The sequence below is a fragment of the Physcomitrium patens genome, chromosome 17 (assembly GCF_059467195.1).
Source record: "Physcomitrium patens ecotype Gransden chromosome 17, ASM5946719v1, whole genome shotgun sequence".
Taxonomy (NCBI): Eukaryota; Viridiplantae; Streptophyta; class Bryopsida; order Funariales; family Funariaceae; genus Physcomitrium; species Physcomitrium patens.
Window position 1 is genome coordinate 5,334,713 of NC_143426.1, and position 72,089 is coordinate 5,406,801.

Here is a 72,089-nt window from a genome sequence, read left to right on the forward strand (position 1 = left end):
TCTTGGTATAAGTTAGAATGATTAAATAGATTAATTTAAAGAGAGTGGATTTAAGAAACTTTATTTTGAGTTTATCTTTTTACTTATAGCATTTCAAAAAAAATAATTATAGAACCCAAATGTTTAGTATGGAGCCCTAAGAGGAGATTAGAGCCTAAAGAAGAAATTTCTAACTAGTGGGAGGTTTATTGGGAGGGATGAAAGCAAGGCATGGTTGGATGAAGGCAAGGAATGGAAAACTTTATTCCTATTGGTTGAAGGCCATGCCCAATGGGCTTCAAGGATGCTGCCCGAGGCCTTATTAGGGATTAGGGTTTCTTCTTCGAAGTTATTTGAGCTTTGGAGGCTAAGGTCAGCAAGTTCAGGGTTTTGGGTATAATTTGGGTGAAGAGTTTGTATGATTTCAAGTTTTTTTGAAGGAGATATAGGTGTTCAAAGTTAAGGTGTTAAATGTGTATCTATTGTCACTCTTTGAAGCATAACATATGCGTACAAAGTGCAATAAAAGATCAGAAACTATAATTAGAGAGAACACTTTCTTGGATATATTTTACATATACTATTTGATGAATTCTAAGTCTAGATGAAGGAGTTATAGGGCATTGAAGACAATACATGTAATTCAAAGGCAGTAAGTGAGTCATATTGTTGATAGTAATAGTTGGAGCCATATCTTGAATTTTTTTATGAATTTTTGGCTAAAATTTTTCAAAAGTGTGAGTTATTAAGTTAAAAAGCTATATATCAAATTTTCATGGTATTTGAGTACTTATTTTGTGAGATATAAAGATATTAGCATGCAGGTATATGTAAGCTAGGGTTTAAAACTACTGTTAGGATTTTGGTGATATCTCAAGATCCGTAATGAATTTGAAGTTGAATGTTTTTTTAGTAGTTTATGAAAGTATATCAGTACTTCATGTAAAATTAAGGATTTTTGGATAGTCTGATCGTGAGATATGAGATGTTGAAGTTTGAAAAACATTTCTCATAAGGATATACAAGGTTTTAAGATACTATATCATACATTTGGATATTTTCTTAGTACTTGGGCTTATATATTGATGTAATTGCCCTAAAAGAAAATATATTATATATATAAACTTGATACTTTTATATCTTAGACTTCATTGAGCATTTAATAGTAGCAAGAAGCCCAGCGCTTTCTTGAGGCAAACTCTCTCTATCCCGACAATGGATGCCTTTTGAAAGAAATAACCATAATTCAATGTAGGTGACAAAGTATGGTTACTTCTTCATAATATCAAGACTACTCATCCTTGTGATTAGTTGGACCACTGCAAGCTTAGACCTTTTTTTATTTGTAGACAAATCAATCTACTTGTTTATCAATTATATCTACTGAAGTCAATAAAGATCCATTCTATCTTCCACGTGTCTCTTTTTGAACCATACAAGATTGTGAACATACGAAGAAGAAGATAAGCCCTACTTCTTTCTATAGAAGATGATAATAATAAAGAATTTGAAATAAAAGAAGTTCTAGACTCAAGGTGGCGCTAAAATAAATTAGAATATCTTGTCCATTGGTATGGATTTGATATTAGTGAATGTACATGAAAGCCAATAAAGAATCTTATAAATACAACAAAAGTAGTCGAAGCTTTTTATTGATGATATCCATCAAAGCCATGATGAAGAATAGTAAGACTTTGTTATAAAAGAAACAAGGTCTAAAATAGATTATATTCTACCTTCTATTCTTATTTTTGGTTTTTGTATATTTGTAATAGTAAAGAAATTGAGAACCAATAACCAATGAATTTGATTCAAGAGCTTTGTTTGCTGATTTGTTGAATGAAATATTGCAATTGTCATAACCTTCAAGATGACACAATCAAGATGAAGATCCTTAAAAACGACATGTACTTCTTTGAATAAATGAAAAAATAAAATCCATTTGGTATCATGACCTTGAAAGAAACTCCCAATGTTTGGTGATTTTACTAGAAGTAGGAATAATTCTTGACAATGTTCTAAATATTTTATTTAAAGGTGGTATGAAGACTTCAACAAGAATTAAATAATTGGATGGTCTTCACACCTTGATATGAGATACTATCAATGGTTGAGAAGCCCTATCAACCATCTTTGAAGAAAATAAAGATCAAAGTATGTGGCAAATATAATTTGCCACATCTTAGATTTTCTCAACATATGATGACCGCTCTTTATGGAACTTGTTCCCAGAATGGAGGATAATGTCATGGACATAGACATATAAATCAATAATTATCTATATGATTAGATAAAAATAAATAAAAATAGATTAATTTCATAATATCTTCTATAGAAACTTTTTAGAAGCTTCATACATGCTACTTTGACTTTATAGTGTCTATAATTTATTTTTTAGGTTAAAAATATGGTCAACAAGTTACCATGTACCGCATATGTTAGTAGTTTAAAGAAGAAGTTAACTATGTAGTCCACACATAGAAAACTTGCCTTATAAGCTGAGACATGTATTTTGTAAAGTCAACATATATTATAGGTTCTATAGAACATTGCCACATAGCTCCTAATTAGAAAGTATATATAGAGGCAAGAGTGAAACCCTCTTTACTCTTGTTAACTTTTTTCTTGCTTCTAGTCTAAATTTGAGAGTCTTTACTTTTTTTATCTTTTAACAATAGCCATTCTAATTTCTTTTTAATATACATACTATTTTATTCATATTTTTTTACTTTTCTTTTGATAATTTTTTTTCAAGTTTATGCATCTTCTTCTAATTTATGTCCTTGATATAATAAAATATGGTTTATATAATAAATAAAATATTCTTTCTCAGCTACTAAATGAGTCCAAGTTGAATCCATCAAGTGATTGTGGAGCTTTGTCTAATCTAATTTAATATAGTATTAAATTTTTTTTTTGAGTATAGTATCCACTTATATATCAATACTTTTTAGGATCTCTTTTGACCTTCATAATTGCTTCCAACCTCTTAAGCATACTTTTTATTAACTTTTGGCACAAAATTGCTTCAATATTATGCCATTTTGTAGCTATTCTTTCTTATAATTTTCAAAATCCCTTTGATTTTATCTTCTACATATTAAATTGGCATTTGAAGTACTTCCAAAGATGTTTAAAAAAAATAAGATCAAGAAACTGAGCAAGTGAATCCATTACTTTAATTCCATGATAATCAAACCACTTCTATGCTAGTTTTGAGTTAAGCTTATGGTTATTATCTTGCTAAAAAATCACCTCTTCTTAAAAAATGCTAAATTCTTCAATGCTAGGAAGCATGTTTTTTTTAAGAATTTCCACGAATTTCTTGGCATTCATCCTTCTTTTAACCTTTGCCATCTTTTTAATCTCATTCCATCTCATACAATCTTATACCATTATATTTCTACCTCCATGTTTAATTATTTCTTGGATCTTCTTATCTAACACAGATTGATCGTTTTGTTTCCACATCCATTTTCTGCCATCTAATTGAAATCTATTGACTTTTATCTCATCTAACCAAATAATCTTCTTTCAATCTTTCATAATCTATTCTTTGTAATTTAGAGCAAAATCCAAGTATTTTTTTCGATAGCAAGTACATAGTAGTGGTTTTTTTTTTCTTCACCAAGGCTTTCATATTCTATTTCTTGAAAATATTTCAAATAATTTAAATTGAGACAAGATTATTGATAATATTGTTAAGATTTTTAGCAACCTCAATAGTATTTTTAGCCTTTCTTGTATTGATTTGGTAAATGATTTTCATTTTATCTACTATAATAAGTTTCTTTGATTTTCCTAATTTAGGATTTTTTTCATTGAAAGTGAATTTTTTTTGCTAGCCTAGAGATAGTAACTTTATTGTAGTCAAGTTCAAAAGTAATTCGGCTATAAGATTTTTGAAAATGAAGAAGAGCAAAGGTGATATTGTCTTAGAGAGAGGGAAGAATGGATTTCATAGTTTTTCAAGGAAATATCAAAGACACAAGAATCTAAGAAAGAAATATATCAAGATTAAAGACAACAATTAAGATTGATAGCAAAAGTGGTTCTAAAGACTCTTATTTAAACTATAATGAAGGTTATAGAAGTCTATGGTATTTTCTATAGAAGTTTTTTGAAGTCTAAAGAAGCTTCTAGAAGTCTAAAAAGACTTTTAAAAGTCTATAGAGTTTTCTAAAAGATTGTAAAAGATTCTATAAGTATCTAAAAAATTCTAAAAATTTATAGAAGATTCTAGAGGGTTCTAGAATGAGAAAACTTGGAATATATATGTATCAAGAATTGTGATTAAGAATGGTACTTTTATAGCTACTAATAAGTATTAATGATGTCATTAGATTAGTAATAATATTTTCATAATAAATTTTATGATGATAGAATACTATAATATTGAGTAATTGCTAAAATCCAAAAATTAGACACCACACTTAAAAATTTGTTTCAATAATATTCCAAATTAGATTGATTATAGCTTTGCAATTACCTAATGGATTCTTTTCAACCTAAGCTCATTTGGTAGTTGTAAAAGAATACTTTATTTATTATGCAAACCATATATCATTATTCTCTATAATTCATCTATAATACATCATTCTTTTCAAAATATGTCAATATTGAAATAGTTTTTTGAATCACCGTATAGCAAAAGTTGCCCTTCTTTTGTTGCATGCATGAAAACTCTTTCATCTATTAGTAAGAATTTGGATGTAGTAGGCTTATTTATATCTACTTTACTATCAAGATTTTGGATTAAACTATAAGAAAAGTAAAGGTTACAAGAAATCCAATCTATTTGAAGATTTGTTTTTTTAACCATAATAATCCTAAAATAATTAGATTGGATGGAGATCTTATGACATTAAATATTACTGTACTATTATAAACTTTAATTGCTACATTTAAACAAATAGTCTCATAAGTAATGTCTCTAGAAGACAACAAATGACTATCTATGATTTCTACATATATGGATTTAGTTTTTTTGACTATAGATATTTCTTATTTTTTGATAAAATCTTTGTTAATAAACAGGCTCTAGCTCATGAATCTTGTAACGAAAAGATTTTGTGATTTTTAGGTCTTAAATACACATCTATTATAAAAAAAGATGAAAAATTTTGAGGAAAGAATAGAACCTTTACTAGGTGTTGCACATGATTCCAACTACACGGTTCCTATTGTAGCTAGAAAAACTTATTTTTTAACATGTGGTCTTTTTTAGCATTTGTACTCCTCATTTTGTCATTGTATTACTTCTTTGAATAATATTAAGTAGTGTGCTTAGGTTCTCTTTAATATAAGCACAAATTCTCTTCATGACATCAAATCTTTGCCTATTTTGTGAGGAATTTAAAACATACTCTATCAATTTACATTAGTTCCAATTTTGATGAATAAGTTTTTGAAAACTTAAAAACTGGCATCATTACTTGACTTGTTCCTCTCCAACTAAGTCTTTATTTTTGATGTCTTTCAAGTAATCAATTATTTCATGCAATGGCTTAATCAATAAATTATTCTAAAGATTTTGTGTCTTATAGTGTCAATAACAAATCTTTGAAATTATCCTTCAATCCATATTGAAATTGATTGATAAGGGATTTTTCATTCTATTCCATGTTAGAAGCAATATTTTAGAATTTAGCAACATATATAGTGGTTGATTGTGATCTTTGTCATAAAGTTAAGAGCTTGGTCTGTGCTACTCTTTCTTAAATACTTTTTCTAAATGTAGCTATAAATACTTTAAAAGACTTACAAATCCTTTTCTATTAAAGCTAAAAACTAAGAAAAAATACTTTTAGATAGAAATGTATCTATGAACCAAACTTGAGTAAATCCATCAAGGTATTGGAAGAGATGTAAGCTTAAATAGAACTTGATTTATTGCAAAAATCTTCAAAATTTTGATTTCATTCTATCAAACTTATTTGACATACTAATCCATATCTCCATCATATATATAAAAATAAAACTTCTTAGATTTAGTTGTGAAGTTGATTTACTTGTTTCTTTCAACTACACAACTTCTTGTTATAGGTTATAAACTTCTTTTTATATACATAGGATTAATGTTTCTATAGTTGGTACTTGTGATGAGTAAAATTCCTATTCTAAGAGTATTAATAAGTTTGTAAAGATTTGAAATAGTTGCAAATCTATTCTCACTTCCACTAAGTATAGCATTTATAATTTTTCCTTCCATTTTAAACAACTTAACAAAGTTATAAATTAGATTAAAAGAAGATAGTCCACAACCTTCAATATCAAATAAAAACTTCTACAAAGAGAGATAATCCACTCTTTCTAAAGAAAAAAAATCTATGTTAGAAAATTAAATAGTTTATTTAAAGATAAATAATCCACAACCTTCAAAATACAACAATAGAAGTGAGATAATCTATTCTCTTTTAAAACAAGATAAGAACAAAAAGTTAGTATTCTTATCAAATTATTAATGACATAAATTTCAAAGTACTAAAATATCAATACACTCTTGTGTTACTTAAAAGGATTAAAAAATCACTGAAAGATGATATAATATTAAACTAGAATAGTTATTGCAAAAGACAAGAAAAATAGAAAGCCTTGAAATAAGACTAAGGACTAGAAAGGCATTAATAAAAGTGAAGAAGGCTTCACTCTTACCTCCATATATACTCTTAACTAGGAACTACATAGCAATATCTTACAGAACCTTCAAAACATGTCATATTTACAAGACACGTATCTTAAATGCTTATGTGAATGTTTGTAGATATAGGTCTAAGTTAATAAAGTCTTGAAGGATAATTCTTGAAAACTAAAAGGAGATGTTATTTTTCCAACTAAACTTCAAATCAACTTAGTTGCTTTCAAGGCTTGTAGTAAATACTTTATTGTATCTACAAAGCTTCATGAACTACATAAATCTAATTGTATTTTGATTGTCAAATTTTTTAGAAAAATGCTCATAATCTAGAAAGATACAAAGAGTTGGTTGCTTCAACAATGACAGCAACCATATCTAAGTTGTAGAGTGCTTGAATTATTGAAAAAGGTGTCACGTAAAAATTTAAGTAACATATTGTTGTATTGTGGTTCGGCTATTATGTGAAAATAATGCACATAAATATTTAATGTACAATTTACTATACAATGTGATAAGAACCACATTATTAGATTTAAATATGTCACAAAATATGGTTAGATTACTACTTTAAAGTGGTTAGTTTAAAAAGACTATTATTGAAGTTGATTTTATGTTGATAATAGTTTATATATTTAGATCCACCTTTATTAGACATTGGTGACTCTTGAAATCTTGTTTTGTTTCTTTTATTTGATGTTTAGGACATATATTATATAGATCTTATAAGAAAAAAATTGGAGATGAATTTTGGTAGCAAAAAGAGTAATTAGGGCATCTATATAGATGAGTAAAGATGGATGATAAAAATCTCCATTCTTATTGGCCAAAATTCATATCCAATGGACTTCAAGGAGGTTACGTGAGGCCTTATTAGGAATTAGAATTATTATTTTGATGTCATTTGAACCTAGGATGCTAAGATCAAAGATTTTAGATTTTTGGCTATGGTTTTGGTGCAAATTTTGAATGAATTAGAGTTTTTTTTGAAAGAGATATAGGCACTTCAAGGTAAGGTGTTGATTTTGTATCTACTGTCACTCTTTTGAACATAACACGTACATACAGAATGCAATGAAGAATTAGCGAGTAAAGTTGGAGAGAGAAATTTTTTGGCTACACTTTTTATATATTGCTTGATGAATTCTAAGCAAGGATGAAGGAGTAATATAAAGTTGAAGTCAGTACTTGCAATCTAAAGGGAGTAAGTGATTAGATTTACTAGTGGTTGTGTTTTGAGCTATATCTTAAGCAATTTGACAAGATTTTAGCTAAAAAATTCTTAGAATATTTATTATCATGTTAATAAACTTTATACACAAATTTTGTGGCATTCGGAGTTTAGGTTTATGAAATATGGAGAAAATAGTGTTTGGATGCTTGTAAATTAGGATTTAAAGCACCTGCTAGTATTTCTAAGATGCTAAACAATCTATAGTAGATTTATAATTCAATTTTTTTTTACAGTAAAGTTTAAGGGTAAATTCTATATTATCTAGAAATTCGAAAAAAAATAAACAATTGAATCAAGAAATATGAATTTCTAAAGTTTAGGAAGAAAAAATCCTTCGTGGGAGAAAAATATTTTGAAAGGATTTTTACTACAATTTGGGAATTTTTGGCAAAATAAAGGGTTTTTTGGGAGCCAAGTCTTTAAATATATATTAAAGATGGAGATACACAACAATGGCAAAATTATGATGTAAAGATGGATATTTATATGAAGATTATGGATTTTCTTTGAACTTATAGAAAATCAAACTTACTAGCAAATAATTAGTTATGATTTGGTATAGCAAAGGATGTTAGGGTATTTCTAAATGCTTTAGAAAGCCTTATGTATAAAGCTTATTAAATATAAAAGGGTTTTATCAATAGAATATCTTTTGATACTATTGTATTTTTTTGGCCTCTATAATAAGAATACATCACTTATTGGAACTAATCCAATAAGGAAAATGTAAACTCTCTACAGTTAGATACTCAGTGTATTTTCAAATAGAAAATCATGCCATACGACAATGTCGTTTGGGCCTCAATTTGACTTAGAATAGGATTGTGCTTATACCTCATCAAATTCAAGGGTAGATTTACAATTATCACAAAAGTGGGGTAGATTTGTAATTATCAAGGATACAAGGATATTCTTGATATTTCAACATACTTTAGGGGTGTATATAATAATTTTCCTATTTTTTATGGAGGTATAAATGTGAAGGGATTTCTATGCATTAAAAGGGAGGTTTCTACCTATTAGTTCTCTAAAAATAAAGCAAAAAAAATACCATAGGAAGTATATGATGAATAATAAATTGAAGGGGTAATAATAATATCAGCAATAAAGTTGCCAAATCAAACATTAAAATTAGAGAAAAAAAACTATTGAGGTTAGAAAAAGAAACATTGCAATTGAAGGTAGCATTAAAGTTGAAGAAGCATATTCAAATACACCAGACAAAAGACACATTTAATATTTAAGGTAAAATAAGAGGTACAATATGCAAACAATGTAATAAAATTGTTGGTGCATAGAATATTGGACAATTAGAATTAGAAAAATATGGACATCTATTAAAACATAAGATTTGTTAAGATTCAAAAGAAAATGAAAAAGAAAAATTTAAAAGAGAAATTTTTTCATAAGCCAAATAAATTTTCATTTAAAAGAAAATATTTTCTTAATAAATTTGATTGGACAAAGAAAAATCTAACATATGTGTTGACATTTTAATTTTTAAAGAATTTTTTTATTCATCACAATACATAAATATGTATGATTTTTTCATTTTATTATACTTATAAAAGTTTTTTTTTGACTCAATAAACTTCATATCTAAATAAATAATAAAAAATTAAAATAGTAAATTATTATATCTAAATTTGTATAATACATTAATAAAAATTAATAATTATATTAAATAAATAAATAAAATAGTATCTCTCTCAAGATAGAAATATATATATATATATATATATGAATAAGATGTATGTACCATGAAAATGAATAAAATAAAATTTAAATTCAGTTTTGAACTTTTTATTTCAAAAAAATATAACAAATTAAGCAAAGAATTCAAAAGATTTAAAAAAAAAAAAAAATCTGATAAATGTTTTTGGAATAAAATGAATGATGGAAACAATCAGAAAATCAAGGATACATTTTTTAGAAAAAGATATAGAGGGAAACTATCATATTTAAATCAGTTTATAAGAAATCAATACAAGAATCAAAATCAAATTAGTAATAACAAATCTTGAAATAAATTTATCAAAAAACCAACCAGCTTTAACAAAAATATTAGTAATAATACTTGACATTTATATCTTAGTATTTTATCAAAAATAATAGTAATAAGAATAATATAAAAAATACCAAAATTGCATTGATTTTAAATGGGAAATGGGTTTGTAAACTGGTCTAGTGTGTCGTTTCTGCAAATTGCATTGATTTTAAATGCTGTGACCGCCAGTACTTAAAACTATGTCGTCACAATACGACGACAGTGATTCAGAACATGAAAAACAGGGCAAATAGAGACGAATCAGCAGGAAAGCATTGTTTTTCTATTTTTCATTTACGGCGATATATACACACTGGTTCGTTGAGAAATGAGAACCAAAGATAGAGCTCACAAGCTCTATTCCTACCTATTCTCTAAGCCTCAACTGTTATATTCTCAAATCTCCAGGATTATCTAGTATAGTACACAATGAGAGACAAGAAATTTTTGTTTTAATGCTTTTTCTGTTATTTTTTCTGTTTTTTTTTTTTTTGTTTGTTTTTTTGTTTTTAATAAATCCCTTTCCTTCGTCGCAAGGAGATAAAAAATTTGCACTTCGTGCATAATGTCTGCAGCTGATAGCCATCAGTCTGCTGGAGACGATCCCTACGAGGAAGGCGCCCAATGCAGCCATGTCCCTAATCTCTACGGATCTATTCCAGCATAGACCTGTACAGAAACCTCAAAATACCTCACAAAACCACATACCACCAGTGTTTTGTTCGTCAGTTTGGCAAGCATGTATATGATACATCTTTCCGCAGGCCTGTGGTTATTTCCATCATTTATAACCTCTCGTCACGCCAACTCACCCCAGCTCCTAGAAGAAAGCAACCAGGCTCCACAGTGGTCGCTCAAATCGATAATAAAACTACTGCTAACGCACCCACTAGTACAGATCACCACCGACATCATCATCACCAAGTCTAAACTCGCCTACAGAAAAAAGTAGGTGCAGCTGAAAAATACAAATGCCGAGCGATGCACTTGCATCGAGTCGCTGCATGAGCCTACAAATAAATGAGTTTTTGGGAAGTGTCAGGCGCAATCTATACCCTCTTCACAATGAACTAAGCCTACATTTCTACAAGCTCCACTGCGGCTGAACCATTGGATCGTAATCGCAGGCTTGACCCACCTTCACAAACCTCCCCTTCACTCTTGTGCGAATGTCTGCTCGAGCCTTGCGAGATTCATACCGTATCTTTTTGCCGAACCTGTAGAGCCAGGGCACTAGTGTTAGATGTTGAACAAGTATGGCTTGTGAGGAAGCATATTAAAGAAAGGGACTAAAAGTGATGCTTGTGAGTGACAAGAGGAAGTCGAAGCACCTGCGTATCTTTTTCTTCTCCTTGTAGCGGAGCATAGCTGAATCTCGTGCTTGTGCAAATGTAACACTGTCTGGACTCCCAGACCCCAAGGAAGACTCTCCACTGGGGGTGAGAAGCACGGGTGATAAATCGCACTCAACGTAGTCGCTGCTGTCCCCACTCACGGCCGAAGCTGTCCAAGACAATCCTGAATTCTCTTGACTGGTGGTGAACTGGACGTTCATGGTGCTCATATCCATGTCATCCAGAGCCTTTCCACTTAATCGAAGGGCAGCTTCATTTTCGGCTGAGTGTCGACCAAGCCCTAACTTGTCTAATTGAGCCTGAAAGTTGAACTGATCATTACTCTGCAAAGCACGACAAAACCCAGATAAATACAACCATCATAGCTTCCAGGCAAGTTGTTGCAAGTCAACAACACATGAGAAACTTGAGAGCATTTGTCAATGATGGAATCTTACAGCGAGAGACCTAAAGAGCTCTGATTCAGGAATGCTTTGCATGTGAGATTCACGTCCTGCGTCTGCTTCCATTGAAGTACAGGCGGAAAAAGTTGCTGCATTAGGGGCCTGGCTGCTAGCAAATATATCCTCGTAGTTTTCGAAAGACAAATTCACATCGGGCACATTAAACCCAGAGCATAAATCGCGCTCCTCTTCCTCACACATTCCTAGGTCTTGCATGTTCTGACCCCACAACTGGTCACAACACCTCAATGTCAGTTAAAAAAGCAAGGAAGTATGCAACATAAATGAAGTGTGAAGCTCTCGCAATGAAAAGAGTCATAAGCTTTGCACTCATCGAAAAAAGGCCGGATACATGAAACAAATACCGAAGCTCATGCACTTCAGGGTGAAATTTAAGGGGTAAAAACCTGATTAGCTTGACTGATGGAGTTGTTGCGCCAGAATCCATCCGTGCCTCGCTGGTAGCCATCGGCTTCAACCTCCACTTTGGCTACTCGACCTTGTACTAAACCTGCTTCCGGATTGTATGCCACGGAGCGAGAATTTTGAACAAGTTCCTGGTCCACGTGTCGTTGAGCAGGAACTGCGTAGTTGTTGAGCGGCTCTTGTTTCTCGAGAACGTTTGTCGAAGAATGCGGTTTACGAGGTGCGATGAGGTTTTCTGATTTGATAATTCGAACTGGATCCTGAGCTTGCAGTTTCTCTAACTGTTGAAACACTTCTCTCTCATGTCCCAGCTCTTTCGCAGTGCTTACGGAAACCATTTTCTGCAATAAATAAATCCAGACCAGAATCAGTTATACAAACAACACGCGTGTTGAAATGAATTGGAACCTACGCAGCACCAAAGGTGACGACGTGAATAAGGGTCGAATAAGATTATGCAAAGAGGAGACACCTTCAGGATTCGGGGAGGGCCCGGGCCAGACATATAGGCACCAACATTGAAGTTATCACCCGTTCTCTGAGCGGTGCAACTCTCTCTCACATCCACAGGGGCAATTGGGTTAAGTGCCACAGCTCCGATCCGCGGCTCCCATGAGTTCCACTGCATGCTTTTCTTAAAAGGTGACGATGCTAACACAGCTCCACCACGCTTCCGGACATCGTTGGCTTGAGATGCCCAAAGCATAGCAAGTTCGGTTGCAGTAGGGCAGCCAGTGAAGCATTCAAAACTGCGCCGCTGATGTTGATCAGTACCCAAGATGGGATTATGTATCTCGTCATCACAGGTTTCACACAGAGACGAGTGGCAAGATGGGCAGCGCACTGCCGCGGGACGAACATTGCAGGAATGACAGAGCAAAGTGCGGGAGTGCCGCTGCGCAAGCGCATTTGCACCGTGAACTTGCCGATCGCATGTAAGACATAGTCGAGCCGAGTCAGCTCGGCAGTATACAGTCGCACGTCCCTCGCCGCAAAATTCACAAGCTGCTTGCATCTTGAAAAAAGTGCAGCTTCAACTTCCACTTTAACTTCAACGTCAGCCTGAAACTTTATCAGAAACTTCTTCGGGTATTCACTTCCCTAGCAATCCCATGCCAAGTTCCGAAGATAACTTCCACGCCTCTCCGTCCAAGTCCTCTCTATTCTATTGCACTTCAAAAGCACCGCTTTGATTATTAAGTCCTGAAGTTCTTCAAATCTTGACCCCAGCCTCTTGCAAGAAGCAGCTCTGTATGCTGATACTCCTACACTTCCGTTTCACCTCAATTCAAGGATTGACACAAAAATAAAATTCCAATAACATCCTCCGCGACAAAACTTGATCCACGAAGATTCTTTAAGAAGCAGCTCCACTTGCCACCAAACCCCTCAAAGAAACAGAAATAAAAGAAAATGTCAGTTTCTAAACAAACGAGGAACCGATTTCGGCTTGAGATTCCCACACACACACCCGAGACTCACGATAAATGTATATCTTCGATTGCACGCAAAGTCATCCTTAACACTCAATATCGATGAGACAAGTATACGGTATATCTACACAAGTGACTCCGAATTCCCGATGCCCGGGGGAACTCATGGGAGATGAAATTGACTAGTACACAGTAAACTCACGTCTATCACATTACAAAACACGAAAGAATTACGCAAGACACTTTCAAAACACCAAGTCACCAATACATATCCATTCAAACCGCAGAAAAACTGACCTTTCAGGTTGCTTACTGCGAAAAACAGCTTGCAGCAGTCTTGTGCGCCTCCTCTATAACAGCGCAACAATGCCAGTAGCTGTGCGAGCTAGCTGCAAATATCCTGCTCTTCAGTTGCACAGCAAAGCCTAAATCTCCAAACCAACCTCCGGCTCCACAATATCACAAACTCTTACTCCAACCCAATTCTCCAACCGACCTCCACTGCACTCAATAAAATCCTTCAACAGTTCACTCTCATCTCCGCTAAAACACGCTATCCCGCTCCACAATTAAACTACCAACTCAATCGACTCAACCTGGGCCGCCCTTCAAACTGCAGTCGAACAAGAGATCACAACTCAAATCAATGAAATCGCAAACGAAACCAGTTGCGACTGGATACGAAAAAAATCAGACGGCGAAGGCGATTGCTCACCGGAATATCGACAATATCGAGCGAAGCTGCGCACTGCAAAGAAGGAAAAAAAACAAAAAAACACCAAAAGGAGGAGGTGGAGAGGAGGGGAGATGATGAGATAACAAAAAGTGTCGAGTCATAAAACGGCAGCTCAACAGAGGAAAGCGGGAGGGAGGAGTTGTACACAGAATCAAACGGGGTGGAAACTAAGCACCAATCCAGGATTTTGCCATTTGCGAACTCTCTACTCCTCTTTGTGCGTCGTCGTCCGTCGCCAACAGTAAATTCCTGCAAGTGCCAGATGGCGTAAAGCGCAATTGCCGAAAGTGAGGATTTCACACATGCGCTGAGCGCCGGTTGGTTACGTGCAGGACTGCGGCGTCAAAATATCTCACACCCTCTCTCGCTTTGTGGGTGGCCCCCACCTTCATCGCCGACCTTCCTCCCTCCCTTCCTCGCCATCGCCACAGCCGCATCCCTCCACGACGACGACGAAGATGACGAGGGAGCGGGTATCAGCTAAACCATTCCAAATACCCGCCCTTCACGACCACGACCTCGACGATAGAGAGGATATCAACGTAAGCCCCACATGCCTTCCGTTCACGACGTAACCGGGTATCAATGCAGTCTTATTGCTCGAAGGTAATTGGAAGCAGCTGTTGTGGCGATTTGGCTTTGGTGAAGTGGCTCTACGTTCTTTGAATGTTCTATGTACACAGTAAACTCACGTTCTTGTATGCTCTATATATTTCTTATATAAAATAGCTTAGGGTCCCACGTTCTTGAATGTTCATTGACATGCAAGTCTGCATGTCAATGATATATAGAGTGATGATGGATAGAGTGATGATGGATAGAGTGATGATGGATGAATAAATGGATGTGTTTGATCTGTTGGTAATGTATACATCTATTATCATGAATGTGGGTGGGGGTACAGTTGCAAGGGGGGTTCGTTCACACCGCCCGTTTAGAGAGGGGTTTTTTTATTTTGACGGGGATGTGTGTTGCTGAGGTGGCAGATGGCCAAAAGGGGAAATAAAGAAATATATATATATATATATATATATACCTCTCTATATATCTAAATATATAAGTAGCAGTTCCATGTATAGGTGGGTTGCTGTTGTCTGCATCATTTGGATGCTTTTCTTTCCTTCTTATGAGATAAGGTCTTTGAAGTGTTGTCATTTCCCCTTTTCCTTTCATCTGAGATTTTTTCATGTTTTTTCATGTTTTTTAATTTTTTTTAATTTTTTTTAATTTTTTTCATTTAATTTTATGATGTTTCTTTTGGACTTGTGTTTTTTGTACCATTTTATTGAATAGGATTTCAAAATTAAAGATCATTATATATATTTCTTATATAAAATAGCTTAGGGGGACAAATACATGGGATAAACAAGAGGAGATAAATGACTTTATGATTTGCTAAATGCATCATTGTTTTTATCAAAAGGTTTCACCAAAAGTGAACCAAAAATTAAATTCACTCTTAACTTTATTTAAGTTAAACAACAATCAGGGGGCAATTCTCTTCATTAATTTGTAACTTTCTTTGAATTAGCATCGATGTATCAATTCTCTCAATGAAACTTGGCACGTTTAAACTATCCTTTCAAGTACATAATCAAATGTTACATTCACAATGCTACATATCATCTTTTAGTTGAACAAGAAGCATGATTCTTTAGAGAGGGCCTTTGAGTATGTGGTAGAAAGAAACAAGAAGTTGACTTGACCTTCTTCAACATTGAAAAGTAGAATAAAATGTTTTGTGATCACTGAGATTTCCAATGGCACTTGCATCTTGTACTATTAAAGAAAGAGACTCTAGTTCAAAGCTAAAAATCCACATTTTAAGAGATACATTCATATGATTTTTTAATCAAATAATATATATTAAAAAAGTTATTATTGTTGTTTCTTCAAAGTGTGTCACATAAATATTGGTTATATATATAACAATATTTTTTATGTCAACATAGATTGTTTGTAGTACAAAGTACCATAATATTTTGGTTTATAAACTATATCCACTTCAGGTGTATATATGGCTTCGGCTTTTAGAATGATGTTTTGATGAACTAAATCATTATTATTCTCTTTTGCCATTTTTTTTTTTTTTCACATGCTTATATAACTTAAGAGTATTAAATACTTTTCATATTATTGTATTTGATTTAAAAGCTAAAGAGTCCTTTCGTGGATTGAACAACTTTAGTTTGAAATAAGGCGTGATGAGGTTTGAAGATCATTAGTTATGTCTTCAAAGAATCCATTAAATATTTTGAATTGAGGCTTTTGTAATAGTTCTATTTTGCAGTGTAGGCAAAATCAATTATAAAGTGTATTTATTCAAGAATCCTTTTGAGTGTGTAGTTAGATGTTTTATCATATTTTATCAAGAACATGAATCTCAAAAGAAGAAAATCCTCAATACACTCTTGTGTCACAGAAAGGAACTAAGAAGTCACTCAAAGTTGATAAAATATTGAATTATAATGGCCATTGCCAAAAACAAGAAGACTAGAAAGTCTTGAAACAAGACTAAGGACTAGAAAGGCATTGATAAGAATAAAGAAGGCTTCACTCTTGCTTCCATATATACTCTCTAACTAAGAATTACGTGACAATATTCTATAGGATCTCGCACATGTGTTGACTTTGCTAACCACATGTCTTAACTTGCATGATAAGTTATCTATATATGTACCACATAGATAACTTATTTCACAAGCTATTATATCAAATAAACTTGTTCCACAAGATATTATGTGGAATAAACTTGTGTCTAAGACTTCTTCCATCTCAAATTCTTGATTATTATCTACTTCTATAAGAGGAGGTGGCATTTGTCTTCTTCCCAAGATATTCACTCTCTTAAATGACTCACGAAGAGATATAAGAAATACACGGTGGAACTTCATAGACTCCAATAGATGTAATCAATAAGTAATAGGATTAATTTGTTTACAAATAGAAAAAGGTCTCAACCTACAATGTTGTACTATAGTTGCTTATAGTATATAAAAAAATAATTAAAACATATATTATATTTGTAAGTCTTGATGTAAATTAGAATGGTTAATAAATAAATTTAAAGAGATTTGATATAAGAAAATTTATTTGTAAGTTTATCTATTTTGATTATAATGTTTAAGTTATGTAGGATTTAGATATTTAGTATAGAGCTTAATAGAAGGTTGGAGTCTAAAGATGAGAGTCTAAACTATTAATGGGCTTATATCATGGACATATATTAACTATAATTATTACCTAGGTAGTATGAATAGGTAGAAGTAGGTAAAAATAAATTAATTTCATAATATCTTCTAGAGTAGCTTTTTAGAAGCTTCATAGATGCTGCTTTGACTTTACATGTATTTATACTTAATTGATAGGTTAGAAACTTGGTCAATAAGTTAACCACGTGCCATACATATTGGTAGCTTGCGAAACAAGCTAACTATGTGGCGTCTACATAGAAAACTTGCCTTGCAAGTTAAGATACATGTTGTGCAAAGTCAACACGTTTTTGGAGGTCCTATAGAATGTCACCACATAGCTTCTAGGTAGATAGTATATATAGAGGCAAGAGTGAAGCCTTCTTCACTCTTGTCAACTCCTTTCTTGCTTTTAATCTAGTTTCAAGGGTCTCTAGTTTTCTTATCTTTTGGTAATAGCCGTTTCAGTTTCTTTCTTAATATATATATTTAGTTATTTCTATTTTGTCATCATTCTTTGAAAAAAGTCTCACTTATTTATTTATTTTTATCAAGTTCTTGTCCATGATAGCTTATTGGAGAGGATGAAAGTAAGGTATGTTTGGATGAAGGCAAGGGGTGAAGATCTTCATCCTTATTAGTCGAATGTCATACCCAATGGGCTTCAAGGATGCTATTTGAGGCCTTATTAGAAGGCTTTTTTGGTGGAGTTTTGATCCATGTATGGAGAACGTTTTGATGCAATTCGTGTTGCAACCAAGAAGATCTATATTTTACGACAAGGTAATCAATTAATAAAGTTGTATGCTTTACAATTTCAACAACTTATAATTGATATCAAGTGGAATGATACAGCACTTGTTAGCCAATTTTTCTACAGATTACAAGGTAAATATAAGGTAAAAAATTTAATGGTCAATTTACTTGATCCTCAAACATTGAGTGAAGCAATTGACTTTGCTATAAAGTACATCAATCATCTTTTTGAATTTTGATCTAAGAAATGTACAAGTGGACCTAAACGTTACTATAATTTCTTCATCTAAGAAACATTACTAAAAGACATCCTTCATATAGAAGTAGCAACTAATAGTCATAGTAGCTTTGTAATATTTAATATCATTAAATATCCCTTTAATCTAGTCATTTTAAATTCATCATGGCTAATAAAATATAATCCTAAAATAGATTGGACTTCTTGTAGTCTTGACTTTTCTGAAAGTATAACTAAGAACGTAGTTAATCAAGTAGAAAGTCAAAAGTCTAATACAATTAAATTTTTATTTGTAGGTGTAAGAGCTTCTTTGCATGCTGCAAAAAAAGGATCACTTCATGCCATTTATGTTACATATATTTCTACTAGTGGAAAGACTTCAAGTCGCATTTCAATCGAATATCAAGATTTTCAAGATATATTTAAGAAGAAGAATGCAAATACTCTTCCAAAACATCGTTCCTATGACTGCTGAATTGACCTTCAAGAAGGAGCACAACTGCCATTTGAGCCAATCTACAGTTTATCACAAAATGAGCTGGCTGAACTCAAAGAATATAATAAAGTGAATATAGCCAAGAACTTCATACGCCTTCCAAATCTCCAGCAAGAACTTCAGCTTTATTTGTAAAAGAAACAGATTGATCATTACAAATAAATGTTGATTATCGAGGACTCAATGAAATCACCATCAAGAATAGGTACCTGCTACCTTTGATATCAGAACTCCTTGTTTGGTTGAATCAAGCTAAGATCTCCATAAAAATAGATCTACAAGGAGCATACAATTTGGTACACATTAAAGAAGGAGATGAATAGAAGACTGCATTCTGAATCAGATATGGATATTTTGAATACAACGTCATGCCTTTTGGACTTACAAATGTACCAACACTATTTCAACATCTAATGAATGATGTTTTTTGAGATTTTTTAGATGATTTTGTTATCTGTTACCTAGATGATATCATAATCTATTCTAAAAACACGGAAGAACATAAACTTCATGTTCATCATGTGTTACAAAAACTAAGAGATGCGAGATTCTATGCTAAGATCGAAAAGTATATATTTCACACTAAGAGTCGACTTCTTTAGATATATCATTTCAAATGATGGACTTATGATGTCACGAACATATATTTATGTGAAGGACAAGAACTCGATGAAAAAGTAATTCAAACAATAGAGCCTTCACTCAAAGAAAGCTAACAAAATATAAATAAATAAGTATGTATATTGAAAGAGAAACTTGAATGGCTATTGCGAAAGACTAGAAAATATAAAGACTCTTGAAACTAAATTAAAAATAAGAAAGGAGTTAACAAGAGTGAAGAAGGCTTCACTTTTGTCTCTATATATACTATCTAACTAGGGGCTACATGGCCATGTCCTATAGGACCTCCAATATGTGTTGACTTTATAGGACACATGCCTTGACTTACAAGACAAGTTTTTCTATGTGAGGGCCATATTGTTAGCTTGGTTTTCAAGCTAACAACATGTGTGGCACATGGCCAACTTGTTGACTACGTTTTTAATCTAAAAAATCAATTAAAGACACCTATAAAGTCAAAGCAACATCTATGAAGCTTTTAGGAAGCTTCCATACTAAATACTATAAAATTATCTTTCTATTATCTACTTTTACTTACTTCTACTTATTTGAATATGTAATTAGTGGCTTACGTGAATATGTCCGTGACATTATTCCCCCTTCTAGGAACGAGTTCCACGAGGAGCGGTCACCATATGTTGAGGAAATCTATAATGCAACAAATTATATTCGCCACATACTCTAATCTTTATTCTCTTCAAAGATGATTGATATGGCCTCTCAACCATCGATAGTGTCCTATAGCACGGCAGGAAGACCACTTAATTATTTGATCATTGTTCAGGCCTTCATAACTTCCTTCGAATAGAACATTTGGAACACCATCATGAGTTGTTCCTACCTCTAGCAAAATCACCAAACATCGGGAGTCCCTTCCCAAATCGTGATATCAAACACGTTGTATATCGCCATCTATTCGAGGAAGAACATGTCGTTCTTGAAGATCTTCATGTCGATTGCGTCGTCTTGAAGGTTGTGACAATCATAATGTCTCATCCGATAGGTCAGTAAATAAAGGCTCTTGAGTCGAATCCACTAGTTGTTGGTTCTCCATCTCTTGAGCGTCACAACTACAAAGAAGCTACAAACAAGGATTGAAAGTAGAATGTTATCTTGCCTAGATGTTGTTTCTTTTATAAAGAAGATTTTTATCTTAATTTTGATGGATTTCATTGATGAAAAGCCTCCACTACCTTTGCTGCATTTGCAGCTTCATCGAACTCATTTGACAGCATCTTTGTCGTGGTAGATCGGCTTACAAAAATGGCACATTTTGTTCCTTGCAAGAAGTTCAAGAAGAACTGACAAGAACTAGATTAATCAAATGAATACAAGAACAACACCAGAGAGGTGAGCTAGAGCTCCAAGAGATGTGTTGTGGAGACTGAAGAACTCTTCAGCCTCGATTCCAATATATACTCTTATTTAGGAAGCTTCTCAAGCAACTTCTACCAACTAGGAAGCTTCTAGAAGGTTCCAGAGACTTGCTTCTAGAAGGTTCTAGAAACTTATCTCTAGAAGGTTCTAAGGACTATGTCCCGAACATCTTCTACCAACTAAGAAGCTTTTAGAAGGTTCCAGAGACTTGCTTCTAGAAGGTTCTAGAAGCTTGTCTCTAGAAGGTTCTAGAAACTTGTCTCTAAAAGGTTCTAAGGACTATGTCCCTAACAGATTCTTTATTGGCTCCCATATGTGTTCACTAATATCATATCCACGCCAATGGATAAGATATTTCAATTTATTTTGGCATCACCTTGAATCTAAGACTTCTTTTACTTTAAACTCTTCAATATTGTCCACTTCTATAGGAAGAGGTGGAGCTTATCATCTTCTTGGTATGTCCACTGTCTTATATGGTTCAAGAAGAGACATGTGGAATACTGGATGGATTTTCATTGACTCCGATAGATGTAAACGATATGCAACAAGATTGATTTGTGTAGAAATAGAAAATGGTCCAAGCCTTCGATAGTCCAACATGTCACAAGGACAAGTGGTCTTGATATTGTGACGAAGTAGCCATACCTTATCATCCAAGTGGAATGGAAGTTATTCCTTTCAATAGACATCGCATTGACCTTTTGTTGTTCTTGAGCCTCTTTTAACTGCACCTTCATCATTGCATATAGCTCTGACAAATGAATCACCGAATCTTTTGCAGCAGGATTATCAACTTTTGAAAAGTCAAAAGTATTAAGTCATGGATAATAATCATAATTAGTAAAGAAAGGTATTTTTTTTGTAGAAGAATATATCGTGTTATTGTAAAAAAACTCTATCAATGGCAAAAGAGTTGTCCAATCATCTTGTTGGTAGTTAATGGTACGTCTTAAATATTGCTCTAAAACTTAATTTACACGCTCCGTTTGTCTATTAGTTTGAGGATAAAATATCGAAGATAGTTTTATATCCACTTTTAAAATCTTGAAAAGAATCCGCCAAAATCTTGATACAAATTGAGTTCTCCTATCTAATATAATATCCTTGGATAATCCATGATAGCGATAGATATTGTCAAGAAAGAGCTTAGCTGTTTCTTTTTCTGTGATAGATTTTGTACATGATACAAAATGTGCCATCTTGGTAAAAAAGATCTACTATCACGAATATAGAGTCATAAGAACCTGAGATTGGAAGATCCGTGATGAAGTCCATAGAAACAAAAGACCATGGTTGTTCTAGAATGGGTAATGGCTGAAGAAGTCCAAAAGGTTGATGACGAGGAGTTTTTGATCTTGAGCAAACATCACATGATTGTACAAAATCTTTGACTGCCTTCCACATGTCAGGCCACTAAAAATCCCTAGATATTAGCTCCAAAATCTTATTGTATCCAAAATGTCTTGGTGCTAAGAAGTCATGACGAGCTTAAAGAATATGTAAACGTGCTTCTCCTTCTGGAACATATAGGCATCCTTCGAAATAAAGTAGGTTGTTCTTGAACTCAAATTTAGAGAGATCATGAGATCTAGAAGAATTATTCTTGATATCATGAACAAGAGGGTCTGAAGACAAACTTGATTGGACTGGCTTGAAAAAAGTTAAATCAACAGTCAATGTTGATTTTATTGCTTGAAGATGAAATTGCTCCGGCTTCAAGAGAACCATTCTTTGTTGCTCAAAAGCTGCATCTCCTTCTTTTGATACAAGATAAGAACGTCTAGATAACGCATTGGACAAACCTTGTTGTTTTTCTGGCCGATAAGTGATGATGAACTCGAATCTTGATAAAGATATGCTTCAACGAGCTTGACGACAATTTAATACGCGTACTGACATAAAATACTGAAGGTTCTTGTGATCCCTATATATGGTAATCAGATTGAAAGCACCTTCTAGATAATGATGCCATTCTTGAAAAGAATCCACAATTGCAAGAAGTTTTTTGTCATGTATCTCATAATTGATTTCTGCTGCTAAGAATTTTTTTGAATGAAAGGCTATTAGATGAAGTTTGTCATCTGTTCCCATTTGTGACAAAACTACACCCAGAGCAAAGTCTGATGCATCTGTTTCTATAAAGAATGCTTTGAAAAAATCAACACGATACAAGATTGGTATAAAAACAAACGTTGTCTTCAAAGATTCAAAAGCAACTTCTGCTTCTTGATTCCATTGGAGTTTGTCTTTACAAGTCAAACGTGTAAGTAGAGCTATAACTCGAGAGAAGTCTTTAATGAAGATTTGATAGTATTTGACAAATCCCAAAAAAGCATTGGACATCTCTTACCATTTTTTGGATCTTTCAATGTATAATAGTTTGAACTTTCTTAGGATCCATCATAAGTCCATCATTTGAAATGATGTAACCTTAGAAATTGACTTGAGTAGTGTGGAATACACACTTTTTTATTTTTACAAAGAATCCCGCATCTCTTAATTTTTGTAACACATGACTAACATGAAGTTCATGTTCTTCTGGATTCATAGAATAGATCAAGATTTCGTCTTGATAACAAACCACAAAATCTTCCAAAAACTCTCAAAAAACATCATTCATTAGATATTGAAAAGTTGTTGGTGTATTTGTAGGTCCAAAAGGCATGACGTTGTATTCAAAATGTCCATACCTAGTTCGAAATGTAGACTTCCATTCATCTCCTTCTTAAATGCGTACCAAATTATATGCTCCCCATAGATCTATTTTTGTATAGATCTTAGCTTGATTCAGCTGATCAAGAAGTCCAGATATTAAAGGTAGTGGATACCTATTCTTGCTGGTAATCTTATTGAGTCCTCGATAATCAACACACATCCGCAATGATCCATCTTTTTTCTTCACAAATAGAATTGGAGCTCCTGCTGAAGATTTAGAATGGCGTATGAAATTCTTGGCTAGATTTTCTTCAATATACTCCTTGATTTGAGTTAACTCATTTTGTCATAAACTGTAGATTGCTCTGAAAGGCGATTGTGCTCCTTCTTGAAGGTCAATTGAGCAATCATAGGGACGATGTTCCGGGAGTGTATCCGCATTCTTTTTTTTGAATACATCTTGAAATTCTTGATATTGGCTTGGAATGCCACGTGAAGTCTTTACATCATTAGAAACGGGTGTGGCATAACTAATATATGGTGATTTTTTCATAGCAGCATGCAAAAAAGCTTTTGCACCTATAAACATGGATTTAATTGAACTGCACTTATGACTTTTTACTTGATCAACTACACTGGTAGTTACATTTTTAGAAAAAATAAGAGTTCGAGAAATCCAATCTATTTGAAGGTTGTATTTTTCTAACCACAATAAACCTAAAATGATTGGATTAGAGGGAGATTTAATGATATTAAATACTACAAAACTATTATGACTATTGATTATTACTTCTATAGGAAGGAATTCGTGAGTAATATCTCTAAAAAACAATGGACGACCATCTATGATTTCTACATGAACATGTTTAATTCTCTTTACTAAAGATATGCTATATCTTTCGATAAATCCTTCATCTAAGAAACACGTTGAGACTCCTGAATCTAACAAGACAGAGGCTTTGTAATATTTAGGTCCTCAAATAACATTTAATGTTAAACAAAAAGAGGGTTCTGAGGAGAGAATAGGACCTTTACTAGATGTTGTGCAAGGTTCCAGCCACACAGTCCCCATTGTAGCTGGACAAACTCGTTTTCCAACATGTTCTCTTCTTTCATAGCCATACTCCTCATTTTGTGGTTGCGTCATTTCTTTCGACAATGTTGAGCTGTTGTTTTGGTTCTCCAGAATATTAACATAATCCTTCTTGACGGCGACAAGTCTTTTCTTGTTCAGTAAGAGATTTGAAACCTATTGCATCAATTTACATGTCTTCTACTTTCGAATGTATGTATTGAAGAGATGTTGGTGTTGCTATTGAATTATAGTGTTAGGGACATAGTCCTTAGAACCTTTTAGAGACAGGCTTCTAGAACCTTCTAGAGACAAGCTTCTAGAACCTTCTAGAAGCAAATCTCTAGAACCTTCTAGAAGCTTCTTAGTTGGTAGAAGATGTTCGGGACATAGTCCTTAGAACCTTCTAGAGATAAGTTTCTAGAACCTTCTAGAAGCAAGTCTTTGGAACCTTCTAGAAGCTTCCTAGTTGGTAGAAGTTGCTTGAGAAGCTTCCTAAATAAGAGTATATATTGGAATCGAGGCTGAAGAATTCTTCAGTCTCGACAACTCATCTCTTGGAGCTCTAGCTCACCTCTCTGGTGTTGTTCTTGTATTCATCTGATTAATCTAATTCTTGCTAGTTCTTCTTGAATTTCTTAGTAGATATCAAGTCCGTATTCTCTGTCCATGACAGTTTGTCGAGACTTCACTCACCTCAGATATCAGAGCTAGTTTCTACTTTGTTAGAGTGTGGATTACCCCTCTGCTTGGAAGTGTACTAGCACTTTAGAGGTTGCGGATTACCCTACTCTAAACTGATACTTCTTTTGTTACAATATTGGAGTCTTATTCTTCTTGGAGAGAGTGGATTACCCCTTTTCTTGAAGCTCTTAAGGCATTTTAGAGGTTGCGGAGTACCCTCCTCTAAACCAATATTGTCTTGTTGTGGAGTCATTTTTGTCCTTCTCTTAGAATGGTTGGGGGCCAAGACATTAGTATGACGGAAAGTTCAGAGTCCAACTTAGATGCTATCATGAATGCCCTCGCTACGTTATTGCAAAGAACTGCAGAGATTGAAGGAGTCGTGGCAAGGCTTTATAATGATGGAGCATCTGGGATGGCACAATCTAGGTTGCACCAGCCTCAAACTTCTACACTTGGAGAAGCAACTTTGCCTCAGGTTCGACAAGCACCGCTGGTTCTACAACATAAGGAATCCCAAGTTAGCCTTCCGGACAAGTTCGATGGTACACGTTCCAAGTTTCAAGGATTCGTCAACCAAATCAGATTGATAACAGTTTTACAGCCCGAACGCTATTCAACGGAGGAGTCACGTGTTGGGCTTGTTGGAACCTTACTTACAAGATAAGCTCTATCATGGTTTGCTCCTTTGTTTGAGAAACAATCGTCCATACTAAACAACTTTGAAACCTTTTTGGAGGCATTTGCGAAAGCATTTGGTGAACACGACAAGGTTCGATGGGCTACAACAAAGATTCGGTCACTACGACAAGGGATGCGTTCTACATCAGTCTATGCATCGGACTTCAGGCAATTAGCATGCGACATCAATTAGGACGAAGAAGCATTGATGAGTCAATTCTATTGGGGTTTAAAGGACGATGTGAAGGAATTGATGTTAACTCTTCCTAATCCGCAAACGCTCAACAAAGCTATTAGCCAAGCTGTGAAGTGTGATAATCACCTATTCCAACGTCGCCAAGATCAACGTTCAAGACAACATACGATTCGCCACACCCCAACTATGTCGACAAGTAGCGTGAATTCACATTCAGAGGTAGAAGACATGCAAATTGATGCGGTACGTGTCAAATCTCTTACTCTAGAAGAAAAAAAGCGGCGTATGGAGGAAGGTCTATGCATGTATTGCGGTGAAGAAGGCCACAAAGTTGGAAACTGCCCCAAGAAGCAAAATCAACGTATTATCAAGACGAGGGGTGCGTTTATTCAGGAAAACAAGGATGCCCAGCCACAATAGGAACCGTGCGGTTGGACAGTGAAATATCGCAACAACAACTAGGTTCCTTTCTTTCCACTCAACTTGCCCTTTGTTATACAATCCCTTTGCTTATTGGCCCTCAGAAACTGAGAACCTTAGCATTATTAGATTCAGGAGCATTTGCTTGTTTTTGGATGAAGAATTTGCAAAGCGTCATTAGTACAAAAATCCAAACATGTTCACGTTGAGATCACAGATGGACGACCTTTATTGTCTGGTAGTGTCACCCATGAATCAGAACCTATAGAAGTGACGTTTAAGGACCATAGTAGTCATATTATTTTCAATATTATTAGAACTCCATCAAATCCTATTATTCTTGGTCTTTCCTAATTGGAAAAGCATAACCCATTCATAGATTGGAAGTTGCAGAAGATGACCTTTCCTACAAAACCACCCAAGAGCAAGCCTAGTAGAAAACCCCGAATAGAGAAATCCTTATTTATTGGAGCAAGAGCATTTATAAGATTGTCCAAGGAAGGCACACCGTTTGTCATTTATGCGGCTCTAACTACCGGGGAGAAGATCTCGACAGCAAGTATACTGGAGCAATATAAGGATTTTAAAGACATATTTCAAAAAAAAAATGCCGACATGCTACCGGAACACAGACCATATGATTGCGCCATAGACTCACAGGAAGGAGCACAACCGCCTTTTGGCCCAATCTACAATCTATCGTAGATGGAGTTGGCGGAGTTGCAGAAGTACATTGACGAGAATCTAGCCAAGAACTTCATCCGTCATTCAAAATCGTCAACTGGAGCACCCATCTTATTTGTGAAGAAGAAAGATGGCTCGTTGCGGATGTGCGTGGACTATCGAGGCCTCAATAAGGTAACAAAGAAGAATCGTTACCCGTTACCCTTGATTTCTGGTCTCTTAGAACAACTTGGACGTGCAAGGATCTTTACAAAAATTGATCTAAGGGGAGCTTACAACCTCGTACGAATCAAGGAAGGAGATGAGTGGAAGACAGCGTTCCGTATAAGGTATGGCCATTTTGAATATAATGTCATGCCCTTTGGTCTTATCAATGCTCCAGCGGTCTTTCAACATATGATGAATGACATTTTGTAAGAGTACCTTGACGATTTTGTTGTCATCTATTTCGATGATATTTTGATATTCTCCAAAAATGAGGAAGTGCATGAAAAACACGTTCGTTTGGTATTGGAGAAACTACGCGAGCGAGGACTATATGCTAAGTTGGAGAAGTGTTTATTTCACCAAATAGAGATGGAGTTTCAAGGATTCGTTGCAACTACGGAAGGCTTGAAGATGGACCCCAAGAAGGTGGAAGCAATTGTGTCTTGGGAGGTTCCAAAGACGGTTAGAGACATACAATGCTTTCTTGGTTTTGCCAACTTCTGTTGGGTCTTTATCAAGAATTACTCTCAAGTTGCTGCTCCTCTCACTCGGTTGACATGCAAGGATAAGCTGGAATGGGGACCTCTAGCAGAGAAGGCGTTTCAAAACCTGAAGACCGCATTTATTACGGCTCCAATCTTGGTACATACAGACTTTACAAAGGCCTTCTATTTAGAAACTGATGCTTCGGATTTTGCTTTGGGAGCTGTACTTTCACAAATGGGAGAAGATAAGAAGCTCCATCCGGTTGCATTCTATTCTCGAAAGTTCTTTGCTGCTGAAATCAATTATGAGATCCACGATAAGGAACTTCTTGCTATAGTGGATTCTTTCCAAGAATGGCGTCACTTTCTTGAAGGAGCTTCACATCCAGTGACCGTATACACAGATCACAAGAATTTGGAGTATTTCATGTCGGCTCGAGTTCTAAATCGATGTCAAGCTCGATGGAGTATATTGCTATCTAGGTTCGATTTTATTATCACTTATCGACCTGGAAAGCAGCAAGGACTATCTGATACCTTATCGAGGAGATGGTATCTTGTACCAAAGGCTGGAGAAGCAGCGTTTGATCAACAATGTACGACATTGTTGAAGCCAGAGCAATTTCAGCTTTGTGCTATTATTATGCCAATTGATGCTCACTTCCTGAATCAGGTGCGTGCCGTAACCATTGAAGATTCAGTAGCCATTGATATTAAGCAGCGTGCCAATGACGACAAGTTCAAGGTGGAGGGAGATCTTTTATACTTTGAAGAGCGGTTATATATCCCAAAAGGACCAGCACGACTCCGAGTTCTTCAATCTCGCCACGATTTTCCAGCTGCGGGACATTTTGGATTCAACAAGACCTTAGAACTTATTTCTTGAGATTTTTGGTGGCCCCAAATGTGGAAAGATGTGAAATATTTTGTCCTCTCCTACGACATTTGTTCAAGATCCAAGAATCCTCGGCATCGCCCTTATGGACTCCTACAGCCATTGCCGATTCCACATCGACCATGGTCTTCAATTTCCATGGACTTCATCACGGACCTGCCATCATCGAACTCATTTGACAGCATCTTTGTCGTGGTAGATCGGCTTACAAAAAAGGCACACTTTGTCCCTTGCAAGAAGACATCGTCTAGTGAAGTCACAGCAAGGCTCTTTCTCGATAATGTGTATCGATATCATGGACTACCAGATGATATCGTATCAGATCGAGGAACCTAGTTCGTATCAAAGTTTTGGAGATCTCTCTTTGAGATACTGAAGGTGGATATCAAGCTTTCTTCGGCTTTTCATCCTCAAATTGACGATCAAACGGAACGGGTGAAGCAAGTCTTGGAACAATACTTACGATGCAGCATCAACTATCAGCAAGACGATTGGACCACATATCTGTCGCTAGCCGAGTTTGTATATAAGTCGACTCAATACACACCATTCTTTTCCAACTATGGGTATCATCCAAAGCTTGATTTATTGAGTCCATCAACAAATAACAATCCAGCAGCTGAAGGATTTACGAAACAACTATCAGAGCTTCAAAATACGTTGAAGCTTCAATTACAATCCGCTCAAGAATCCTATAAGGCGTCTGTAGATAGATTTCGAAATCAAGCACCTACTTTCAAAATTGGAGATAAAGCATGGCTTCTTCGACGAAATATCAAGACCAAGCGATCATGTGATAAGTTGGACTATCGAAAATTGGGACCATTTATCATCCAAAAGCAAATCAATTCAGTGGCGTACCGTCTGGAATTATCAGCTTCTATGAAGGTACATCCAGTCTTTCATGTTTCTTTGTTGGAGCCTTATCGAGAGTCATCTTTTTTTAGAAGAGTGCAATGTCCGCCACCTAGTATTGAGATCGAGAACCACGAGGAATACGAGGTTGAAAAGGTGCTGGATTCTCGGCGAAGGTGGGGCAAGTTGGAGTAACTTGTTCATTGGTGCGACTACGACATTAATGAGCAAACGTGGGAGCGAGCTGAAAATCTCACCAATGCGCCGCAAAAGGTACAAGAGTTTCATCAACAACATCTTCATAAACCTAAGCCGGTTCGACAATAGCTTCTTTCTGAAGCTTGCTCACCCAAGAATATAAGAAAGGGAGAGATCACCACCAAAATTCGTAGTTGATGTGGTTATTTTCTCCAAGATAAAATAGAATTTTTTCAGTAGCGATAGTTTGGTCTTCTGATATGGATAGCCAAGAGATAGATACTATGTCAGTCACATTATCTCAACCAACTAGTTCACGAAGGTGACCCCGAGATGAAGAACCACATGCACCATGATGACGACGGAGGATACCAAGTAACCGATCACTGGTGATTGTATTTGAGTCCGAGCCTGCTTACGATGGTCAACCAGAAGGCATATTTGCAGGACAATTTCACAATAAAGACACGGAAGTTCATGCTTGGTTAGAAGTTGAAGGAGTGGGCCACTACCATTGGCTTCAAGGGCCGATGAACCACTTACCTCGTGAACAACAGTTGGAGTTCATAGGAGACGTTATGCGATAGATCTTCATTTTCTTGAGTTAGTACTGATTAACAACAACATTGCTTCTCAGAGACCTCGAAGCTAAAGGAGGGGGTGATGTTAGGGACATAGTCCTTAGAACCTTCTAGAGACAAGTTTCTAGAACCTTCTAGAGACAAGCTTCTAGATTCTTCTAGAGACAAGCTTCTAGAACCTTCTAGAAGCAAGTCTCTGGAACCTTCTAGAAGCTTCTTAGTTGGTAGAAGATGTTAGGGACATAGTCCTTAGAACCTTCTAGAGATAAGTTTCTAGAACCTTCTAGAAGCAAGTCTTTGGAACCTTCTAGAAGCTTCCTAGTTGGTAGAAGTTGCTTGAGAAGCTTCCTAAATAAGAGTATATATTGGGATCGAGGCTAAAGAGTTCTTCAGTCTCGACAATACATCTCTTGGAGCTCTAGCTCACCTCTTTGGTGTTGTTCTTGTATTCATCTGATTAATCTAGTTCTTACGAATTCTTCTTGAACTTCTTGGTAGATATCAAGTCTGTATTCTGTGTCCGTGACATATAGTTATGTTGAGGTTCACTTGTACGGTTCTTAGATCAAAATTCAAAAAGGTGATTGTCGTACTTCATAGCAAAGTCAATTGCTTGACTCAATGTTTGAGGATCAAGTAAGTTGAGCATTAATTTTTTTACCTCATATTATAATTTATAGAAAAATTGGCTAATAAATGCAGCATCATCTCACTTGATATTAGTTGCAAGTTGTCAAAATTGTGAAGCATACAATATTACTGATCGATTGCCTTGTCATAAAATATGAATCTTATTGGTTGCAATACGAGTTGCATCATGTTCTCCATACATGGATCAAATTCTGCCAGAAAAACCTCTAGATTATCCAATATTGGATCTTGTTGTTCAAGAAAAGATGAAAACTACGATACTACTGAACCTCAAAAAAAAACGTACCAATGAATCTAACTTGGGATCCTGGAGTTGAATAGCTTTGGGATTGAAGTTCAATCCAAAGTTGCACTCAATTGATAAAACCTCAAAACTTAGATCTGGTGCCATGAAACTTCTCGGGTAGGGCAATTCTTGGTTCTCTAACACTGGAAGGGCGTTCCACCATAGGGGAAGGGACATGATTTGGTGCAGATGTTGAAGCAGCTCTAATCATTTCTATATCTTCACTTCCTGCCAATCTTGTTGCTACTTCTGGTGGTAAATTTAGTTGATGCAATGCAAGCATTAACTCCCTCAATTGTTCTTACATTTATGCCATTGCACTCTTCATTTCAGCAACTTCTATCATGATAACACTTAGAAATGAAAAGATGTCTAATATCACTCAAGACAAATAGAAGAGAGGACTTGAGAATAAAAAAAATACTAAAGACAATATCAGTTTAGAAGAAGGTAATCCATAACTTCTAATATGCTTGTGTCTTATCAAGAAAAAGGGGTAATCCACTCTTAATCAAGATAAGACAAAGCTTTGATATTGTAAGTGTACTCTTGTCAATCTGTTAAGGACGAGAACTTGATGAAAAAGTAATTCAGAGAAGTGAGCCTTCTCTCAAAGAAAGGTAACAAAATATAAATAAACAAGTATGTATATTGAAAGAGAAACTGGAATGGCTATTGCCAAAGACTAGAAAACATGAAGACTCTTGAAACTAGACTGGAAACAAGAAAAAAGTTAACAAGAGTGAAGAAGGCTTCACTCTAGTCCTTATATATACTATCTAACTAGAGGCTACGTGGCAATGTTCTATAGGACCTTCAATATGTTTTGACTTTGTAGGACACATGCCTTGACTTACAAGGCAAGTTTTTCTATGTGTGGGCCACATTGTTAGCTTAGTCTTCAAGCTAATAACATGTGTGGCACATGGCCAATTTTTTGACCATGTTTCTAATCCAAAAAGTCAATTAAATACACCTATAAAGTCAAAGTAGCATCTATAAAGCTTCTAAGAAGCTTCCATATCAAATACTATAGAATTATCTTTCTTTTATCTACTTTTACTTACTTCTACCTATTTATATATGTAATTACTGACTTACAAGAGTATTTCTATGAAAATTTATTGTAATTATTACTTAGGTAATATGAATAGGTAGAAGTAGATAAAAGTAGATTAATTTCATAATATCTTTTAGAGAAGTTTTCTAGAAGCTTCATAGACGTTGCTTTGACTTTATATGTGTTTATACTTAATTAATAGATTAGAAACTTGGTCAATAAATTAACCATGTACCACACATGTTGGTAGCTTATGAAACAAGCTAACTATTTAGCACCCACATAGAAAACTTGCCTTGTAAGTTAAGATACATATTGTGCAAAGTCAACACGTTTTTGGAGGTCCTATAGAATGTCACCACATAACTCTTAAGTAGATAGTATATATAGAAGCAAGAGTGAAGCCTTCTTCACTCTTGTCAACTCTTTTCTTGCTTTTAATCTAGTTTCAAGGGTCTCTAGTTTTCTTATCTTTTGGCAATAGCCATTTCAATTTCTTTCTTAATATATATATTTAGTTATTTCTATTTTGTCATCATTCTTTGAAAAAAGTCTCACTTATTTATTTATTTTTATCAAGTTCTTGTCCATGATAACTTATTGGAGAGGATAAAAGTAAGGTATGTTTGGAAGAAGGCAAGCGGTGAAGATCTTCATCCTTATTAGTCGAATGTCATACCCAATGGGCTTCAAGGATGTTGCTTGAGGCCTTATTAGAAATTAGGATTTTTTTTCCAAAATCATTCAAGGTTTGGAGGCTATGATCAGTAATTTTAGATTTTTGGATATAGATTGGGTGTAATATTTGTGTGATTTGGAGTTTTCATAAAGGAGTTATTGGTGCTCAAAGTTAAGGTGTCAATTTCATATCTACTATCACTCTTTGGAGCATAACATACACTTATAGAGAGCAACAAAAGATTGATAACCTAGATTGAAGATAGCACTTTTTTAGCTACACTTTTTATATATTATTTGATGAATTTGGAGTTTGGATGAAAAAGTTATAGAGAGTTGAAGTCAATCCATCCAAATCAAAAGCAGTAAGTAAGTGATTTTATTCATATCAATAAGTAGAGCCATATCTTAAGTTTCTAGATGAATTTTTAGCTCAAGCTTTTTAAAGAAGGTAGATTATTGTCTTAGTAAGCTAAATATATAAATTTTGTGGCATTTGAGTACTTAATTTGTGAAATATGAAGAAATTTATATATAAGTGTATGAAAACTAAGGTTTAAAGCTAATGTTAGGATTTTAGCCATATCTTAAGATTTGCAATGAATTTACAATTGAAATTTTTTGTAATAGTTGTTAAAAGTACATCTATACTTTTTGTAAAATTTGAGTATGTTTCATCAGTCCAATTGGAAGATATGAGTTGTTGAAGTTTGAGAATAATATCCCATTAGAATATATAAAGATTTAAAGTTTTATTCATATTTTGGACGTTTTAGGGAACTTAAGACTTATACGTTTGGTGTAATTGCTCCTAAAAGTTTTATATATATATATATATATATATATATATATATTAACTTGGGCTTTCTTATCTCAAGTCTTGATTGAGCAATTAGTGATAGTGAGGAATCCAATTCTTTCTTGAGGCAATTTTTTCTACCATCACAACGATAGTCCAACTTATCACAAGAACGAGTAGTCTTAATATAGCAAGAAAGTAATCATACCTTATCACTCATATTGAATTGTGGTTTCTCCTTGCAATAGGTATCCACGTTGGTCTTATGTTGTTCTTGAGCTTCTTTTAATTGTGTCCTCATTGTTGTATGTAGCTCTGATAAAGAATTTACTAAATCTTCTACCATAGGATTATCAACTTTTGAAAAGTCAAAAGTATCAAGTCATGGATGATAATCACAATTGTAAAAAAAAGTGTTTGTTGAATAGAAAAATTTACCAAATTATTGTATACAAATTCTTCTACTGGCAAAAGATTTGTCCAATCATCTTCATAATAGTTGATGGTATACCTCAAATATTGCTCCAAAACTTGATTTTTTCATTTTGTTTGCCCATCAGTTTGAAAATAAAAAGTCAAAGAGAGCTTTATATCGACTTTTAGAATCTTGAATAGGATTTTTTAAAATCTTGATATAAATTGAGTCCCTATATCCGATATAATATCTTCTGACAATCCATGATAGCAATAGATATTATCAATAAAAAACTTAGTTTTTTCTTTACTTAAAAAAGTTTTTGTACATGGTACAAAACGAGCCATTTTGATGAACCAATTTACAATTATGAATATAGAGTCATATGAACTTGAACTTAGAAGATCTGTAATAAAATCCTTAAAAATAGAAGACCATGGTTGTTCGGATATAGGCAAAGGTTGGAAAAGTCCATAGGGTTGATGATGAGGAGTTTTTGATCTTGAAAAAATATCACATGATTGGAAAAAGTCTTTTACCACCTTCTACATTTACGGCTACCAAAAAAACTCTAAATATAAGCTCTAAAGTGTTATTGTATCTAAAATGTCGTACTTTTGGAAAGTCATGACGTACTTGAAGAATATGTAAACGTAGTTCTCTTTCTAGAACATATAAATATCCTTTGAAATAGAATAGGTTGTTTTTGAACTCAAACTTTGAAATATTATGAGACTTAGCAGAAGAATTCTTAATATCATGAGCAAGAGGATCAGAAGACATATTTGATTGAATTTATTTGATAAAGGTTGAATCAACAGTTAATGTTGATTTCATTGCTTGAACATGAAAATACTCTGGCTTGAAGAGGATTGTTCTTTGTTGATTAAAACCTATGTTTTTTTCTTTTGGTCCAAGATAGGAGCGTCTAGAAAGAGCATCTGATAAACCTTGTTGTTTTCCACCTCAATATGTAATCTTGAAATTAAATCTTAATAATGACATATTCCAACGGGCTTGGCAATGATTCAAAACACGTGCCAATATGAAATACTTGAGGTTCTTATAATATGTATATATTATGACTAGACTTAAAGTACCTTCTAAATAATGATGCCATTCTTGTAGTGAATCTATAATTGTAAGAAGTTCTTTGTTATGGATCTCATAGTTAATCTTCATTGCTAAAAATTTTATAAATTGAAAAGCTATTAGATGGAGTTTATAATTTGTTCTCATTTGTGACAATATTACATATAAGATAAAGTTTGATGCATCTATTTTTATAAAAATCTTAATAAAAAAGTTGACGCAATATAAAATTGGTACAAAAGTAAATTCTTTCTTCAAAGCAATAAATGATGCTTTGGCTTCTTTATTCTACTCAAGATTGTCTTTACAAGTCAAATGTATAAGTGGAGCTGCAACTTGAGAAAAATTCTTGATAAAGATTCGATAATAATTGGCAAAGCCCAAAAAGCATTGTACATCTCTTATTATTTTTTGAATCTTCCAATCTATGATAGTTTGAACGTTCTTTGGATCCATTATAAGGCCTTCATTGAAAATAATGTATCTCAAAAAGTCAACTTGAGTAGTGTGGAATATACACTTTTCTATCTTTTCATATAATCTTGTATCTCTTAGTTTTTATAACACATGACAAATATGAACTTCATGTCATTTTGTGTTCTTGGAATAGATTAAAATACTGTCCAAATAACAAATCATCAAGAAACTCACAAAAAACAACATTTATTAGATATTGAAAAGTAGCTAGTACATTTGTGAGTCCAAAAGGCATGACATTATATTCAAAACGTTCATATCTAGTTTAAAAAGCAGTCTTCCATTCATCTCCTTCTTTGATGCGGATCAAGTTATATGCTCCTCATAGATCTATTTTTGAATAGATCTTTGCTTGATTTAGTTGAAATCAAAGATAGACGATACCTATTTTTAATGGTGATCTTGTTAAATCCTCAATAATCCACACACATCTACAGAGAGATCTGTCTTTTTTTATTATAAATAAGATAGGCCACAATGCTTAATCACTAAAATAAATAAATCAATCAATCAATCAATCAATCAAATCAAATAACAACTCGAAATGGAACAAACTAAGTAAATTAAAGACAATATTTTCTAAAAAGTTTAAACCTTTGAGAAAAATGATAAATCAAAATATATATATATATATATATATATATATATATATATATATATAACATAAAATTTGAATTAGTAAACTAAAGAAATTTTTTTACATTTGAATTTCCACTCTTTGTAAATTACAGTCTAAGTATTGCAAGGTTCTATGCTTTATGTACTTCTCCTATAATGATTAATTATTAATCAAAGATCATATTGAATAAGAACTTCTTCAAAATATATTTGGGTAAAATACATATATATATATATATATATATATATATACATATAAAAACCACTTCTTTAATATATTTATTATATTCATTATCAAAAATTTAAGAAAACTAGAGAGAAGAATAATAATTATAATAATAATCTTATTAACAAGTAGTAACCATATATGGTTTATTAATAATTGCAAAAAAAACCTAAGACCTTGTAAAACATACATTTATGTATATATATACTGTTATAAAAGTTTAATTAGTTGACAATGCAAATAATTATTCGTTACTTATTATCCGTCTGCATATTATTAATGGAATGCACACTGTTGGAGGCCCTATAGATGCTCACTTCCCAATCCAATGCAAAGCACACGGAGGAAGATATTTCCTGCGCTCGACGGTGACGTGTCCACCACCTCGGATACGAAATGCCACGAGCTCTCGCCACGTACTACGTGTCGGCGGAGATCTGCCTTTTCATAATTGACGTGGCAGCGAAAGGTTTGCTATGTCCGCACTGCATGACCCCCCCCCGTAGTTCAGCCACATCGTTCCTTCCCTTGCACGCGAGATCCAGATCGACGGCCCTCGATCGCCCTTAGTGGGCCCCACTTCCGCCGCCGATTAGAGAGGAATTTGGCAAATTTTGCTCACGATGATATTCAAAAGGCACGTTTTGGAAATTTGTTGGGTCGGCGTCGATCGCTCCACGTGGTTGAATATTATGCAGGAATTGGCCTTTCTATGCGTGTTTCGATGTCGATTGAATGATCGAATGAATGCTGCGCGATCCAATTTTGGGTGTGGGGGGTTGACGCGGAGTGTGGGGTGTGATTTGAAATCCACAGTGGTCTACAAGGATCTGCGACTTGTCGAGTCTTCGGCGAGTGAGTGAGTTATGCTCTGCCTTTATTTTCCCGAAACGGGTTGTGAAAGAAGTGCCGCGACACCGGTGGGAACTGTCGTCAGAGTTGTTCGGTGAAGGCCTCTCGCTTACTGGGAGAATTAGGGTTTCGTGGGGGTTGGGCGGAGTTCACGACACCCCCCCCCCCCTCTGGAGGATGGGGAGGGAGGGGAGGGAGCGCGTTTCGGTGCGCCTCCGGTGCTGTGGACTCTTGTTGCAGGAATGGCGGGGGCTGGTTTTTTAGGCTGGGAGCGTGGAGAGATCGAATTGAGCAGTTTTTTTCTTTTTCTTTTTCTTTTTCTCTGTTAAAAAATAATTTTGCTGCTCCGAATGTGGTGGTGGGAACAGTGGCGAGTGTGTGTTGGATTTAGTCTGTTTTTTTTTTTGAGCAGTGGCTGGAGGTGTCAGTTCTGGTGTTTGCCACCGAAGCAGCACTTGCCTTCTTTGGCCCTTCCTGGGTTTCATGCGTGCTTGTTGACCCCACCAGGTTTCTCTTTGACTCACTCAAGATTTTGAGACTTCTTTGGGTGGGAAATTAGACAGGAGGCGAAAAGCGAGGGAGAAAGGAAAGGCGAAAGCCATACGTACAAGCAAACTTTGTGGTGACATTCTCTTTTCCCAACGCTAAGCATTTTAGAACCAAATTGTGGAGCACGGTAAGGGGGAGAAGCAGAAAGACACGTTCTCTGACACTCACATGAATTACCGGACCCTCATGAATTTTCTGGCGATATCAGATTTGTTTGATGAGATGGGTTTCACGCAGAGTTATGAGAAATTCTGTGTGACGAGATTTTGAAAGTGACATGCAATCCATGTGTGAGCTTCCTTTTAGGGCTGCTGGGTTGATTCTTATAATTCTGCTTGCTCGTTGTGCTTAAAGCGACTTCGATCGACGAAGCTGTGAAACACAGGGTTTGGGTGTGCGAGAGGTAATTGTGGCCAATCTAATCTTAGGGTGCTAGCAGCGAACTGACGTTGTAAGCATCCAATTTTGGTACAAGTGACGCGGGCTTCTGCAGCTCGCTTCTTCTACACTGCCAACTCGGTTCGATGTTCTAATTCGTGTAAAAGTTGTTTTGAATTATGTTTGAAGGGAGGCTGGGCTTGTCAGTCGGGTGCGATGTTGCCGTACCGTGTCGTAGCTCTCCTTGCAACTAGAAAAGCTTTAAAAGGTAATAAATAGAAGGCTCTTTCATGAAAGGATTAGCAATAAGACACTAATCTTGTCATGAAAAGACTTGTATCAAATATCAATTGAAATACCAATTCAAGCTGTTCAAGTTTCTTCTATTTCGTGGGTTGATTGTTGGCTGTAACCAGTACATTCATATTGACAGGCTTTTGGCCTAACGCTTCGTTAACTCTTTCTGTTACAATGACTTGAGAATTGGTTTTAATGGTTTTGTGCACGTGCAGATTAGATGTGTGTATGTGAATGTGTACGTATATATATATATATATATATATATGTTAGAGATCATTGGTTCTTAACGTGTCCAAATTCAGGCGATTTCCAAATAAGTTTGTTTGTAAAAGAGGGTGAATCAAGCTTCTAACCCATTTATTCAAACATATGAATTAAAATGTATCAATATCAGTCTCGAGGAAAATAGAATGATGCAAAACATGTTTACTTGAAAACTGAAGTTCGTACAGAAATCTAGCTTAACCAAGTTCTTAATTCTCTATTAAAATTATTAATTACTTTTCTCCACACCATGTTTCAGGTTTGTGTAACAGTTTCGTTAACCAAAAATAATTTAGTAAACATCATAAAATTTCAAGAGCAGCCCATGGATTCTTTAACAAAGTCCACATTGAAATCCTCAGACAAATCTTCAATGCGAAAACATCACTTGGCTGAATGGTTGAGCAGGATACGAAATAAGCACACATGAATGCTGCTCAAGTGGTCAAGGAAACCAACCAGATGAGATATGTAACATTTATATTTCCAAGACATTTACAGAAAATTAGATATTGAACGTTGCCAAAACGTTCAGCACTTCGTTCAGAAGGTATATAAAAAATATAAGTAAATTTTCAAAAAATAAAACCCAAGTACCGTCTTTTATAACCATAAGAACTACTTTAAGCCTCCCTCATAAAACGATGCTACAAGGTAAAGGACATAGAAAGACCTTGTCAGATTCTCCACTACTTCCCGGCTACAGATTGCCACTTCAACTAAAACTGAACATAAAGTTACGCATCATCAATAGTATCCACAAGATTGATATTGATGTTCCAAAGCCCTGCCCTAAGCAAAAGCATATAAGAGGCTTCAAAAACTTTGCCTCTAATCTACCCTACAAGCTCGAATGAAGTGCAATCACAAAAATCAAGATTTTCCATTTTTTCTAATTTTTACTTTTTTGGTTTCAGATAAGGGAAGAAACTGAAACTACAGCTAGACTGGCTTATTCAAAATGCCAGCGCAGGTGGTGCAACATTAACTTACACAAGCTGGCCCAGTAACATTGGCGAAGAATTTGTACGAGAGCTGCCAGTCGCTGTTTCATGAGATGAATACTCGAGCCTCGCGGTCATTATTTGACCATGGTGGGAAAGGGGGATATAGATACACACTAATGTTACAGCCCAAAGTCACGACTCAGCGACGAGTCGGTGTACTATGAGAGGTGAAATAATTGAAGTCTGAATGCAGATGTTGAACACGCAAATCCTTGAGATGGTCGTCGGCCTTCCTCTGCAACATTGCTACTTGTCGCCTCTCGGAACTTGAAGACCAGACAGCACCTCTGAGCTTGTACGATGCCAGCCCAAATGCACGAAGCGGTAGAGGTTCCAGAGGAGGGACATTTTGAGCTACACACACACCCTCGCGACGCGGTGACCTCATGGAAGCATCTGCAAAATATAACACGCGGAAGAGTTAGATCACCAGGACGGTAGACACAGATTATCAGCACTAAGTCCTCTCTAACATTCCTCAAACAACTTTGAAATAAAAAGGTGACTCATAAGAACGTATATAGATATGTTCTTACCTCCTGTAGCTTTTAATGGTGTTGATAAAGGGTGGAATGTTAAAAAGCAAGCATCCAGATCTCGCAGAGTAGGTCCAGTAGGTATCCGGTAGATTGGATACCAAGCGACCGAAAGCCAACTGTTCGGTAAAAGGTCGAAACTTTGTAGTGTACGTAGGGGATTCTTGTCGGGCTCGAAATCTCGTGACAGGTCTGCAATCTGCAATTCACCGATGAATCAGTTTGGAGTGCAGAAACGACTTGACTAGTATAAACAACTGAGTAACAGCTTCTTATCGATTCTAAGGCAATGCTCGTCCAGAAGCACACAACAAACGCATACTAGTGCGAGGTAATAGACTATTCAATCAGTCTTCTAATCAAAACACACTCCCGCAAAGGAATACGTGACTACTTGCAAATATGAGTATCCATTGTTGGTAACAGTGTACCTTATCAACAAGAGGAACCCGACTATACGGCGAAATGGTCTCAAAATAAGACCAGACCTCTACATCTTCGTCGCTTTCCGACCGGGAATAATTCAACCTGATACTGTTTCCGGAGGGACCACGCAAACTCGATGGCGGACTCTCGGCACCTTTGTAACCCAGGGAAAAACTGTCATTCTCACCGTCTGAACTAGCCTCGCTGCCCGTATCAGAATCAGACCCTCGATTCCTGTACATAAACAATTATACCAACACATCATGGACTAAAACAAAGACCCACTCCAACTTCGATTATGAAAACCAAGACTGAAATGAACATATACGCTAACGCATACGTTATTACTTACAGTTCATCAAAGTCGTAGGGAACAATAAGTTCTAAGAGAAAACTTCCGTGGGAGTAGACCATTCAACCACATCAACACAAGAACCTGTATCTTTCCAGCGACCTAGTAATCGCGACACCAGAAATGAGATTAATCCATCTTTGATACGATTGAGATGCCTTATGAGAAGCACCTGAATCCCGACTGCCGTGGTGCCAGCTTGTACAACTGAAGAGCAGACAGGTAAGGCACATAGTACTGGACAACGCTCTCATCACCATTCAACACCAAAGGCACACCAGCTCCATATGCGCTCCATTCGTCGAATGAGTCCCATAAGTCTCTCAGGTTGAAGTATGCCGTCTTTTCAGGGTTGAGACACCGCTTCTGAGAAGAATCCCGTACGTATGACTGCAGATCATCAAAAAACAAACGAACAAACAAACAAATAAATGAAAGTGTGAGAAGCAATGATTAGGAATCGAATTCAAATTACTGTGCTTAAACTACAAAACTAAGAATATTGCAACAGAGGAGTTACACAATCTGCCTTGAAACAAAAATGCTGCATTTAAACTGCAGAGTTTACAACAACGAAAGCGTTGGCGATTGCTGTTGCAATCACATCAGCAAGTGTGATAAATGAGATAATAGTTACGCAATATGTTGACAAGTCTAAAGGTTATGAAACATCGTGCTCGTGCAACCATTGGGAAACGAAGAAAAATTCCAACTCTGTCTCTAATCTAGAACTTCAACATCTTTAAGATCTCAGTCTACGATCAAAATATCGAGAGCACACACAACTTATAACGCAACGCATTCCCGCCTCGAAAACAGCGCCCATTGATGTCAAGGAGAGAACACACACAGCACAAATAGTTTCGTTATGCTATTGGCCGTCTTCCTCACGCGTTCAAAGAAATAAATCATTCAGGTAAAAAATAAATAAATAAATAAATAATCGAAAAGAAAGAATTACAACAACAAAACCCTGCGAATGAAAATCGTCTCCTTTTAAGGAGACGATTTAGAGTCAGTAAGGTAAAAGGAAGAACAGCAATAACATAGACCGCGGCGATGAACACGGAATGATAAGTTTGAAGACCGAGCAACGACATGAGCCAAACCAAGTAAACCAACTCTAAGCTTCAACCGTGAAGCTTGTAGCCTGGAAGTTCCACTTTCATGCCCGTCTCTCCAAAATCCTGGCTAGCTGTATCCATGTGAAACAAAATCCTCTATTACGCTTAGCGTGAGTTGCAATTATGCCACAACAGATATATATATATACATATGTATACATATATATACCTTGGGAAGATTCTGAGTCTTCACCCGGGGAGTAGTAACCTCGAGGAAGCGATCGATATTAGATGGACAAGAGAAATGACCAGAAGAAGAGACCGACGACGGCAGATTGATTCTTGCATTCATGTCTGGTCCTCCTCCTACCCTGTGGTCTGCTCCCTTCGTAACTCTGTGGTTAACTCGCTTTCCCGAATCGCCTCCGGAATAGTGCTTCGTTTGTAGTGTCCTTGAATACGAGCCACATTGAACCGCGGCTCGAGGCTGGGTTGACCAACCATGCTTCTCTCCATGGTAATCATCCTGATGCAAACCCGCACCGCTAGTGACATTCTGCGAGGCTGGACCAACCATGGATTCCAACTGTTCTCCTCTGTCAGATAATCAGGAAACCCTTCCCTGTCTTAACAAGCACCTTCGTAATAAACCGGCAGTAAGGTAAGATGTATAACCCTCTCCCCCAATCAACTTTAAAACACTGCTCGCGTGCAGCCTACAAACTCTCTTAAATCTGCTCAACGTATCCAAATGAGAACTTCACACAATGTTCCGATGCATAAGTGAAGTATTATCAGCGACAGCCACACGGCTCCATTTCTCAGAACCTCTGGCAGAGAAAACCAGTCCCTCCCTTCACAATGGCTGTGTACAGAAAACACGAACTCGACCCCAAGATAAACCGTCGTGGATTGCAACTCCGTGATGGCTCACAAAACTCTTCGAAACACGAAGAATTCCCTCAAAAACCAACCACCCTCAGAGTGGCACTAGTTAATGGATGACGGCTACCCTTGGCAGAACACTGAGACTTAAGCACCCAGTAAGTCCCGAGATACTCAATAACTCCCTGCACTCGATTGGCCTACTCAATGGCAGACAAATCACATCACCCACCTCCCAGCCAAGAATTGATTCTAATTCCGCTAAAAAAATTTAAAATCCAGCCGATGAGAAAAATCCGAGCAGGCTAAAAAAACTCCTCTCAGAGCCAACGAAAACAACGGAGTACGAGATGTGAGGATCAAGATGAGCATGCGACTCGCACTTCCTCTGCATCCCCTTCCCCGAGACGACAACTCCCTTGGCCAACTCGTCTCCCTCCACGAACGAAGACTTCCAAACCGACGGTGTGTCTTTCAACCAACTCTTGCGCGCTTGTCAATCAAAACGTCTGCCTACAAACTCCTGCTCACGGCAACGAGTCGGACCCGGCACCTTCTTCGACAACCTTCCAGAACCTTCCCACTTCAAAGCCCCTTGCCACCCTCACAAATCCCACCAAAACCAACACCGCTCACGCCACGAAACGCCAAACGAAGCGCAGAATGATTCAAAATGTCGCCTCCACGACGGCGTCTCTCTCTCTCTCACTCACTCTACCAGGATTCCAACGACGGTCGCAATAATAAGACGGCAACCCGCTCTCAAGGTTTGTGGCATATCGACGGGGGGGAGGGGGGCGAAACACCCTCGTGATGTTACACGCACGGTGACAGCGGGCGAGTTCAAGCCCTTGGGGAGGGAAAAAAAAAAAAAAAAAAAAAAAAAAAAAACACACACACACACACGATAGGGGCCGTGTGTCGCCAACCATCCTAGTTACCATCGGTTGCCGTCCGCACGTGCGATTCATCTGCGTTCCGCTACCGCGGCGCCGCCCGCACTCATAGCTCCCCGTCCGCCGATGGCCACGCCCTTCCCCTCTCCCCAAACCCACAGAGGCGACACGCGAATCCATCCATCCATCCATCTTCATGGCCGTCCGGAATTCGTTCATCAACTGTCTCGCCCACATTCATCCACAAATATCACCGCGGTTTAGGATGAGTTTGCAGAGGCCACAAGCTTGGCTGCCATTTTCTCTTTGGCTTTAGCTTATCCTTTTTGGCATTAGCCTAAGCTATAAGCTAAGCTTTAGGTTTAGCTCTAAGGCTGGATGGCTGACTGAAAGACTGACTGACTCTGCTGCTCCTTTTGGGGATAACCACTCAGAATTCTGAGGACGAAATTGTCATGCTTTGCATTAGTGGTTGGGAGTTCCTTGACTTCCTCCCCACCCCCTTTGGCTTTGGATTGCTTGGGTTCTCTCTCTCTCTTGTGCTATAGGCCATGTCCCCCATTCTCTCCTTCCTTGTAACACGGCTCATGAAAAACACGTCCCCATTCAATACGAGGGCAAAACAGTACTTGTAACTTTTCATGTGGGTTGTTATTGCATTGGACAAAACTAGGGTTTTTTCTTTTAGGAGCAATAAAGTTGGTTTTTCGTGAGTAGAAATGGGGTCACATTTGAGGTCCTTATACTCCTTCCATTGTACTTATTCTACCCTTTCAAATGGTGGGTTTTTGTGTTCCTATGCAAACCATACATGTAGGTACGTTTATTTCAACTCAATATAATTAAATAATAGTTATTTATTTATTTATTTTTAACATCATTTTTGTGAATATTTGCCTCTCTAGGATTTTGATTTTTTTTAGTGAAATGGGGTGATTTGTGACTATGTATAAGTGTATGTATGTGTGCTTGTGGTGATGTATTATATGAAATAAATTCTAAGAGCATTGTGCATGATTATAAATCTCATTCTATTTATATACATATATATATGTATACGATTATGGATATACATCTAGTGTTTTTCCAAAAGAAGGCCCTCAAAACTTATATTTCTGAATATATTAGTGGATTTATGGCCTATCTGCTTTTCTGATGAGCAATGCTATTGTCAAACTATCATTTTATTTCTCTAATGTAGTAAATATTGCACATATTTAGATGGAAATTTTATTTATTTATTTATTTATCGTTCTTAATGAAAATTAAAATTTTGTAAAAATGCAGTAGATACTTTATTCGATATTCAAAGTAAAGATATTGGGATGCCAGTGTACGATCAAGTGTTAACTAAATGTCAATACTTTAATAACAGTATAAAAATAAAAAAATAAAAACTCACTCATACATTATGTGTGTGTGTGTGTGTGAAGTTATTTTCATTTTATGATTGCATAGTATGTGGAAATCTAAGGGTTGATGAATATTGAGTTGTGCATGTTATTGATGAAATGTGTATGTGTATTGAGTTGTGCATTTTAGTATGTGTAAGCAAATAGCTTTGTTGGATGACAACAAAGCAAGCAATTGGAATTTGGAAGTGTTATTTTATTCTTATTATTATTATTTTAGTGATATTTTTTATTTGATATTTATAGTAAAAACTGCCAACTGAGTTGCTGCTTGTTATGTGGCACAATTGTTACGCATACTGCTATTTCTACTATGATAGTCAAGCTTTAAATAGGTACATGTTTATATGTTTATAAGTTTTGTCAAAAGTGGCAATGCATTTGCTGCTTGCTTAGCAAATGTTCAAAAAAGTCTTTTAAAGCACTTTGTACAAACTAAGGTTGTGCTTTTATTAGTGCTTTGATTCAAATCAAAAGCTTCATTTTTTTCAATGTTGCTTTTACTTAACAATTAAATTAATTAATAGGGTGTGAGGATTGTATTATTCTTTAGCATAACAATCAAATGTATACTTAATTGCATATCTTTGCAACTTATTAAACCTCTTTTATAATTAACATGCTTGAAAATTCCACAATGCACCACATATGTGAAGAATACTATTTTTCAAAAAGTTATATGTAATTTTTTTATGCAAAATATCTCACAAAGAAAAAAAAGTCAAGTGTGAAAAAACTAATCAAATTATCATTTAGGCCCTAAACCCTTTCTATATGTAGAATTTTGATTAATTTATGACTAATTATTAAAAATTGATATTCACTTTGTACACAAAGTCATTAGTAAATCCCTAGAAACTTTCAGTATCTTGTTTTTGTTTTTGTTCAATTTTTGTTTACTTTTATTCTTTTTCCTTGTTCTAACTCATAAATATGTGGGGTTTAAGTATGTATCATTTTAAACGGAAGATTTTGAATGCAGGTTTCAAATACTAATATAAAAGGATTTCAACTTAAATTTAAAGATCAATGAAAAAAATTCAGCTAGAAAGCATAGACTAAACTCGTTTTTAACTAGTGAAATTTGCATAGTAACATGGAATTTAGGTTTCAAATTGCTGACTTCCACATATCAGCAAAACACATAAATGACTCTTTTATCATTCAAGATTTAAATGTTTCTCTCTCTACACACACAAACACATATATATATATATATATATACCTATCTAGAATCACAGATCAAGAAAAACTACCCATAACATTCTAATTGAACATATTTATACATTTTATACATACATTTTTAATAAATTCTAATAAAAGCCCTAGAATTTATGGAAATTGACATTATTTTCTGTGGTATTAACCAACCACTTTATTTAAATTTGAATACATATATATATATATATATATATATATATGATTTAATATATTTGAATACATATATATATATATATATATATATATATGATTTAAAGCTTTAAACCCAAGAGAAAAAATATTCCCTCATCTTGTCATGGTGAAGTTTCAAATAGGGCAATAACTATGCAATTTTTGAATATTGATGTAGTTGTGCTTATATTTTTGTAAAACGCTGAAATTAGACGTGAAATTAGACGTGATATAGTTCATATATATATATATATATATATATATATATAGCCAGTTTCAAATGTGCTGCTAAAACTCGTAAACTCAAATTCACTGTTGATTGTTGGAGCTTTTAGTAAACCTTTAAATAATATCCATGCATGCATAGATCAATTCTTAAATAAAGTTTTAAAATACAATGACAATTATAAAATAAGAAAACAAACATTCTGTAACGTCATGCAATATGCAGCACACGATTCTGCTTTTGCTTTCCTGTTATTAGTATTATTATTTATTATTATTCCATCATTTATACTGCTTTACATGTTCTGGAATTTAACTCCAACTAAATAATTTGATACTCGTACATTTAGCGTATAATTGAATTTGGTATAATTTACAGAAATTTTGGTTTTATTTATTTAAAAAAATTAATAATATTCATTACATTATTGGAAAAGTGGTAAGTTTTCAAATTTTATTCATTGGCAGTAAAGAATATTATATATAGCCAGTGGAGTTTTTATGATCATTTGTAAGTCAAGATTCTAACTAAAGGTATGATTTGATGAAGGAAGGCTTGATTAGAAGCGACTTTTAATTTAAGTTGAATTGAAAGGAATTGAAGTGCATACCAATCTTGAACTTGGACCTTATTCAAAATCATGAAAATAATATCCTGCACAATATTTAAAGAATGATTGAATGAACAAATATAAATGTAAATATAAGTATAAATACATATCCTCTTACGAATTGTACTAGTATTTTAATTAGTTTGAAATTTGAAATTTTACCAAAAAATAATTTAAGAAAAATAAATAGTTGAAAACAGTAACTCTAAACATTATGTATAATTTTATTTACAACCGTATAATTGTGGTGTAACATTACTTAATTATATACAGGACAATGTTGATTGTGTTTTATTTTTCTATGGTTTTCAAAATTTTATAATATATCTCATGTTACTCATTCACATTTTAATATAGACAAAAACAAGGATAACAATAATATAAAATTGTGAAAAATTGCATCAAACAAATGCCATAAAACTTTATGATAGCATACGGTGCTATTGGTATAGTGTGAAGTTGTTATATGATCACATGCTATGTCAAGTTTTCAATTCGTGTTTCAACATTTGAAAGACTTTAAAATGAATTAAAGCTAAATTTATTAGGATATTGTTATGTTAAATCTATTGCAAGTTATGAATCACCAGATTATATCGTGGTCAGTAAACTATACTCTGAGACCTCACAATGTTCTTATCGTTAATGATATTATCTCAAGTTGGCACGTGAAATGTGACATTCTAGTCCTATTTTTAAACAGAAGAGTGATTGATTGAGAAATATCAAGGTGGCATGTGAAAGGTATAACACATCTAGAAGATTAAAACCCTAAAATTATATTGCAAGCGTTGTCCTCATTACTTCTAGAGGATGTAAAAGTAAAATCTTGTTGTATCAATCTTCACTCGTACTAAGTAATCAACAATGAAAACACCAAAGTAGTTATTCAAGTCAAGTCACAGGATAACAATAACATTAATTTTATTATGGTTCAATAAATATGTTACCATATCTGTTTTCTTTTTCTTTTTCTTTATTGACAAAATAATTTCCATTTTCACATTCAAGTATGTTTTGATTGTGGTATTTTTACAAATGTATAAACAAGCAACCCCATAATCGTAAACATGAGCTAATTCACAGTTTATCATTTACGCACAACACAAATTCAAGCAAAGCATTGGATTCTCATCCATGCTATGTTAAGGAGAACACTCAGCACATTCAGCTTGAAACCCTATTCCCTACAAAATTTAGTAACTTTCATGGCCACTTTCCCAATGGCTAAAACAGAACAATACCTAACTTAACAGAAGACCTAATTCCAGAATATTAAACTGCCCTAAACTCCATGGCTGTGTTCATGCCCAAATTTGAACAATTGTCAAAGGTAGGCTGATGTGAGCCCAAAAACAAAATACATACATGTATAAATAAAAATAATATGTATATATATATATATATATATATATATGTGTGTGTGTGTGTGTATTTGCACACATTTAGGAGTCAACTTCAACAATCCAACACTTTTAGAATTGTTTGTGCAACTAACCACAAGATTCAACTTTTGGGGTAATTTTTAGGGTTACCCAGGATAAAGAATTTTCTTAATAGAACGAGGCCCCATGTTTGACAAACACAACCCAGTTCTAATAATATATATATATATATATATATATATATATAAATAAAATATATATATAGCAACACTCAGACGCAATCTGAGAGTTAGATTTTCCAGCCATGTGTAGTGTAAACGCGTCGGAGAGGAACGGGGACCCAAGTTGCCACGATTGCTCATGGTGCTGTTCACACCGCGTCGTCGGACGACAAGAGGAGCTCCGCGCGCAGCGTCAAAGTCGACGTCTGTCGCGGTAAACGATGGCTGGCGGCCTCCTCCCCGTCGCCTACTGTCCGTCCGTCCGCCTAACGAACGAACAAGGTAACGGAGTAACCAACCACCTGGCGGGGGAGGAACGGATGAGGGGCTCCGTGGCGTCTCGACCACGTTCGCAATCCATTATCCCGATTTGTCTCGCCACGTTCACTGCGCTTGCGATCCTTCACTGCACGAAGGTGATGAACGTCTCCATTCATCCATGTAATGAAATTTATAGATGGATGTATTGGCACTTATTAGTAAAAGCAATTTCCAATAAAATTCTATTTTCATAATACCACAATCGCCTCCAATCAATGAGAACAAACAATAAAATGTTTCCTTGGATCACAAAAGTCTTCATTCAAGTGATTTTTTATTTTTCACTTTTTATTAATTTTCCATCGTGTGTTTTTTCCCCTACTTTTTAACCACGTTGTTTTTGCTTTATAGTTGTAGTTATGATTATTTTATTTTATTTTATTTTATTTTTACATATACTCTATGAAACTTGTGTCTACAGCTATAGTGTTGATTGTTTAATATTTTCCCCATCTCCCCCTTTATCCATTTGTGTCCCAATAGACGCTTTGAAGGTCCTTTGAAGCATCTAAATTTGGATAAAGCCAGGTGGACTTGCCTGAAGAATGTGGAGAGAGGAGGGATACCAAATTGGCAAACAATGAATTAAAAAAATTTAAAAAATATAAGAGTACATGTGGATTAAAATTATAGGATTGACCAATTGGACCACGTCATATTTTGGATGGATGGATGGATGGATGAATGATATATGGTTGACCAAGTGATGCGGATGTAGGAATGATGCTTGACTTTTCATCCAAGCCCATTCTTATCCCTCAAAGTCAATTACAAATGGTTTGAAGATTAGTCATGTTTTGATTTGACTCCTTTTGCATAATGCATTAATTTGTAAAATCTACTAAAGGTTTTGTAGGGTTTTGACCGATGAGTTTACTATTTTACTTAAATTTCCTTTAGTCTTAAAAATCATTTTTACTCCTGTTTGAATTGTTTGTTTGTTTGTTTTTTACCATTAAGACGAGGCTTGAAGAAAATAGTAACTTCTACAAGTACCAATGACAATAAGAAAAATACTATAATATTGAACTTAGATCAATTATAAGTTTAATGTACACAATTGTTTTTTTTCCAATTTCACTTTATTTCAATATTTTGACATAATCAGAATTGTTTAAAAGTATTTAAAGAAAGAGAAGAAGAAGAAGAAAAAAAATGTTAATATAGCTAAATTTAAATCAAATTCAATAGGTAGACAGATAGAAATAAGACAATTACTAAGACACAATTGTAATATTCTATTTTTACAAGTATGTATGTGTACATTTCTCTATTATCTTTTTGAGAATTAATGTTTTTCTAATTTATCATGGTTTATTTTGTGGATTTGAATTTATTAGAATATTGTGTACAATACAAATGTGTACATGTACACTTTTTTGTAAAAAATAGTATTGTTTTATTTGAAGTATTTATATTATCAATACAATAAAAAATAAAAAATAAAAATCAATAAGTCAACACACATATATGTTTTGAAAATCTATTCACTATATATATATATATATATATATATATACAATTTAGAGCAATGAAACTTTTATCAATGCTTCTACCAAAATTTAGTATTTGATACTTCTTTTTTAAGCTTCTTATTTAGCATAATTTGAGACTTCAATACATCTTAATATGTTTCCATGCATTTAACTTCCTTTAGATACAGTATTTTTGTGACAACACTAATATCTACCGTTTATAATAAATACATTAAATTTTACAACCATTCATAAGCTACCATTGGAATAATAATAACAAGACAAAAATGTGTTTTTTACTTCATATATATGTATATATATATATATATATATATATATTGGAATTTAAAATCTTTAACTGATATGTTCACATTTTTGTTTTGATTTGATAAATCCACATCCTTTATATTTTTATTTTTTATCTTTTATCTTTTATTTTGATGTTTTTTTCTATGATATAATCACCTTTATAAAATTCAGTTAGGTGTTTAAATTGTTGTATCTTTATTACAATTATTCGATATTGAAGCTCATAAAATAAAATTTTCATCAAGGTTTTCCTCATTTTGTAGTCTATTCCATGATTCTAGCTTGTTGCTTTCATTTGGGAAGTAATCAAATTTAACTCTTTCTAAGGCACCTCAACTCCGAGACACTTCAGTTTTCATGAATCTTGATGTTCAGGTGTCACATTTATTGGAGCATAAAGTCCCACATTTTTATTTTTATTTTTTAAATTTTTATTTTTTAATGTATTTGTATACACTTGGCATGTTTTGTTTTATTCTGATAATCAATAAATATAGATACATATCATTTGCACACTGATTTTCAAAGATATTATTTGTAGAATTTCATACTTTTATGATAGTTTACTTCTCATCATCTACATGTGAAAGAAGCTTTTGAAAAAAATACAAGTAAAAAAATAAAAAAAATAAAAAATATGGCAAAGCTACTATAATTTTTTGTATAATTTTTATGTATGAATCTAATATAATTTGTAAACCTATTAATATTTAATTATGAAAAATTTGATTTAAAACTGATATACATAGAAATTGAATTATTATAATTTTATTTTACTTTGTTATTTCTTCTCATATATATTACTTAATATTTTCTTAAGGTCATCATTCAAGTTATTTAAGTTTATTTTTGTCATTGTACGTGTATTCAATTGGTTATAGGGACAAGTGACTTTCCTCCAAAAAGAAATAATGTGACCTTGTGTAAACTTCTAAGTTTTTAATGTTCGAATAATGATTATAAAACTAAATAAAGACAGAAAAAAGAAATAGTTGTAGATATAATTTTTAGAACAATCATCCTTTTCATTTTATGGTGTCTTTGATTAAAATCAGATCAATATTTAATTCAAGCTCATAAAGTCAATTTTCAATCAGTTGGGTCATTATAAGAAACCATTCAAAATTGAAACTCACAATATATTAGTTTTTTTGAAATTATTTTGTAATGAATTTTATGCTGAATAAGGTTTCTGCTAGTAATTCTGGATAATTGTGCTTATTGATTTTTTTGTTTTCAATATTCATGACATTCAAACAAATTAGTCTCTAATCTGTGAAATCTAGTGTACATTTTGTAATGTCATGTTACTTTTGAATTGCATAAGGTTGGTCTAAAATTTAAATATATATATATATATATATATATATACGGACTAGAAATCAACTTATCTTCTAGTAAATGCTTGGCTTTGACTACAGAGTATGTTTGAAAGAATTGATATTGACCTTTAATTGATCATATTTCTGTTGGAATAATTCTTATTATTTCTTAAAATGATTGTGTAATTATCCAAAATTTTTTTTGATACATATTTTACTTAAATGTGTGAGAGTGTGTGTGTGTGATGGATTTGAATAAATAAATACTCCTAATACTTTCAATCATGTGTTATTGGTTTACATAAAAGAGTAAGTAGTTATACTCAAGTATATTTTTATGATGTACGGATGTAATAAAAAAGAGTAAGAATTAAAATTAAACCTGTGAAAAACATTTCTTTAAATGGTTGAGAATTTATTTTAAGTTTTACATTCATAAAATTATCATCAATATTGTAACACGTTAAGAGAGTGATGTTTCGATTCTAAAACCCAGACATCTGAAATAATCTAAGTTAGTATTTATAATCTTCTATTTAAAACTTATTCTTGTGAAGTTTTTGATGTACATATGCAAACAATGTAATTATGATGTCAAAGCATTAATTATAATGGATTTCTAACTTTAAATGAAATCCAGTAAACCTATATTACAAGATATCCTTACGAAATTTTACTGAAATACTGGTTTTAAAAGTTTATTTTATCTTTTTCATCAAATACATGTACAATTGTTTCTACAATTTACTTGTATAATTTATAAACATACATTTACTTAAGTTAAAATTTTAAAATCTTAATAAACTTTTAATGATGCAATATCATTATATTCTTACAACTTGTATAATTTATATAAATCAAACACAAAAACAACATCAAACTTCGTTTGTAGTAGAATTACAGAAAACCTTTAAACAATTTTAAATAATTATATGAAATTAATAAGTTGAGATATATAACTTGACTTAATTGAGGATGTTACAAATAGTCGAGGCAGGAGCAAAAGTCAATTGAAAACAAAAGACACAATATCCAAAAAATTCAAATATTATCTTATAGGGTTGAACCTATAAGTATTTAGAACTATTATTCTTAGTTCAAAGGTAGTTAGAAGTTAGAAATTCAAAAAATTTCTAGATGCAAGAAAGTTCTAAGGAAAGGAAATTTTATAATAATTCTAAATTATACACGAAATTGCTTAAGATTGTGTTAGAGTGGAATAAAGTTTTTTATTTTAAGAAAAAAAAGATGAAATTTTATACAATTATAGAGTCTTAGAGAAATTTACAAGACTAATATTAATAAGTTTTTCTTGCATTTATTGAGTATGAATTTTTTAATATGAGTTGTGTGCTTAATTTTGGTGGTGGTAGAAGCAATAATTACATCATTATATCCTAAATAATTTGGGGTACATGTGCAAAAATATTCTATAGAGAAATAACATTTCTTTTTGTAATTTTTTTTGTAATCAAGTTGAATATAATTTGGATGAGTGTGTAGATTTATTCAATATTATTCTAATAAGAGGATATCACCCAATGAAAGGAAGTTGGAGACAAAATAACTACCTAGCAGAAACAATGAGTGGGTGCCATGAATTAGAACAATATAATAGTAAAAAATTAACTTGTTTATTATTGTTGAAGTCCATTGCAAGGAAATAGATTCTAATACTAATCAGTATCTGTTATCTATTTTGAATAAAAATAATTTATTTTAAATTATGTATTATATTATTATTTTTTAATTATAAATTTAATTTTTATCCTAAATTTAAATAATTTGAATTGTTAATTTCCACAATTTTTAGTATGGAGTAATCTTCTTGTTTAGTAATTCTCCAAAAATTAATAACCTCTAATAATTAATCAAAATTTTAAGAACCAAATATAATCTATAGCATATACTTAATAATTTATAATTTATAATTTCCAGTATTTAATTAACTATTATTGACTTTTATCAATAAACAAAGGATAAATGACCAACAATGCCATATGGCTATACATTATTTGGCAAGATAGGGCCGCATGGTTACTAGCGCAAAATGAAGCAAGTGATGATTTAGGCCCTAGTAAGGAAGATTTCTATCTTTCTTTTAACTTGCCACCTCTCATGATTAATAACTTGTAATAATTAATATAACTTTTTACAACAAATGATATTCATCAATAGAGAAAAAATTATATAATAAATTTAAAAATTAAGTTTATTATATAATATATTGATACATTCATATAATAGTCACGTTTTTAGAATGATTTCCTTAATTGTTTTTTTTAATAAATCAATCTAAAAGATGGAATATTTATATCTTAAGCTTATTCTGTTGACTGGATTAAAATAATAATAATAATAATAATAATAATAATTTTATTAAGAAAAATAATGAAAAAAAAAATCAGTAAATGCTTATGCAAATATGTGTTATTTAGTTACATCCACTTGGTGTGTTGTAAGATGTAATGTTGGATATGGCTCACAAATTTCACGCACGTAGGAAAATTCTAATTCCAGCATGTTGCAATGAAATCCAACCGCAGCAACTCACTGTACATTGATTCTTCACAAATATAAAAACAATATGTTCCTTTATTGGTGTTCTAATTTTTTTATAAGAAATCATTGTTGATGTTTTTGATTTTTACAACAAGTCTATAGAAGTCAATCCTTTTAGTCAGGTCATACATTATTTGTGGTTCATTAAAAAAAAATCTTCACATTATTGAAATAATTATAATTAATACTTTTTCTGTGGACATTGCTTGAACATTTCACCACCTTTTTGTGTAAAAATCCAAAGAAATAGTATTAACCTCAACAAATTGGGGACCATGCTTCTTTTGTACAGCAAATGTGGCATTGGTGCTTGGCCAATGCCAATGGAAAACATGTGAATGTTTGGATAAAAGTTGATCTTCTTGTGAATGAAATCCACATGAAAAGCTTGTGGGAAACAAAAATAAGTTAAATATTTGGGTGAAGAGTCAGCAATGGGACCCAGAATGGATGTGCTCTGGAACTAGGTAAAGATATCCATCTAGAGTTCTACTATTGTGTGACTTTGTTATTTTGGGGGAAAAAACAAAATACCTACTTCACAATACAAAAGGTCTCAAGGAAAAAAACATCTTTCCAAGTTTGTTTGTTTGTTTCCTAGTCCAAATGTGGGTGTTTCGATTTCCTTTTGGGAAGCTCATAAGTAGAATAAATTCATAAAATATAGACTAATGAGTGGCATATCTAAGTTTGGTAACATGTACACTTTGCTCATGTGGGTTTGTAATTGTTGTTGTTTGAGATTGAATGAAAGGCAAGCAAAAAATTTATATATAAATTATATGGGTTGATATTGAATGGCCGGATTTTATTGAAGGTTGATTCTTGTGGGTTGTCAATGTGTGTTGGATAGGATTTCTTAAACACAAAACTTAAATAAGTTATTAAATAAAACAAAACTGTTCAATATCATATTTTTCCATATGTATGTAAGTGAACATATGAATAAATTCATATATTCATTGGTACTCTCTTTCAACTCAGATAGCAGTAGTAGTTGAGTTTTTATATAACAACTTTTTTAGATTTGCAAATTATTGCCATTTAATTATTTGGTGTTGATACTTTTTGGTGCTTTCTTTCTAAAAAAATTAATATTAATATTAATACATGCTATAGTATCAATGCTGTGATCACATTTCACTTTGATTCAGGTTCAAGGCTCTCTGCTTTTAATTTTGGTTTTGTCTGTTTATTTATAAATACAGCAAAAAAAGGTTTTAATGAATATCTCTTTTTTCAAATTCATATGTAAAGAGAGTTTGAGAGTGTCTACCATTCCACTATTCAAATATAATTCAACTTTGTGAACTTAAGCATGGAATGTAATGCAAACATTTATTTTATTTTATTTTATTTTTTTTGTTGTTGTAGAAATACCAATCTACTTTTATTAGATACTATCCAATGAAAAGACATACACCTCTTTAATACATGTTGTTTAGAAAAACATCCAATTACCTTTTATTTTAGAAAAAATATATTTTAATAAAAACACAAAAAACCACATAAATATAGATAAATAAACTTAGGTATAAGACAAAGAGACAGAGAAGCCTTTTAATTGACTAAGATCAAAGAAATTGATAACAAGCAAAAAGTCATGCATAACTTGCAAAAGACGTCTAATTTATTATTCATACAATAGATTATTTTACAAAATTTTTATGTCCAATGATATAGATTTTTTCTATAAAATAAAGAAGAACAATAAAATATAATAAAATAAAAATAAATACATAAGACCAAAAACTCATGATTATAATGTAAATAAATAATAATTTTTTTTCTTTATTTTTGAGATACATAATATTATTTTAAGATACTACAACTAATATTCTTTATCTCTATGAAAAGATTCTTTAACCTCCTAAAACTATATCTTAGTACCTATTGAGACATCATGGTAATAAAGCCTAACCTAATTCAATTATTTGATTGAGCTTACTTCTTTTGTCCATCAAAATGTGAAGATTGAGTATTTGGAATTGTATTGTGTGTATTTTGATGAAATAATTATATATTTTTATGGACATGAATCACAAAGAATCAAAGAGTCAATATACTTTTGTATTTCTAAAAAAGAGTAAATAATCACTCAAAGTTGGTATAATATTAAGATTAGAATGACCTTTTCCAAAGCTAAGAAGACTAAAGAGTCTTGAAACAAGACAAAGAATAAGAAAAGTATTGATAAGAGTAAAGAAGACTTCACTCTTGCTTTCATATATACTATCTATTTAAAAGCTATATAGCAATGTTCCATAAGATCTCCAAAACATGTCTAATTTATAAGATAAGTTTCTCACATGTGTACCATGTGACCAACTTACATCACAAGTCATCAACATGTGTAATATGTGACCAAGTTTTCATCTAATCAATCACCTACAAATATATATAATGTCAAATCCATGTCTATATAGCTTCTAAGTAGTTTTTCTATAAGAATTTTTTAAATCTACTTACTTTTATTTATTTCTATCTATATAATATATATGTTAATGACATTATCAATCTTTTTTTAAAGATGAGTTCTTGTCATGGACATACTCATGTAAGCTAGTAATTACATATATAAATAGGTAGAAGTAAGTAAAAATAGATAAAAATAAGTTAATTCTATAATATTTGATATAAAAGCTTCCTAGAAGCTTCATAGACGCTGCTTTGACTACATAGGTGTCTTTAATTGAGTTTTTGGATTAAAAACGTGGTCAACAAGTTGGCCATGTGCCACACATGTTGTTAGCTTGAAGATGAAGCTAACTATGTGGCCCACACGTAGAAAAACTTGCCTTGTAAGTCAAGGCATGTGTCCTACAAAGTCAACACATATTGGAGGTCCTATAGAACGTCGCCACGTAGCTCTTAGTTAGATAGTATATATAGAGACAAGAGTGAAGCCTTCTTCTCTCTTGTCAACTTCTTTCTTGCTTCTAGTCTAGTTTCAAGGATCTCTAGTTTTCTTCTCTTTTGGCAATAGCCATTCAAGTTTCTCTTTCAATGTACATACTTGTTTATTCATATTATGTTACCTTTCTTTGAGTGAAGGCTCACTTGTCTGAATTGCTTTTTCATCGAGTTCTTGTCCTTGACAAATTGACAAGATTACACCTACAATATCAGAGCTCGATCTAATCTTGATTAAGAGTGGATTTCTCTTTTTTCTTGATAAGATATAAGCATATTAGGAGTTACGGATTACCCTCTTCTAAACTGATATTGTCCTTAGTATTTTCTATGTTTTCAAGTCCTCTCTTCTATTTGTCATGAGCGATATCAGACATCTTCTCTTTTCTAAGTGTTATCATGGCAAAAATTGTTGAAATGAAGAGTGCAATGGCATAAATGCAAGAACAATTGAGGGATTTAATGCTTGCGATGCATCAACTCAATTTACCACCACAAGGAGCAATAAGATTGGCAAGAAGTGAAGATATAGAAATAGTTGGAGCTGCTTCAACATCTGCACCAAACCATGTCCTTTCTCCTATGGTGGAACGCCCTTTAAATGTTAGAGAACCAAAAATTGTCCTACCCGAGAAGTTTGATGGTACCAGATCCAAGTTTCGAGGATTTATCAATTAAGTGTAACTTGTGATTGAACTTCAACTCCAAAGCTATCCAACTCTAAGATCGCAAGTTAGATTCATTGGTATGCTTCTTTCAAGTTCAGCACTATCGTGGTTTTCATCTTTTTTTGAAAGGCGAGATCCAATATTGGATAATCTAGAGGCTTTTCTCGTGGAATTTCGATCCATGTATGAAGAAAATGATGCAATTCATGTTGCAACCAATAAAATCTATATTTTACGACAAGATAATCGATCAGTAACGTTGTACGCTTCACAATTTTGACAACTTGCAACTGATATCAAGTGGGATGATGCTGCCAATTTCTCTACGGATTACAATATGAGGTAAAAAAATTAATGCTCAACTTACCTGATCCTCAAACATTGAGTCAAGCAATTGACTTTGCTGTGAAGTGCGACAATCGTCTTTTTGAATTCTGATCTGAGAACCGACCTCAACGTTACTATAATTCAATAGCAACACCAACACCTCTTCTATACATATATTTGGAAGTAGAGGATATGCAAATTGATGCAGTACGTTGTCGTGATGTGATATAACTAGTAGGTGAAAGGGTGAAGAAATATATTATGTTTTGAGGATCTCACTTCAAAAATATTGTAGCAAATTATCTTGGAAAAATAGATATTAATAAAAGGATAGAAAAATTAAAGGTGCCAATGCTGCTTTTTTACAAATTATGCTTCTATTTACTTTGTAAGGCCATAAATAAGGCAAAACAAGGTAGATTAGAAAAATAAAGGATATAAACATGTGTAGAGAGGAGTTAGGAGTGCAAATTAGTAAAAATTACCTCAAGAAGACGAAAGTTGATACCCGGAGAGGACCGATTATGAACCAGGGTCGAAATCAGACCCTGAGACACAAAACCGAGTCTCGACGACAACTCTGGGATTTTTTGGCAGATCGAAGAGTGGAATTTGATAGAAGATTGGATAGGGTTTCTATAATCATTGATTTTGGGTGATTTGGAGTTGATATGACTTTGTAAGAGCTTTGCAAAGTGAAGGTTTGTTTTGGATGATTCGGATTTTATGAAATAAAATAGGGTTTATGTTTTGAGTGATTTCGAGAGTTTTCTTGTAGATCTATGGATGAAATTTTTTGGGTTCATGTTTATAATTGGGTTAAATACATATTGTAAATTTGAGCTCGATCTAACGGTTATAGTGAGAGATATTGAGGTTTAAGCGGGTCAAGGTCTCAAAAAGTAGAATTTTAGGTCTAGTGAGGGTTTTTAAGATTTCATGCAATCTACTAGTTGGATTGGAGTAAAACTTATGTGAGAGGGTATTAGACTTGTTTTTCTATATCCATAAGAAATTTGAAACCAATCGAATGGCGCAAAGAAGAGAAATTGGCTCTAGAAGGTTTGCATCAAGATTGGAGAAGGAGGCCGGCTAACACCCGAACACATTTTTGAGGTTTTCGTCAATTTGGTAACTCCGATACTTTTCAAATTTTTTTGTACTTGTTTTAAACTTGATTTTTAAGAAGTATGCAAATTTTGAATTGAGATCGACGGTTTATTCATTAAATATTGAGGTTTAAATCTGTCATAGGAATTACTAGGATTTGGATTAGGGTTTGGATTAGGGTTTGGATTAGGATTTAGGGTTTGATTAGGATTTGATTTAGGATTTGGATTAGGGTTTGATTTAAGGTTTGGTTTAGGATTTAGGGTTTGAATTAGGATTTAGGATTGGATTAGAGTTTAGATTAGGGCTTAGGTTTTGAAATAGGGTTTGATTTATGGTTTAATTTAAGGTTTGTTTAGGATTTAACTTAGGGTTTAGGATTTATTAGGGTTTAAGATTTAATTAGGTTTGGTCTAAAGTTTGAAAAAAATTCAATAGGATTTTAATTAGAATTAACTTAATATTGAATTGACATATATTTGAGTAATATTTGTGATCATTCTAATATATCTTTAGGAATTTTATTATTTATTTGAAATTTCTTTGAGTTTTTTTGAATTTGATTGCGTTTGATTACCATTATTATAGTCTAATTAGAGCATTCTTAGTATTCTATTAGAATTAGGATTTTGTTATCACAATTTCTATTCTTCCTTTTACAGCTAGGTGTCCGAAGCATTCTCAAGCTAGACTTCAGACATTACGACAACGTTTCAAACCTCTTACTGAGCAAGAAAAGACTCGTTGTCGTCAAGAAGGATTATGTTTATATTGTGGAGAACCAAAGCACACTGCTCAATATTGTCCTAAGAAACAACGTATTCCCAAAATGAGGAGTATGGCTATAAAAGAAGACAATATGTCGGAAAACGAGTTTGTCCAGCTATGATAGGAACTCTGCAGCTAGAATCTTGCACAACATCTAGTAATGGTCCTATTCTCTCCTCAGAGCCCTCTCTTTGTTTTACATTAAATGTTATTTTAGGACCTAAAGATTACAAAGTCTCTGCCTTGTTAGATTCAGGAGCCTCAGCGTGTTTTTTAGATGAAGAATTTACTAAAAGACATAGCATATCTTTAGTAAAGAAAACTAAACCTATTCATGTAGAAGTCATAGATGGTCGTCCATTGTCTTCTCGAGATATTACTCACAAAATCTTTCCTATAGAAGTAATAATCAATGGTCATAATAGTTTTGTAGTATTTAATATCATTAAATCTCCCTCTAATCCAGTCATTTTAGGTTTATCGTGGTTAGAAAAATACAACCCTCAAATAGATTGGATTTCTCGAACTCTTACATTTTCTAAAAGTATAACTAAGAGTGTAATTAATCAAGAAGAGAATCTTAAGTCCAGTTCAATTAAACCCGTATTATAGGTACAAAAGCTTTCTTGCATGCTGCTATGAAAGAATCACCATATATTATTTATGCCACATCCGTTTCTACTGGTGAAAAGACTTCAAGTGGCATTCCAAGCCAATATCAAGAATTTCAAGATGTATTCAAAAAAAAGAATGTGGATACACTCCCGGAACATCGTCTCTATGATTGCTCATTTGACCTTCAAAAAGGAGCACAACCGCCATTCAAACCAATCTATAGTTTATCACAAAATGAGTTGACTGAACTTAAGGAGTATATTGAAAAAAATCTAGCCAAGAATTTCATACGCCATTCAAAATCTCCGCAAGAGCTCCAATTCTATTTGTGAAGAAAAAAGATGGATCATTGTGGATGTGTGATGATTATCAACGTCTCAATAAGATTACCAGCAAGAACAGGTATGCACTACCTTTAATATCTGGACTTCTTGATCAGCTGAATCAAGCTAAGATCTATACAAAAATAGATCTTTGAGGAGCATACAATCTAGTACGCATCAAAGAAGGAGATGAATGGAAGACTGCGTTTCGAACTAGGTATGGACATTTTGAATACAACGTCATGTCTTTTGGACTTACAAATGCACCAGCAGCTTTTCAACATCTAATGAATGATATTTTTCGAGAGTTTTTGGACGATTTTGTAGTTTGTTATCTAGACGACATCTTGATCTATTCTAAGAATCCAGAAGAACATGAACTTCATGTTTGTCATGTGTTACAAAAATTAAGAGATGTGGGATTCTGTGTAAAAATAGTAAAGTGTGTATTCCACTCTACTCAAGTCGATTTCTTAGGTTACATCATTTCAAATGATGGACTTATGATGGATCCTAAGAAAGTTCAAACTATTATAGATTGGAAGATTTCAAAAACGGTAAGAGACGTCCAATGTTTTTTGGGATTTGCTTACTACTATCGGAACTTCATCAAAGACTTCTCTCGAGTTGCAGCTCCACTTACACGTTTGACTTGTAAAGACAAACTCCAATGTAATCAAGAAGCAGAAGTTGCTTATGAATCTTTGAAGACAGCATTTGTTTCTGCATCAATCTTATATCGTGTTGAATTTTTCAAAGCATTCTTTATAAAAACAGATGTATCAGACTTTGTTCTGGGTGCGGTTTTATCACAAATGGGAACAGATGACAAACTTCATCCACTAGCCTTTCATTCAAGAAAATTCTCAGCAGCAGAAATCAATTATGAGATCCATGACAAAGAACTTCTTACAATTGTGGATTCTTTTTAAGAATGGCGTCATTATCTAGAAGGCGCTTCCAGTCCAGTCACCATATATATGGATCACAAGAATCTCGAATATTATATGTCAGCATGTATATTAAATCATTGTCAAGCTCATTGGAGCATGTCTCTATCAAGATTCGAGTTCATAATCACTTATCGGCCAGGAAAATAACAAGGTTTATCCGATGCCTTGTCTAGACGTTCTTATCTTGCACCAAAAGAAAGAGATGCAGCTTTTGAGCAACAAAGAACGGTTCTCTTGAAGCCGGAGCAATTTCATCTTCGAGCAATAAAATCAACATTGACTGTTGATTTAACTTTTCTAAAGCAAGTCCAGTTAAGTATGTCTTCAGACCCTCTTGTTCATGATATCAAGAATAATTCTTCTAAATCTCATGATCTCTCTAAATTTGAATTCAAGAACAACCTACTCTGTTTCGAAGGACACCTTTATGTTCCAGAAGGAGAAGCACGTTTATGTGTTCTTCAAGCTCATCACGACTTCCCAGCAGTAGGACATTTTAGATATAATAAGACTTTAGAGCTGATATCTAGGAAATTTTGGTGGCCTAAAATGTGGAAGGCAATCATAGATTTCGTACAATCATGTTGTCGTACTGTAAATGCTTACAGTATGTAAAAATTAGTTAAAACATATTATATGTTGATAAATCTAGATGTGTGTTAGAGTGGCTAGTAGATTAAATTAAAAAGAGTTGGTATAAGAAACTTTACTTTGTTTCTATATTTCTTTTGATTTTGACATTAAATATATATATATATATATATATATATATATATATATATATAAGACCTAACTGTTTAATATGAAGCCTTGAGAGGAGATAGGGGCCTAAAGATGAAGATTTAAACTAATAGGAGGTTAATTGGGAAGGATGAAACCAAGGCATGATTGGATGAAGGTAGAAATAAGGATCTTCATCCCCATTGGTCGAAATACATGCCCAATGGGCTTTTAGGAGGCTGCCCGCGACCTTGATATGGGTTTCGGCGACTTCAAAGAGGCCATTAGGAAAAAAAAGGCAAGGATTGTAAAGTTTAGGGTTTTGGCTACAATTTTTGTGCAAATTATTTAGGGTTTGGAGTTAGGGTGAATAAGTTATAGCCGTTTGAAGTTAAGGTTTCAATTTGAGACCTACTGTTACTCTTTTGAGTTTCAGAGGAGTCTCACGAAAGCTTTTGGAGATCGAAAGGTGCAATTGAAAGGACAACTTCAAGACATAGATCTTTTTCGAAGGAAATTTTGCATTTGGAGTTTATGTAAAGGAGTTATAGGGAGTTAAAGACAGTGCATTCAAATCAAAGGCAGTAAGTGAACGGTTTTGTTCAAAGTAGTGTTAGGAGCCATAACTTGAGTTTTCGAACGACATTTTGGCTCAAACTTTGGAAGAATGTAAAACTTTGTGTTAAAAAGCTATCTATATAAGTTTCGTGGTATTGTGACTTATGGTTTGTGAGATATGAAGAAAATTGGGCATGGGTATATAAAGATTAGGGTTTGAAGCGACTGTTAGGGTTTTGAAGATATCTCAAGTTTCGCAATGAATTTGCAGTTGAAATTTGTTATAAAAATTAATAACAACATATCAGTACTTCATGTAAATTTTGAATTTGTTTGGACGGTTGGATCAAGAGTTATGAGGTGTTGAATTTCGGGAGAATTTCCACACAAGGATATACAAGGTTTTAGAGTACTTGTACCATATTTTGGGTGTTGTTGGTTATTTAAGACTTAAGTATTTGGTGTAATTGTTCCAAAAGGAGAACTTATATATATAAAATTAGGATTTCCACATTTTAAGCTTGATTGAGCAATTAGTGACAGCCAGAAGCCCAGCGCTTTCTTGAGGCAAAACCTCTCTACCCCGACAATGTGATGTTTGCTCAAGATCAAAAACTCCTAGTCATTGACCTTTTGGACTTCTTCAGCCATTATCCATTCCAGAACAACCATGGTCTTCTGTTTCTATGGACTTCATCACGGATCTTCCAATCTCTGGTTCTTATGATTCTATATTTGTGATAGTAGATCGTTTTACTAAGATGGCACATTTTGTACCATGTACAAAATCTATCACAGGTGAAGAAACAGCTAAGCTCTTTCTTGACAATATCTATTGCTATCATGGATTATCCAAGGATATTATATCAGATAGAGAAACTCAATTTGTATTAAGATTTTGGCGGATTCTTTTCAAGATTCTAAAAGTGGATATAAAACTATCTTTGGTATTTTATCCTCAAACTGATGGACAAACAGAGCGTGTTAATCAAGTTTTGGAGCAATATTTAAGATGTTTTATTAACTACCAATAAGATGATTGGACAACTCTTTTGCCATTGGCAGAGTTTACTTACAATAACATGATACATTTTTCTACAAAATAAACACCTTTCTTTGCTAATTATGGTTATCATCCATGATTTGATACTTTTGACTTTTCAAAAGTTGATAATCCTGCTGCAAAAGATTTGGCGATTCATTTATCAGAGCTACATGCAACGATGAAGGTGCAGTTAAAAGAGGCTCAAGAACAACAAAAGGTCAATGCGGATGTCTATCAAAAAGAACAACCACTATTCCTCTTGGGTGATAAGGTATGGCTACTTTGTCGTAATATTAAGACCATTCGTTCTTGTGACAAGTTGGACTATCGAAGGTTGGGACCATTTTCTATTTCTGCAAAAATCAATCTAGTTGCATATCGTTGACATGTACCGGTGTCAATGAAAATCCATCCAGTATTCCACGTGTCTCTTCTTGAACCATAGAAGATAGTGGACATACCAAGAAGACGACAAGTTCCACCTCCTCCTATAGAAGTGGACAATAATGAAGAGTTTGAAATAAAAGAAGTCTTAGATTCAAGGCGATGCCGAAATAAATTGGAATATCTTGTCCATTGGCATGGATATGGTATTAGTGAACGCACATGGGAGCCAATAAAGAATCTTACAAATGCAACAAAGGCGGTGGAGGCTTTTCATCGATGACATCCATCAAAATCAAGATGAAAACCTTCTTTATAAAAGAAACAACATGTAGGCAAGATAACATTCTACTTTTAATCCTTATTCATAGCTTCTTTGTAGTTGTGACATTCAAGAGATAGAGAACCAACAACCAGTGGATTCAACTCAAGAGCCTTCATTTGCTGACCTACCGGTGTCGTGTTGTAGCACGAGTATACAGTGAAAATAAAAAGAAAGGGAAATTTTATTAATGTTCAGTTACCTCGAATATTGGGAGCAACGATCAACTCCAGTGCAAATATTGAGTGGCCAGATTCAGTCACCCCGTTACAATCAGCTGGGGCATACTGAAATGCTCCGTTCGATTCCAATAACGGGAGTCAGGAGGAAGGGAAAGGACCAATTCATGCGACGGGTGAGCCTGGTTCGAAGAGCCAATTGGATCTAATTTCGAGAATCCAATCCGGGTCCTCTTACCCAATATGAGACCTGTATTCATCGGGCGACCCAATGCAGTCTAATTATGGGAAAATCCAAGTCTTACTCCAGGTCCTCTTATCCAATATGAGACCTGTATTGGTCGAGCAACCCAATGCAGTCTGATTACGAGAAAATCCGGGTCTTACTACTAGATTCTTATCCAATATGAGACCTGAATTGGTCGAGCGACTCAATGTGGTCCCGATTACGGGGTTCGATTCTGTTTTAGGCTGTCCTATTCTCTGTTTCAAGGAACGTTGTTTTCGATAAATGGATCTCTTAAAAGTAAAAATAGAGGAGAAAGCTTTGATGGCGAGAGCCAATTTTGGATCTAAGCTTTGACGGCAGGAGCCAATTTCGGATCCAAGACGGAAGATTAAAGAAATTCAGAGGATAAGATTAGGGGGGGAATAAGTTTTTGAGGGGGATGGGAGAGGAGCTTCATGCTTCGGGTCGAGGAAGAAAAGATGGAGAATTGGATTTTTCTTCTTTATTGAGTTTTGGGAAGACTGCGGCAATCGTTGCTGAAGTCAGTGTTGTAATGGTGAATCGGGATTTTTTTTAATGAAGTGAGTTTGATTACTCTTGATTGTTTTGTGAAATCGAGTTACGTCTGTGATGAAGAATTAAAAGGGTGTCTATAGGATTGAGTATGCAGAATGAATGAAATTTATTGGATTAATCTAACGAGACAGTTAGTGGATACAAGATCGTGAGTATAAAGCGGTGTCAAAGATTAGCAGTTTGGGTTGTTCGGGGTTCTCTGTAATATCTAGAGACCTACCGGCCGGGACAAAAAGGAATTCGACAAGCAGTCGAAGGGCATCCGTATAGATTTTTGGTGTATTCTTGTAGTCGTTTATATTCCAGCAGTCAAAAACTGGTAAATTGCTTGACTATTGGCGAATCTCCATACTACCTTCTACAGCCAAACGCCCGACGCATTCTCGAGCAGGAAAGCACGTAATACGACAAAAGTGGTGAACCCGATGTGAAAGCTTGCGGTGGAAGGTATTGGATTTTGGTTGATTTTATCTTTATTTTATGGCAAACGAAAATAAAAATTTTGAAGGATTTTTGGGAGGAGTTTTTGGTGGAAATTCTTCTAAAGGACAAGGTATGCACATGGATCCATCTATTGCTAGTATGTTTCAAGCCTTCTCATTATCAATACAGCAACGGCAAAGCAATGATCGAAAGGAAGCTTCGGCAACCAAAGCATTGCAAGCAGTGGTCAATAAAATTGATCAATTTGATGGGAGGAATATTTCAAGGTATTTAAGATGTTATGTTCGTGAAGTGGAATTAAATCGGATTTCTGAGAAGAAAATGGTTGAATTATTTGGACTTGCCACGATACCGGAGATAAGAGACCACATTACATCGATTACGGATCGTTATGGGAATTCATGGGAGGATTTTTCACATGCATTGAAAGACAAATATTTCTTGGAAGATGCTGATCGTGTTACTAAGAAGCTGTTTCTTGAATGGATTGAACGGCCCAATAAGAATTTACAAGCAACAGAGCTACTAAGGGAATTTGAGAGGCAGTACTCTCAATTGTCGAAGGTAGAAAAATTGACATTGGAGCCGAACAAAGTTGATCTATTTCTTCAAGCTGCTGATAGAGAATTGCAAGGGAAATAAGAACTCCTTCTTGAAGACAAAGAAGAAGATGAAGGATTGACAACGAAGTAGAAGAACATTGAAGATGCGGTGGAGTTGCTTACAAAAAAAGAAAGGAGGAAGGATAGGAGCAATATTCCGAAAACAGTACAAGCACCCAAAGCTCCAGTACGTATAACACCACCAACAATGCCTATAGTTCAACCTTCGACATCCTTATCTAAGAAAGCAGATATGGGGATGGAAGAAATTATACAAGGAATGCGAGATCTTTAAATCAATTGGCAAGACTTGAAGAGAATACTTCTATAAACAATTCGAAGAATGTTTCAAAACAAAGATATGTACAAAGATGCATTTGGTGTGATGATGCTTCACACACTAGAAAAGATTGCAATAAATTTAATAATATGATACGACAGGGAATTATTTGCTGGAAAGATGGGAAGGTAGCATTGAAAAATAGAGAGGATCTTCTTCAAACCAATTTTGGCAAGGGAGGAATGAGAGCATTGGTTCAAGATTACCTAAAAGAGCATGAAACAGCAGCACGAGAAATTGCAAGTTATGGTGCTAGAGTAGATGATGAAATTGGTGGAAGTACGGAAACTAGAGAGTTTTGGGCTTCTGCCGTTTCTACAATGTAAGAAGGGAAATTACCTCGAGAAGCGTTATTGAGGACTGCAGCTACAATACGAGGTAGAACAGGTTGGGAGGATCGTGTTGAGTCTCTTTCAGTTCATGCATATATTGCTAAGAGCCAACATGAAGCTTTGATGGAAGAAAAGAGACGAGGAAATTTTGATGATACTAGAGAAGGAAATTCTTCTAAGAGGCAAACTCGAGGAGACAAGGCTCGGGAGGCAACTTCACAAGAATTGCCTATAAAGGATACCTCAGCATCATTGGGAGAAAAAACAAAGGAGACAAAAGATAAAGACAAATCAATTGCTTATAAGCTACTTTCTGACATTGAAGCGGCAACAAATTTGAAAGGGGTGCTGGAAGAACGTATATTAAATGCTAAGGTGGAATTCACATTGAAAGAAGTCTTGAGAATTGCAAAGAAGGATTTTCATGATGTTATCATTGACAGCATTAAGCAAAAGAGGTAATTAATGGGCGAAACTGGAATGAGTCATGCTATTGATGCAAGAATATATAGAGATGAAGAAGAGGTTGATATTGGTTACAAGCAACCAACAAATGAAAAGAATAGGTATAATCAACGAGTACGTTTCAAAGATTCTAGTGACAAGGAAATGGAAACTTTAAGCCATTATACTCGAAAGCATTGGGCAAGGACAACTACTGAGGTATTGGTGAAAGTAGGAGATATAGAAGAACCAATTGTTGCTTTAGTCGACCATGGTTCTGAAATAAATCTCATGTCTAAAGATCTTTATAAGAAGCAAAAATGGCCAATTGATATGGAACATGGATAGGCAATTTGAGCAGCTAATAATACACGGGGCGAATTATATGGAGCTTGTCCAGATGTCAAAATTCGGATTGGGAATGTTGTGATGGAGCAACATTTCTTTGTTCAGGATACAACGTCTTATCTGTTGATTTTAGGACAACCTTATATTACAGCAACACGGATGGAAACAAAAGTACTTGATGATGGTTCTGCTTATACAAGGGTACGGAGCGAGGATGGGAGGAAAGCTGTACAATTTCTAACAGTACCTCTTAACCATGAACGGAATCGAGATAGGTTGAGGGAGAAACCATTGCCAAAGATTGTTGAAGGATTTAAGGATTTTGGGGAGGTACCACTATAAAGCGAGATTATGGAGGTACAAAAGAGGAGGTACTCTCGCGAGATGAAGGTGCCTTTGATGCGAGTTTTATTGGTATATTGGAGAATGGAAATATTATGTATAAGAAAGTTGATGATTTTAAAAGAAAAGAAAGAAAAAGATTATATAATATTGAAGGAGAATTATGCAAGTTAGGTACATTGCAAGATGATGAGAGGATTTTAGGTGTTTATGAAGAAAATGGACTGGAAGATTCATTGGAATTGATTACATCTATTGGGTTAGGGGATAATGATAAGATTGTTGAGATTCATTCGAGAGAGGTTTATATCATGCTTGAATCTTTTCAAGCACCAGAAGTCACAGTAGAGACGAGATTTAAAACGGCAGATAAGAAGATAAAGCCTGTTGCCGGACTATTACCAGAAGATTCTAAAGAACAAATGAGAGAAGCATCAAAAGAAGCAAGTTTAAGAGATCCAATGAGTATTGGACATCAGTTTACTAAAGAGACTTTTAAAGAATTGAAGATTGGTTCTGATGGTTCTTTATTACCGGAAGAAATTACTTGCTTCAAAAAGATGTTGGGTAAACAAGGTAGATTGTTTGCCTTCGAATCTCATGAAATTGGATGTGTGGATCCAAATATTGTAACACCTATGGTTATCTTCACTGTACCACATGTACCTTGGAATCTAAGACTGATTCCTATACCGAGGGCACATTTACGTAAATTGGTTGAACTATTAAAAGAAAAGATAAAGATGAAAATATTAGAACCCTCATTTGCGCCGTATTCTATTCGATGGTTTACGGTACCTAAGAAGAATGGGTCACTACGATTTATTCAAGATATGCAACTGGTGAATGCACTAACTGTCAGGAATGCAGGAATTCGACCTATTCTGGATGAATTTGCTGAGGCGTTTGCTGGAAAGGCGATCTATTCAATGGGTGACTTATATTCAGGTTATGATCAATTTCAACTTGTCGAAGGAAGTAGAGATATGACAACAATGAGGACACCACTTGGATTGGTTAGAATGTGCACTCTTCCTCAAGGCGCGACCAACTCAGTTGCACATATGATGAATGGGATGAATAAGATATTGAGAGATTTTATTCCGGAAAAGACTATGCCTTTTCTAGATGATGTTCTTATAAAAAGGTGCAGAGAAGGAGACAAGGATGAAACTTTAGATACGAGGGGGTGTCACAAATATGTTGTTGATCATATACAAGATTGTGAAAAGATTTTAACTCGGCTTGGAGAAGTTCATCTTACATTATCGGGTATGAAGTCCGTATTTGGAGTACGAGAGGTTGTGATTGTTGGACATTTATGTGGATTTTACGGAAGAAAACCAGATCCGACTAAAGTTGATGTAATTGGAAGGATGAAAGAGGATTGTGATTCTTTAACAGAGGTTCGCAGGTTTTTGGGTGCATGTGTATTTTATCGAATCTGGATCTCTCATTTTCCTCACATAGCGGATCCATTATATGAACTGTTACGCAAGGGTTACCGATTTAAATGGGAAGAAAGGCATATTCAATTAATACAAAGATTGAAGAAATTATTGATGTCACCTCCAATATTGAGGAAGGTTGATTATAAGTGCAATAGACTAGTGATTTTTACTGTGGACGCTAGTCCAATTGCCATTGGATGGGCTGTGGATCAAGATGATTCAAATGGGAGTAGATTTGCAGTTCGATTTGGGGTTAAAGTTTTAAGTATTCATCAACGTGCATATTCTTTAGTCAAAAGAGAACTTTGGGGAGTCGTTTCGGCTATGAAAGCTGAAAAGGACTATTTGATTGGAGCAGTAGTAGTAATTGAAACAGATTGCTTGCCATTGCTTGGAATGATTATTAACTGTTCAACGCCAGATATTGCCATGTTGAGATGGATTGCTTATATTAAGTCACTAAATCCA

The 72,089-nt window shown here is 34.2% G+C and overlaps 2 protein-coding genes across 18 annotated transcripts; both read right to left on the reverse strand.

The window, feature by feature from the left end:
• Positions 1-10,157: 10,157 nt before the first annotated feature.
• LOC112294419 (zinc finger protein CONSTANS-LIKE 9) lies at positions 10,158-14,545 on the reverse strand. 15 transcript variants are annotated; one of them, XM_090243574.1, is made up of 7 exons: positions 14,267-14,463; positions 13,849-14,164; positions 12,591-13,506; positions 12,100-12,459; positions 11,687-11,923; positions 11,230-11,572; positions 10,158-11,111 (listed from the first exon to the last, which is right to left on the reverse strand). In XM_090243574.1, exons 3-7 carry the CDS (start codon positions 13,131-13,133, stop codon positions 11,050-11,052), a joined length of 1,545 nt encoding a protein of 514 aa, XP_090099700.1. In that variant the 5' UTR covers positions 13,134-13,506; positions 13,849-14,164; positions 14,267-14,463; the 3' UTR covers positions 10,158-11,049. The 15 variants fall into 15 exon arrangements, with proteins under 15 accessions (XP_090099700.1, XP_090099698.1, XP_090099697.1 ...); XM_090243572.1 differs by having other exon boundaries at positions 11,226-11,572; positions 13,849-13,951; positions 14,267-14,450; XM_090243571.1 differs by having other exon boundaries at positions 11,226-11,572; positions 13,849-13,956; positions 14,267-14,408.
• A 25,113-nt stretch (positions 14,546-39,658) lies between these two features.
• LOC112294430 (uncharacterized) lies at positions 39,659-44,299 on the reverse strand. 3 transcript variants are annotated; one of them, XM_024544827.3, is made up of 5 exons: positions 42,842-44,299; positions 41,721-41,938; positions 41,202-41,430; positions 40,771-40,969; positions 39,659-40,630 (listed from the first exon to the last, which is right to left on the reverse strand). In XM_024544827.3, the coding sequence occupies exons 1-5, from the start codon at positions 43,187-43,189 to the stop codon at positions 40,374-40,376; spliced, it is 1,251 nt and encodes a 416-aa protein (XP_024400595.1). In that variant the 5' UTR covers positions 43,190-44,299; the 3' UTR covers positions 39,659-40,373. The 3 variants fall into 3 exon arrangements, with proteins under 3 accessions (XP_024400595.1, XP_024400596.1, XP_090099706.1); XM_024544828.3 differs by having other exon boundaries at positions 42,983-44,294; XM_090243580.1 differs by having other exon boundaries at positions 42,922-44,230.
• Positions 44,300-72,089: the final 27,790 nt, after the last annotated feature.

What these genes read in the sequence shown, in the direction of transcription:
- LOC112294430 (XM_024544827.3), bottom strand. Translation starts at nt 43,189, where the DNA reads ATGGTTGGTCCAGCCTCGCAGAATGTCACTAGCGGTGCGGGTTTGCAT. An exon ending in AGACTCAGAATCTTCCCAAG is followed by an intron (nt 41,939 to 42,841) that starts GTATATATATGT and finishes GATGATCTGCAG; the next exon opens with TCATACGTACGGGATTCTTC. An exon ending in ACCATTAAAAGCTACAGGAG is followed by an intron (nt 40,631 to 40,770) that starts GTAAGAACATAT and finishes TATATTTTGCAG; the next exon opens with ATGCTTCCATGAGGTCACCG.
- LOC112294419 (XM_090243568.1), bottom strand. Translation starts at nt 13,133, where the DNA reads ATGCAAGCAGCTTGTGAATTTTGCGGCGAGGGACGTGCGACTGTATAC. An exon ending in GCCCTCCCCGAATCCTGAAG is followed by an intron (nt 12,460 to 12,590) that starts GTGTCTCCTCTT and finishes TATTTATTGCAG; the next exon opens with AAAATGGTTTCCGTAAGCAC. An exon ending in CCATCAGTCAAGCTAATCAG is followed by an intron (nt 11,924 to 12,099) that starts GTTTTTACCCCT and finishes TGTTGTGACCAG; the next exon opens with TTGTGGGGTCAGAACATGCA.